The sequence below is a fragment of the Leucoraja erinacea genome, chromosome 21 (assembly GCF_028641065.1).
Source record: "Leucoraja erinacea ecotype New England chromosome 21, Leri_hhj_1, whole genome shotgun sequence".
NCBI lineage: Eukaryota > Metazoa > Chordata > Chondrichthyes > Rajiformes > Rajidae > Leucoraja > Leucoraja erinaceus.
The window spans coordinates 10,872,000-10,923,164 of NC_073397.1; the positions used below are offsets into that span (position 1 = coordinate 10,872,000).

General features: G+C 41.2%; 2 protein-coding genes across 3 annotated transcripts; both read left to right on the forward strand.

The window, feature by feature from the left end:
• Positions 1-304: 304 nt before the first annotated feature.
• LOC129707239 (CDK5 and ABL1 enzyme substrate 2-like) lies at positions 305-31,671 on the forward strand. Its single transcript, XM_055652103.1, has 9 exons — positions 305-872; positions 14,770-14,862; positions 17,435-17,512; positions 19,680-19,788; positions 21,317-21,467; positions 23,585-23,688; positions 26,669-26,772; positions 27,719-27,926; positions 29,350-31,671. Exons 1-9 carry the CDS (start codon positions 364-366, stop codon positions 29,488-29,490), a joined length of 1,497 nt encoding a protein of 498 aa, XP_055508078.1. The 5' UTR covers positions 305-363; the 3' UTR covers positions 29,491-31,671.
• Positions 31,672-38,998: 7,327 nt separating this feature from the next.
• On the forward strand, positions 38,999-47,069 carry rps21 (ribosomal protein S21). Of its 2 annotated transcripts, XM_055652105.1 has the most exons (6): positions 39,001-39,140; positions 42,188-42,283; positions 42,364-42,427; positions 43,469-43,540; positions 45,501-45,556; positions 46,999-47,069. In XM_055652105.1, the coding sequence occupies exons 2-6, from the start codon at positions 42,234-42,236 to the stop codon at positions 47,006-47,008; spliced, it is 252 nt and encodes an 83-aa protein (XP_055508080.1). In that variant the 5' UTR covers positions 39,001-39,140; positions 42,188-42,233; the 3' UTR covers positions 47,009-47,069. The 2 variants fall into 2 exon arrangements, with proteins under 2 accessions (XP_055508081.1, XP_055508080.1); XM_055652106.1 differs by lacking the exon at positions 46,999-47,069 and having other exon boundaries at positions 38,999-39,140; positions 45,501-45,560.
• Positions 47,070-51,165: the final 4,096 nt, after the last annotated feature.

Consider the following 51,165-nt stretch of genomic DNA (forward strand, 5'->3'; position numbering starts at 1 on the left):
GGTTGGTTGTTTGTTTGTTTGTTGTTTGTTTCTGTCTGTCTGTCTGTCCTCCAGCACCTTGTTTTTGACTCAAGATTTCAGCATCTGCGGCCTCTTGTGAGGCCATAATGGCCCGCCTCTTATGTGACGTCAATGGCGTCCCGTTGCCGGTGAAGCCGTTTACGTCACATTGAGTGGGCGGGGCGGGGATGGGAACGCCCGCCGTGACGTCAGCGGCCTCCCATTGTCGGCGAATCTGCATCGGTCATAATCAGTGGGCGGGGCCGGGGATGGGGCCGCCCACCGTGACGGAGGGGGGTGGGGCTTGGTGTCGTCACGCTCCTGCTCGCCGGTCGCCGCTGCTGTCACTGTTTACTTCGGGCAATGGCGGCCGCTACGTGTGGCGGTACGCTTCGCTTCTGTAGCCTCAAGCACGGCGGGACGAAGGAGCATCACCGCTACCATCATCACAACCAGCACCAACATGTCAGGAGACGCACCGACTCCCGGCGGAGACAGGCTGCCCTCAGCTTCCTCAACAACATCTCACTGGACGGCCGCCGGCCCGCCGAGCTCGCCAATGGCTTCGAGCACGACCGGCCGGAGCAACGGCAGCAGCAGCATGAGGCGGCGGTGGCAGTGGCGGCGGCGGCGGCATCGGCCACACCGAGCATCTCGGTGATCGCTCACACCTCCCGGCTGGGGCCTGTAGCAGCGGCGGCGGCGGCGGCAGCATCGGGAGGTGTGGTCGCCTCGCCGGGTGACCCGGGGCTGGGGCCGAGCGCCGGCGAGGCCGTTGCCCAGCAGCTTGCCTCGGGACCGGGGACGCCACTGCCCAGGAGCGGGCTGGGGACAACGCCGGCCGTCGGACCCCTCGGGTTGGAGAGGCAGAGGTGGGTGTCCGGGAGGCTCGGCGGTTGCCAGGGGGGAGTGAGTTGTCTGCTTCTCTCAGCATCCTGTCAGCGGGATAGATGCTCACTCGGTTTGACGGAGCACACATTTGACACCTTCGTAGATGTTTTCAGCCACGCCACATACTCTCACCACACATCATAAACTTTACTCGTGATTTTTTTTTAAAAACATACTAAACAAAAACCGTACAAAGCTCCATACATTCAATATTGACTGTTTTAGACCCAGTGGTGTTCGCGCCTCTCGTTTTCTTTACCTGCCATGAGCCACTCAGGAAGGTTTTAATGTGTACATCCGGGGGTTAAAATTAAGTTTTATATGTCTACTGATAGAACCTTTAACAACACTTTTTAATAAGGACTATAAACCTTTCTTTCAAAATATGCAGTTATGTAGTATGGCCGAGTTTTGTTTTGGAGGCAGTTCAACAGCTGCAAGTGTCAACGATTCAAGTTGATCGATTTTACTCGGTCGCGAAATGTTTTTGTTTATTATTGTCACATGTACCGAGATACAATGAAAACCCTGTTTTGCGTGCTATGCCGACAAATCACAGTACATCAGGCAACACAAAAGGGGAAACAGACTGCAAAATATAGTGTTACAGCAACAGATAGAGTGCAGATGATAATAAATACAAGGGCTGCTGAGAGGTAGATCAGAGAATTCATCCTTTGACAGGTCCATTCAAGCAATTGATAACAGCGTGGAAGATGCTATTGTTAAATGTGGTGGTACATTCTTTCAAGATTTTGTACCTTCTGTCCGATGGTAGTGGAGGAAATAGAGAGAATGACCAGGGCATGAGTGGTCCTTGATTATGTTGACAGAGGCTGCGTGAAATCTAGTTGGAGTTGATGTAGGGGGGAGGGAGGGGGGAGAAGAGGGGGGTGGAAAGAGGAGAGGCTGATTTGCATTATTGACAAGGGCTGCATTCACATGTTTCTCTAAATTATGGCTTTGAGAAGAGCATTTGAAATACTGTGTTGCGTCTGGATAGGATGCTTTCTATGTTCATGGCAGAAATTAGGAAGAATCATTGGAGGTGACATGCCAAATCACCCTCCTGTGGAATTGGAGACAGTGGTGTGCTTTCTTGGCTGTAGCGGTTGTTGAAAAATTGTTGGTAATATTTACACCATAATTAGGAGCTTGAATCTCTCGACTATACCCAGTTTGATATCATTGATACAGGTTGGGGCGTGTACTCCACCCTTCTACTAGCTGAACCGGCTTCTTCATTTTGAGCTATTGTAGTAATAAATGTATCACTTTGCAATAATCATGTTATGATTGTTTCACCCATAAAAAGCACTAAATCATTTTCTCTCTGCTGAAACTAATGTGTTTTTCTCCTATCACTTGCTAGAGTCCCTAGTTTATCTTGTCTTCAATACAGGTACATCTAATAATGCAAATATATTGTTTAAGATTCATAACTGCTAGTTTAGTTTAGAGGTACAGCGCGGAAACTGCCCCACCGACCAGCGTTCCCCTCACATTAACACTATCCTACACACACTAGGGATAATTTACACACTTTACTCAAAGCCAATTAACCTACATCCCTGTACGTCTTTGTAGTGTGGGAGGAAACCGAAAACCTCGGAGAAAACCCACGCAGTCACAAGGAGACAGTCCAAACTCCATACAGACAGCACTCGTAGTCTGGATGGTACCCGGGTCTCCGGCACTGCAAGCGCTGTAATGCAGCAACTCTATCTCTGTGCCACTGTGCTGCCCCTTTATGTTCCAGACAGTTAACATTGAGGGGAGATGGCAATAATGAGAGTTCTAGCTAAAGCTGGTTATGTGCCTGCGGTGTCACTTCTGACAGTTGATGTATAATATTTATAGCATTAATCTTTCAGTGGGTGGGAAAGGGAAAGAGAAGATCTGTGGTGTGTTTATATAATACTGGTTTGAACATACCCAAGAATGGCACATGATTGCAACCACATTGGATTTAGTCATCGGCTGTCAAACACCCTGGAGGGATTTTTGATTTGTTTTGCAGAGTTGGGTGTAGTCCTAATTCTAAATCTATATTGCATATTTAGCCTTTGTCATGCATTTATCATTTTGTATCAGTACAAAACTTGCAGAGAGAATGTACCCTAAGTGGCAAAATCATTTTAGGATGTTTCTGGAAGTAATTTTTAAATAGAATTATGATTTTTTAGTGAGGTTGGGCATTGGTTCTTGGTTTCTTGGTCCTCCAAAATATTCCAAATGGAATTTAAACTGGAGGTGGTGGAGGGAGGACTTAAGCCAGAAAGGGTTATTGGGAAGAAAGAGCTACTTTAAATTTAGTTGCATCTGGTTGGGTAACTATAGTAGGGTGGAGATTATTCCATGCTCTAATTGTGTGGGGGAAAAACGAATTGCTGTACACATCTGTCTTTGTAGCTGGGATCACAAATTGGATCGAATGCCCTCGTCTGCTCCTAATTGGTTTTGGTTTGGTGTAGGTCTTGTAATCTATGTCGAGCTGACCATTTAACATATTGTAACATTCAGCCCATCAATCTGCTCACTCTGCTTGAGCACTTCATCCTCTTTCCAATCTTTAATCTTTAAAATCCACCGTGTTCTTTACTGAAAGTAATGCATTTGCGGCTGGTGCTTTCCAGTTCAATTCCAGCCAGAAAATGATTTAGTTATGCATCTATCTCTGCATGAGCATGTTTGATGACAATCATGCAATATCAAAATGCATGTTGGGAAAGAAACAGATTCGCTATTGCAATTGGATCTTCGACATCCTCATCGGTAGACCTCAATCAGAGCGAATTGCCAAGGACACCTGATTGACCATCAGCACGGCCACATCAAGTCTGTGGGATAAATTCCTTGCTTTATTCTCTATCCTCGTGTCTGTAGCCACACATTGTTCCAGCTCCATCTTCGCCAAGGATACCTTCGCTATTGCTTGAAAAAGTGGTTGTGCTCAGTGCAGGAGCGAGATCATTAATCTGGTTGAATGGTGCTTGGAAAAACAATCTTGCTCTCAACATTAGCCAAGACTGATTAGCTAATTGGTGACTCCAGGAAAGGAAAGCCTAGGATCCATTAATCTGTCTTCAGCAAAGGGATGACCATGAAGAGCATCGGGTTCCTGAGAGTACATATCTCCAATCTGTCTTGGCCCCAACACATTGATACAATTCCAAAGAAAGCTCGCCAACACTCAATTTGAGAAGATTTGGCATGTGGCTGAATACTCTGTTGAACCTCTGCAGGTGTACAGTGAAAATAATTCTGACTGGTTGCATTAAGTAAGTAAGTAAATTTATTGGTCAAGTATTCACATACAAGGAATTTGCCTTGGTGCTCTGCCCACAAGTAACGACATGACATACAATGACAGTTACGAAAGACTCAGAAAACGCTAAACATTAATAATAATAAAACTAATGATAAAACACCATTGATCAAGCATGTGAACTAACAAAATACCAGATCAAAGGGAGGCTACAGATTTTTGGCTGTTGAGCAGAGCAACTACTCGTGGTTAAAACCAGTTTTTATGTCTGACAGTCAGGAGTCGCTTTCCAGAGGGAAGTGATTCAAAGAGTTTGTGGCCAGAGTGAGGGGTCAGAGATGATCTTGCCCTCTCACTTCCTGGCCCTTGCAGTGTACAGTTCATCAGTGGAGGGAAGGTTGCAGCCAATAACCTTCTCAGTTGATCAGAGGATTCGCTGCAGCCTCCAGGTGTCGTGCTTGGTGGCTGAGCCAAACCAGACCATGGTGGAGAAGGTGAGAACAGACTCTGTGATGGCCATATAGAATTGGACCATCATTGCCTGTGGCAGATTGTGCTTCCTCAGCTGTCGTAGGAAGTATATCCTCTGTTGTGCTTTTTTGACTGTGGAGTCGATGATCATTACGGCCTGGTTCTATAATTGAAATGCTCAGGAAGGAATGAGGCAGCAGAAAATGCCTAGTGTTTCACTGGTATCAACCTCAGAAATGATTGTACAGGAAGCAATCCCTCAAGCCAGCGAATATCAAAGCACCACACCACCCTGGGCACGGTTTTATCTCTGCGACCTCCAGCTGCAAGAACAATTTCTTCCCATCAGGTTGTTTAACCGGCCTGCACAACCCTACCTCAATATCGACCTATTATGGGCTTTGCACTAAGGTTGTGCTACATACTTTGGTTTGCACTATCATGGTCTGGCTTACCTAGAATAACTGAATTTATTGTTGTGTTAATGTGCCTGTAAAGCTGCCACTAATAAGAATTTCTTTGTTCAGGTTTTGGCACGTGGTTAGTAAACATGCTTGACATGTAATGTTGGATCTGCAAATGTCTTTGCAATGTACCCTAAATCTCAAATTTTAAACTTATTTTTACCATTTTTGAATAAAGAAAGCTACTGTTTCCCATGGACCAGATTTTGGTAATGAGAGTGAAACGTATAGTTTCTAGCGCACTGAGGGCTCACCAGGCTGACATGGCAATTGTAAATATTGGGGACGATATCGCTTCCTGGTCTGTTTCTTGGGTATCCTTCATAAGCTTGTGACTGGTTCAAGGATATACTCAATAATGTATGTAGCAATGTTTGCAATTTATCCCATAAGATAAAGCACAAAAATAAGTTTAATTTGACACCTAATTCACTTTCATATCTTCAGTATTAAAAAAGTTATGGCCATTTTCATACTCGGAAATTAGCATCTTATTCCCTATTGATTTTCCATTGACTTAACACAAAAGCTGTGATCGAGGACAGTGAAATGGCCATAACTTTCTTAAAAATTAAGAGAACTGAAAGAAATTTTCAGTTATTATAGATTGAAGCATTCTGAAACAAATATGAAACAATCCAGCATCTGCAGTTCCCTCTTAAACACCATGAAACAATCTTACTTGGATGACCTGAAATTAAAGCATATAATTAGTTAGTTACCCAATTGTAGCTAATTCCAAACTTCAATTACTAGATCTAGACATCTATCCATTTCTTAAGAAAAGATTAACATTTTTAAATAGCCTAAGTGTCCAAATAACATTCACGAAGAATTCACAATAAAACATGATTTTTAAATCTCATTGACATTAATTTATAGGCCAAATGGAAGGAATTTAGCGTTCAATTGATGTAAATTAATGGCCATTTAAATCAGCTTTCGAGTGGGATCCTGTGGAACTCTGTGGCATGTGCTGGTTTAGAACGTTGCGGTAGATTTGTACCCCCATATGCCCAGAAAAAAACTGCAGGATTTAATGGGGCCCCAAATTAGCTGCTCGCAACATTAAACTTTGTATAAAGGTATCTTAAGAAGCCATTTTTAATGTAAAAATAAACAACCCACCTTCCGTTGTCCACTGTATGAGATCCGTCCCGTTGTCGGCGGTCGTGGGTTTAGAGGATAATTTTTAACTTACTATAACAACTAAATTAACCAATATAGTTTAAAAATAGCTCCAGCAAACCAACGTCCCAGCGATTTTTCGTCAGCAACTAAGTAGGCTGAACAACCTCGATTTGAATAGCCTAGGGAAAATCGCGTTTTTAAACCCGCCCCTCTCTCAACGGCGCCAAAATCACGCACACGGGCTGGGACAGATCTGCAGCGACGCTGAAGGTAGGTTTTGCAACATACCTAATGTATGATATCCTGTAATCAAATATCAAAGTAATTGCTAATATACTAAAATTTCATGCATATTTTGAAACAAGTAACGAATAACAGCTAATGTTCAATAAATAATAAAATACACTTTTAGAGTACAGCATTGAGATAATTGATTTTGCTCTGCTGTTATTATTGAAAAGTGGTTTCCAAATGTTGTACCATTTAAGTTATGAGATACTCAAGATTTTCTAGTCCTGTAGGTTGCTTGGTTGATCAGTGTCTCTCATGTTAGTTAGATCATAAAATAAATTGCAACCTCTCAAATGATTTTATTCTAAATTATCGTTGGAATATTATCAATCTAACTCGTTACTCCATTATCAAGTGATCCATTATCTTATTTCTGAAGGGCTTTTAAAAGTGAGCTATTTCTTATTTTCAGAGAGTTGAGTGAAATGGGAATTAATTTATAAAGTGAACAATTGTCTGAAGAAGGGTTTCGGCCCGAAACGTTACCTATTTCCATCACTCCATAGATACTGCCGCACCCGCTGAGTTTCTCCAGCACTTTTGTCTACCTTCGATTTTCCAGCATCTGCAGTTCCTTAAACAATTGTCTAAATATTATCTCCTGATTAACTCCTCCTCAAAGCTTCAATGAGAGGATCTGCATCAAGAAAGTATATTGGAATATGGCACACTGATTCTTTAACTAAAAATAGCGAGAACAAATATGTTTAAGTATTGGATAAGGAATAAGTATTGAACCTTGGTATTCAGTAAAGTTGTCAATATTTCAACCATCTAATTTTTAATCAAATTGGGTAACAAAATGCAGGCAGTACCCCAGTCGTTACATCGTGTAGATTATGTACACTTGCATTCGCCACTTTGCTCCTGAACTCTCATCTTCTGTACACTAAAAGCCAATGTGCTATTTCCCTTCTAAATCCTTTTTTTTGTTGTTCCCTACCATAAATGAATAACCCTGCAAATCCTATCTTTACATTTTATTCTTGCTTTTTTGTGTACAATTCATATCCCTTTGTCAATTCCTTGACGTTTGACCTTTGTGTTAGACCCAATGTATTGAACCCAATTAATTGAAGCAATAGACTGAACCGTTGAAGCCCTTGGCATCCAATGGTAACACGTTGCCAACTGAAAATGACCAGTCATCCTGCTCTCTGTTAACTAATTCTCTTTTCATGCAAGCGTTTATCCTCAACCACAGGACCCATTGTAATGACAAAGAGCAACATGAATTGAATAGTTAGAATGAAGAACTTACCAAGTAGAAACAAATGCTAACAGTCACTAGTAATGAGATATTGTGTATTTGCAGATGTAATCATTTACAGTGTGCTCATCCTCTAACTACAATAGAATTATAGTGCTACAGTCACATAATATTCCTGATGGTAACCTTTCAGATGTAGAAAATTGCATTGTGTGAGTCCTCGATAACAATGATCAGAGATATGTGAACTTTGTGTTTTTGGTCATTAAAAAAAAATCTATTTTGCAAAAAGTATAAAAATACAAGTTTTTGGCTAGTTTAAATTATTTAACAATATAGTAAAGACAAGATTAGAATTTTTAAAGTAGCATAAGCTGTTTTGATTGTAGGTTGGCAAAAACTCCGACCCCCGACGCATGTGGCAAGGCATCCAGGCCATCACGGACTATAGACCCACCAACACAAACCCCACATCTAGCGACGCCTCCTTCCTTGAGGAGCTTAACCACTTCTATGGCCGCTTCGACAGGGACAATCTAGAGACGGCCATCAAGGCTGTGCTCCCTGCTGATCACCAACCCCTCACACTCACCCCCTACGACGTGTACGTGGCACTGAGTAGGACTAATGCACGTAAAGCTGCTGGCCCTCATGGCATCCCCGGGCGCGTCCTCAGGGCCTGTGCTGCGCAGTTGACAGACGTCTGGACTGACATCTTCAACCTGTCACTTGCCCAAGCAGTTGGCCCCACGTGCCTTAAAGCCACCTCCATCGTGCCGGTGCCAAAACACTTCACTGCGGTAAGCCTCAATGACTTCCTCCCAGTTGCACTTACCCCCATCATCACCAAGTGCTTCGAGAGGCTGGTCCTGGCACACCTCAAAGGCTGCCTAACCCCCACATTGGATCCCTATCAGTTTGCCTACCGCAAGAATAGGAGTACGGAGGATGCCATCTCAAAGGCACTTCACTCCGCCCTCTCCCACCTCGACAACAGAGACACTTACGTAAGAATGCTGTTCATCGATTACAGCTCAGCATTCAACACCATTATACCCTCTAAACTGATCACCAAACTCGGTAACCTGGGCATCGACCCCTCCCTCTGCAACTGGATACTGGACTTTCTAACCAACAGACTCCAGTCTGTTAGGTTAGACAAGCACACCTCTTCAACCCTCACCCTGAACACCGGCATTCCACAGGGCTGTGTGCTGAGCCCCCTCCTCTACTCCCTCTTCACCTACGACTGCACACTTGTACATGGTACTAACACCATCATCAAGTATGCAGATGATACAACGGTGATTGGCCTCATCAGCACCAACGATGAGTCGGCCTATAGGGAGGAGGTCCAGCTCCTAGCAGCATGGTGCGCTGACAACAACCTGGCCCTTAACTCCAAGAAGACCAAGGAGCTCATTGTAGACTTCAGGAAGTCTAGGGGCGGCACGCACACCCCCATCCACATCAATGGGACGGAGGTGGAACGTGTTTCCAGCTTCAGGTTCCTGGGGGTCAACATCTCCGATGACCTCTCTTGGACCCACAATACCTCAACTCTGGTCAAGAAGGCTCACCAGCATCTCTTCTTCCTGAGGAGACTGAAGAAGGTCCATCTGTCTCCTCAGATCCTGGTGAACTTCTACCGCTGCACCATCGAGAGCATCCTTACCAACTGCATCACAGTATGGTATGGCAACTGCTCTGTCTCCGACCGGAAAGCACTGCAGAGGGTGGTGAAAATTGCCCAACGCATCACCGGTTCCTTGCTCCCCTCCATTGAGTCTGTCCAAAGCAAGCGTTGTCTGCGGAGGGCGCTCAGCATCGCCAAGGACTGCTCTCACCCCAACCATGGACTGTTTACCCTCCTACCATCCGGGAGGCGCTACAGGTCTCTCCATTGCCGGACCAGCAGGTCCAGAAACAGCTTCTTCCCTGCAGCTGTCACACTACTCAGCAATGTACCTCGGTGACTGCCAATCACACCCCCCCCGGACACTCCTTCCACAGGAAAACACTATGTCTGTATACATGTAAATAGATTTATTTATTGAAATCATATTCTATGTCGCTCTTCAAGGGAGATGCTAACTGCATTTCATTGTCTCTGTACTGTACACTGACAATGACAATTAAAGTTGAATCTGAATCTGAAAAAATAGCTTGAGTTCCACTGTGATAAGAGCTTCACAACCTTGTTAAATATTTACCATTATGTTTAAGCTGTCAGATTGTGGGGAAGTGCATCTAGATTATGGAAACATGCGACAGTTATTAGTAATGTTGTTTTGACATTGAAACCTTTTTAACGTCAGTTTGAAAATGGATCATACGCAGTGACACTTCATTTGCAATCAATGGCTCAATCATTTATAAAAGACTAAACCTATTGCTTCATCTAAGAAAACTTTTTCTTGTAAGTTCTAAAATTCTTGTTCCAGTTAAAGTTAGTATTTATTCTCCAGATTTACAATGCTATTACAGCAATAAATTATTCCTCGGCTAAGAAATCAGTTTTAAATTATAATTTATTAGGATCATGTTTCTTCCTTGACACTGACTTTTCATTACTACTCTTCATTCATTATGCCCCTGGACACAGCGAGTTTTAAACATTTTCTTCATCCAGCATGACTGAATATCCTTCCCTGTTCAGCTTTGGCTGTTTCTTAATGCATTAATAAAGATCAAGACATTAACAGATTTTTTTCAACTTATTCTTTGAAAATTGTTTTTGTGAGAAAGAAAATTCTTCCATTGAATCCTGCTGTATGAAATTAATTTTGCACATGCTAGTTAATTCATTAGTCATAGCAGCAGAATTAGACCTTTCAACCCATCGAGTCTACTCCGCCATTTAATCACGGCTGATCTATCTTTCCCTCAACCTCATTATCCTGCCTTTTCCCCATAACCCTTGACACTCTTTCTAATTGCTTTTAAAAACGATTAGTTATTTGACAGCCAACCTATATTTTGTTACAAAGTGCAGAATGTTCTCAGTAATCAGAAAAAAAGATTGACGTGTATTTTATAATTTCCTAAGTAAAACGTGTAGAGACTTCCTAGTGTATTTAATTTTGGCCTTTACTTGTGTTTGACAGTTGGGAATGCATGGAAGCTCCCTCCAAGTTATTACCTATGGAAGCTGTTACCTTAATTATGTGATATAAATGCATTCCTAGCTACTGATTGCAGTCATATTGTAGCTGCTCTGTTCAATACATCAACTGATGGAAGTCTCTTTTCTGCTTCTGTTGCTTTAAAATCAAGTGATTGCTATATTTACTCACCAACTACTTCAATCCCTCACTGCACAGTTCACCCAACACTCCTGTTCTCTGTCTCCCCAATGGTCCCAAGTCCTATATACTCATCATTGTGGCCGATTGTGAATTTAAAAATCTACTTTTGGCAAGGAATTGGATCTGGATTAATCTTTTAGTTTAAGGCTAAGGACGTAGAGATTTGTCTCTATTGTATGTTCTCTGCTTCTGTAATGTGTTCATCCGCATTAAAAATATGACACAAAGTTTAAAGTATTAAGTGAACATGGCAATTGAGAAGAAACAAAAATAAATACATAGTGAATCGCATTAGGTGACATCAATTCCCAATCCTGTTTAGGCAAGCTTTGTAATGTCAAGGCTGATTTTCCAAATTAGTTATGTGATATGATGGGTTTTTTATTGTGTGGAAGATATTTAAGGTTTGTTTTAAACGGAGTAAATATTTTCAAAGAACAAAATACTGGAAATATGATAGACAATGATTGAAATATTCAGTGGGTCAGGCAGCATTCGTAGAAAGCACTAACATTTCAAGTCAAAAGACCTTTCATCATAGTTCCTGTGGGGTTTTTTTCTCACCATAAATGTTGCCTCATCAGACTCTATCTTCTGTTTTATTTCAAATATAATATGCTCCGTGCTAGAAGTTTAAGAATTTAAGTGGAAACTCGCAAAAGAACTGCAATAATATGTCAGGAAGGAACCGCAGATGTTGGGCTACACCGAAGATAGACACAAAATGCTGGAGTAACTCAGAGGGACAGGCAGCATCGCTGGATAGAAGGAATGGGTGTCGTTTTGGGTCGAGACGCTTCTTTAGACAGTCAGGGGAAAGGGAGACACAGATAAGGGAGGATAAGGTATGAAAATGAGACATCAAAAGAAATCTAGACCGAGGAAAATGTAGAATAGATCATTGTTAGCTAGGAGGTGACAACAAAGCAAACAGATAAAATGTAATCGGGACAATCAGACTGACCGGAGTACTGGGAAGGGGGGGGAGGGAAACATAGAAAGAGGGCAGGAATTGGCCAGGGTTACTTGTAGTTACCGAGAATATCAATCATGGCTGATCATCCAACTGGTATCCCGTACCTGTTTTCTCTCCATACCCCCTGCTGCTGTTCCACAAGGGAATCAGGACTCCTGGCAAAGAGAGTGGCCTCAACTAAGCAGAGAGTTCCAGGATGGAGAGAGAGGGAAAGCAAGGGTTACTTGTAGTTGAAGTCAATATTCATACCGCTGCAAAGGATGATTGTAAAAAAGACTGGTTATAAGGAACAGGACTCCTGGCAAAGCAGTGGGTTACATGCAATCATTATGAGATGGTTTAATCTTGCCTGTGTAGACAAACCAAGGATGGTTGAAAAACTCAGTAATTAATTTGAGGACTGTGGTACTTTTGCACTGTGGATGAGATGGCAAAGCAGATTTTTTTTCTATGTAAATTCCTAATGAACGATCATTAATTTGAAATGTTATCTCAAGTTTTATCTTTCTACACATGCTTTCCAGCATTATTTTTTTTTAATTCCAGAATTCTAGCAATCTTTTGTCTCCTTTTTCATGTCTCCTTTGCGAGTGATTTGTAGTGTGAAAGCCTGCTTATGTGGGAGGGAATTTCAATAGGGTAAACACAAAGATTACTTTTGCTATAAGGCCAATGAAATGAGATGTCAACTGAATGAAAATACGATGCTTCATCTAAAATTAATTTCAATGTTGAAGGAATACTTCAAACTTAAGTTTAATTTCATTAATTAATTGCACCATGTAATGTGGAACCTGTATGCTGTGAGACTTGCTCGAATGTCTTTATCCTCTGCAATCTCCATTAAGATGTTTAATTGTTGAATCTTTATAAAATGGATGGTGGGTGTTTAAATAGGGATCAATAATGTTGTAGAAGTTTGGCTAAAAGGTTGGATATGAATGAGATTATACTACTTTCTATCAATGCCAATGAAGAAACATGGGGCCACAGCAGATAGAATCATTAAATCAGTTTAACTTCTAGGATTTCAATAGCCATTGTCGTTTAACCAATCAAATTTAGTTTTGATTTGTGTAACTACAAAGATATAACATGAAACAGTGCAACAGAGGAACAGATCCTTCAGCCTATTAGGTCTGTGCCAAATATAATACCAAGACTTACTTTTGATGAAATTCAGCGAGCAAACGCGACAATTCCCGATATTTTGGACCTTTAAATCTCTACGGCAAATGTCCGCTGTTCACTTCCGCTGGATTGGCACCTTCAGCTCCCTCTTTAATTTACCTTAGTTTCTATCTTTTTTTTTAAATTGTAAATCTAGGTAGCTGTGCCTCACGGTCACCCCGACTGGCACAATAAATTGCAGATCAAAGCCTGGCCGTTTTCTATGTTTTTAACGGGTGGGAAAGTGCGTGTTTTTCCATCCACTAACATGTACCGGATGTCTAGCATGTCCTCCACTTGAGATTTTCAGTCACGTCGGTACGGATCTACGCTACGCTCCTTTCGTGAAATCACCCTATAGGTAAGATTTTAAATGGAATGCAGCTGCTGCGGGCAGTGAACAGATTTAGTATTAACCATTGTCTAGATAAGTTGGTGAAGCCATCAAGAAACATAGCTGAGCTCTAATTTTCCTAACTTTTGTCAAAGGCTAAATGCTCGTTTTATATATCTCAATGCACTATCTTGAGTGGCTTGAATTTTTCAAAGACCAATAAAGATCACAGAAAGGGGGGAATGGATTCAGAAATATGTTTAATGCTGCATGTAAACATCCCTCAGCTGACCAATACTCTGCCATTGGAAAGCAAAGTTCTCTGGTGGTCATCAATAGCAAAATCTTAGTTTTGAAGCACACCAATAAAACTATTGATCAAGGAGCTATCAGCTGGCCTGTCTAATATCTTGCATATTATAATGTATAAATGTTTGCTGGTTAACTAGCATCAACCTCCAGTGTCTTCCCAAAATAATTTATGATTATTCAACCTACCAAAAAACTGGAGAAATTCTGTGTTAACCATATGATCTAAACCTTGCTAATAAATGCCCAAATTGCAAAGCACCATCAAGCTAAGATCCACTGGTATTTACACTATAAGGCAGCAACTCTACTACTGTGCCATTGTGCCTCCCATGTTGTATTATACTGTGTTGGATGTCAAAGCTGCTGCCCAAAGAAGACTAACAAATAGCATTTCATATTTTTCATGACGTTCACAGATAGTGCTATAATTTTCTATGGTGACATTTCATATAGTTCACTGACTTACAGTAATATGTGGGTTATATTGGGAATATTAAATTGGCAAACATTCATCCATTTTCAATTTGATTTACACATGTTGCTCACAGTTGTGTGCTTTGCAATTTATAGTTCTAAATTAATTTATGCATTTCAGATGACCTTGCCATATTGAATTACATTTGCTTCAGGTTGCCATCTGAATTTTTTTTTTCAAAAGCACATCCCTCTTTCTTCGTACATCTGAAGGGGGGGGGGGTACAACATTCTGTCCTCTTTAAACAGTAGGCAGACTCGTTTAAAAGAAAATCTGTTGTAAAGATGTTTGTAATAGACTATTAGAAGGAGACCAAAGCTTTCCCAATTAACCTTTTACGTACATTAATAAAAAGAGAAGAGTTATAGCACTTTTGTTTTTTTTTAAGTGTTTTTCCTCATTTTCAGTGAGATTTGACGATTCTTACAGGGCTGGTATTATTTAATAAACTTTTTTTTTGTTTTTCAGAAGTAGGACTTCTTCAGGATCTCCCCATCAAAAAAACACAAAGAAAATCCATTTTATAAAAAATATGCGTCAGTATGACACAAGAAACAGCAGGTAATTGGTAGTACAGTGCCCTCCATAATGTTTGGGACAAAGACCCATAATTTATTTATTTGTCTCTGTACTCCACAATTTGAGATTTGTAATAGAAAATAAAATCACATGTGGTTAAAGTGCTCATTGTCAGATTTTAATAAAGGCCATTTTTATACCTTTTGGTTTCACCATGTAGAAATCACAACTGTGTTTATACATAGTCCTCCTTTCAGGGCACCATAATGTTTGGGATACATGGCATCACAGGTGTGTGTAATTGCTCAGGTGTGTTTAATTGCCTCCTTAGTGCAGATATAAGAGAGCTCTCAGCACCTAGCCTTTTCTCCAGTCTTTCCATCACCTTTGGAAACTTTAATTGCAGTTTACCAACATGAAGACCAAGGATGTGCCAATGAAAGTCAAAGAAGCCATTATGAGACTGAGAAACAAGTATAAAACTGTTAGAAACATCAGCCAAACCTTAGGCTTACCAAAATCACATGTTTGGAACATCATTAAGAAGAAAGAGAGCACTGGTGAGCTTACTAATCGCAAAAGGACTGGCAGGCCAAGGAAGACCTCCAGAGCTGATGACAGAAAAATTCTCTCTGTAATAAAGAAAAATCCCCAAACACCTGTCCGACAAATCAGAAACACTCTTCAGGAGTCAGGTGTGGATTTGTCAATGACCACTGTCTGTAGAAGACTTCATCAACAGAAATCCAGAGGCGACACTGCAAGATGCAATCCAATGTTTGGCTACAAAAATAGGATGGCCATATTACAGTTTGCCAAGAAGTACTTAGAAGAGCGACCACAGTTCTGGAAAAAGGTTGTGGATAGATGAGACTAAGATGAACTTATATCAGAGTGATGGCAAGAGCAAAGTATGGAGGAGAGAAGGAACTGCCCAAGATCCAAAGCATACCACCTCATCTGTGAAACACGGTGGTGGGGGTGTAATGGCCTGGGCATGTAGGGCTGCTGAAGGTACTGGCTCACTTATCTTCATTGATGATACAGCTGCTGATGTTAGTGGCATAATGAATTCTGAAGTGTATAGACTCATCCTATCTGCTCCAGTTCAAACAAATGCCTCAAAACATTGGCCGGTGGTTCATTCTACAGCAAGACAATGATCCCAAACATACTGCTAAAGCAACAGAGGAGTTTTTCAAAGCTAAAAAATTGACAATTCTTGAGTGGCCAAGACAATCACCCGATCTGAACCCAATTGAGCATGCCTTTTATATGCTGAAGGGGGCTAGCTCCCAAAACAAGCATAAGCTAAAGGTGTCTATGTATAAACATAGCTGTAATTTCTACATGATGAAACTGAGATGTATAAAAATGGCCTTTATTAAAATCTGACAATGTGCATTTAACCACATGTGATTTTTTTTTTTTCCTATTACCAATCACAAATTGTGGAGTACAAAGGCAAATAAATAAATGATGTTTCTTTGTCCCGTGGAGGACACTGTAGGTACAAAAAATGTTGTGCAGAATATCAGTAGGAATTTGCAAATAGGGAGACACAATGACACTGGTCAATTGATCAGGTTGGACACTAGGGGTAATGTGCAGAAGGTTTTAGAAACAATCATGCCGAATGTGTTGAAAATAAATGTAAAGTTTTAGTCTGCAACCCTTCATCTGAATTGGGAAAGTGTTGCTAGTAGGTTTTCAGTCGGGGGGAAGGAGGGGGAAGGATGTGCATGGACTGAGACGGCCTAATGGGGCCAGTTACTCGCACATAAAAAATATTAAGCCTGTGGAATGAGTTGTTTGTATTAAAATGGTTGGATTACCCTATGAATAATGGTGTTCTTTAAAGATCTATACTGGGAGCACAACCTTTCAGTAAACTGTATTTGTAAATGAATGGGTTGAGCAGACAATGCTAACTGTCAATGTGTGCAAATGGCTGCTGGGCACTCATGTTTTTTAATGCCTTTTCAGGTGTCTGTTTTTTAAGAGCTGTGCTTTGAAAATTGGCCCCGAGTCACTTTTTCTTACCCTTCTGTTCTATTTGGTCTGTTGCATCTTTAAAAAGAGTTGGAGAAAATAGATGAGTCAGACAACATTTGTGGAGGGAATGGACAGGCAACGTTTTGGGTCAGACCATTGTTGAGGCTGATCACAGTATGGGGGAACTCGATAAGAGAAGTGGGGGTAGGACAAAACCTGGCATGATAGGTGGATACAGGTGAGGAAGATTTAATTGGCAGATGTGTGGACAAGTGACAGAGGCCATAGATGAAAAGAAGACTATCGGATAAGGAGAGAAGAGGAATGGAATGTAAAGTGGGATGGAGGGATATAGGTGTAAATGTCCAGGGGGTGGACTAGGGAGCAAAGGAAGAGGCAGGATTGTGGGAGAAATGGTGCGCGCTGGATGGGATGGGGACCACAGGAAAGAAAGGGGGGGTATTTCCTAAAATTGTGGAATTCGGTGTTCATACCTTAGGGTTGGAAGCTACAGAATTGGACTATGAGGTGCTGATTCTGATGCAAATATAAAACGTTCTTATACCATAAATCTGTGTGCCTTTATAATCTAATTTTGTTTTAATTCATTTTATTCAAGGATCGTTCTCATCTGTGCTAAAAGATCACTGTGTTCAGCTTTTTCTATACTGCCTTATGGAGAATTTAATACTAATAGGTAAGAATATTTTGCTTTAAACTAAATTCAAAAGTTGAGATTCTCTTTTGAACTGTTTAAAATTGTCATTGCCCTAAAATGTTGATTATGTGCCCAATTCAATATTTCTGCCACACTAGCAATAATATTAACAAACTTTGTCCTATACTGATGCTCTTGTCTACACAACAAAAATGCAACCTAATTCTGACCTGAACTGACACCAGGGTTTCAATTTATTTCAGTCAGTTTATCTCTGTCGTACACTTGTACTGCCAAGCATATGAAAGCAAATCCTCTTTGCACTCATTTTAAACCAATAGCCATAGAATTATACAACACAGCAACAATCCCTTTGGCCCAACGCGTTGTCTACTTGAACTGGTCCCATTAGCCTGCGTTTAATCCACATCCCTCTAAACCTTTTCTATCCACGTACCTGTCAAAATGTCTTTCAAACTTTGTAATTGTACCTGTCTCTGCCATTTCCTCTGGGCGCTTATTCCAGATGTCATCGCTCTCTGTGGAAAAAGTTGCCCCACAGGTGCTTTTTAAATATTTCCCCTCTCATCTTGCATGTGTGCCCTCTAATTTTACATTCCTCTACCATGGAAAAAAATGTCTGTAACCATTCACCTTATCTATGTCCATTCTAATTGATATCCTTTATAAGTTACCCCTCAACCTCTTACATTCCAAGGAATAATAGCCCCAACCTATCCAGTCTCACCTCGTAACTCAAGCCCTCCAATTCATTAACGTTCTTATGAATCTTCTACACACCCTTTCCAGCTTAATGACATTCTTCTTATAGCTGGGTGACCAGAATTGCACACAAGTGAGAAGACACAAATAACTTTTTCAAGTTTCATTTTAAAAAGGCAGATCATGCTTTCCCTCCGACTGGTATTCACTCACAAACACCACCAATAGCTTTTGATACCATGGAAAAATTTGTCACTTGGAATAAAATCCTTCCATATGTCATAAAGCTTGGAATAACAAAGCGCGTCCTATTTAAAACGATTTTGCCATCCTCTGTCAATTCAATGGGAGGGGGGTAGGTTGGAATTATTCTATATCAGTAATCATGGTGGTACAATTTTGGCTCTAATTAGGTGAATTGTTTGCTAATTACGTGGGCTCATTGTAATTTTATCCTCTCCTTTTATTCTGATTTGGTGATGGTCGCTTATGGATTATAAAATGTGATATTCCACTATGATCACCCCCTGTGCTATTGACAGATTGCACAACAGCCATTGCTTAAAATTTAAATTTCCAGTAGCTTGAGGTGGTGATCTGACATTTATAAACTAATTTAATAAATTCCTATGGCTGTCTTGTGCATGCAGATTAGTACCTGTAGTACAATGTATATTTGTTTACATATTGGATATAATATGACAAGTGCAGCTGAATCTGTACCAGAATCTGCCCTAATCAATGTTGTTAATCTGACAGCAACTCTACTGGCATACTATGGCTGAAACTGCAATCTTGCTTTCACTTTTAGATTGTCCGTTATTATATATCGTGTTCAAAATGCAATACAACAGCTAGCATGTATAGCAGATTTTGATTAAATTAATATTTTGCTCCGTTTTGTTCTGCCGAGTAACTATTTTGCAGCAAGTGGGACGGCTTCTTAACTTGTATGCTGTAGTAATTCATTTTGTAATTTATGGAGTCACTGTAATGGGAACGGACGCCTTGAAAGGGAAGCTACAACAGGCATTCCATAAATTCTCCCATGGACAGAATGGAAAATTATAGCTGGCAGACCCATAGGAAAATTGTGTATTGTTTTCCTTGTCATCAGATGAAAGATTAAACTAGTTTCTGCCTGAGCATACTGTCTGTGTCAAGAACCTTATTTTGATAAACTGTCCCAAATTATTTAGGGTTCAAATGAAGAACAGCCAAAGGGTAAATTACATTCAAAATAATTTGTGCTTTGTGATCCTTAATCTAACATGTTTCTGAGACCTTTATAAAAAATCTTTTTGTGTAATCATTTCCTGTTTGTATGCAGCCTTGATTTCTGTATGAACAATAAAGGAAACTAGTTCCTTCCATTGTATGCTCTGCATCTATTGTATGTGCAGGCAAGTTATTTAAATATTTAATTTGTATTTAGACTTTTTTGACTTCTGTAAGAAGACCGTTTTGATATTTCTCTACACAGTGACGGCAAACTGGAAGGACCAAGACAACGTAATCCTTCTGGTGGCATTTCATGCCCAACAGACATGCTGCATGGACTTGACGGAGTTGAACTTGCTGCAGATGGAAAGGTAACAATTAGCTGGTTTGCAAACAGCAGCTTAGTAGTTTTTATTCATGATTTGCTTGTTATTCTTGCAGCTAAACATTGTTCAGGCTGAATAGGTACTTTTTTTCACATCTGAATGAACACATCCTTCTTGATTTTAGAATAATTCCTCCATAAATTGTCTTTTTTTAATGGTTTGTAGATGGTAGTTTTCCTCTAAAAATCCTTTACGAATACATTTGCTTTTGTCTAAATTGAAAATTAAACACACCCAGACATATTAGTTCCGCTGCTTTTGTTGCTGAGTTCCCATTTTATTAGTGATAAAAATGTAGTTCTAATGAAGGAGCTACATATTGTTGGAATTAAATTAAAATTATGTAAGAATTAACTAGTGTATGCCAGGGATCAGTTATGCTGGCTGAAATTTAATATGTATTCTGCTTTGGACTTTACTGATAACTCTCATATTTATCAACAACTTGCATTTTATATGGTGCCATTTATTATATAATAATAATAATTTTACTTATAGAGCACTTTAAAAACAATCATAGTTGCAACAAAGTGCTGTACATCACTAATCATTGACAAAAAAGTTAATACACACCAATAATAACAATTAAAAGAAATAGTAGGAAAAGACATGTAAAATAAAGAAACATTAAAAACAATAAAAACAGAAGCAAAGTCTCAGGCATGGTCAAAAGCCAGGGAGTACAAATGTGTTTTAACACTGGATTTGAAGATGGACAGTGAGGGGGCCTGTCTGATGTGCAACGGCAGGGTGTTCCAGAGCGCTGGAGCAGCAACAGAGAAGGCTCTATCCCCTCTGAGCCTCCGATTAGACCTCGGTACCTCCAGGAGCAGCTGACCAGCTGACCTGAGGGACCGGGCAGGAGCGTATGGGTGGAGCAGCTCAGAGAGGTAAGGCGGGGCGTGCCCATTCAGAGATTTAAAAACAAATAACAGTATCTTAAAATGAACTCGAAAGTGCACTGGGAGCCAGTGGAGGGAGGCCAGAATTGGCGACATGTGCTCCCTCTTTCGAGTCCCAGTTAAAAGGCGAGCAGCAGCATTCCGAACCAACTGGAGACGAGCCAGTGAAGAACGAGCAACCCCAAAATATGAGAAAGAACTTCAAGGCACTTAATAGGAATGTAATCAAACAAAATTTGATGCTGATCCATATATAGATTACAACAGAATAAATCTTGGTTGCAAAATGAGCAGAGGTTCAGGGTCACAATTCCAGAGCTTGATGGCACGCTGCAGGGATGCCATCAATAGCAGAGTGATTAAAATGCAACATAAATAGGCAAAACTGCTCAGATGGCTGGAGATTTGAGGGTTATAGATGGGGAGGGGTAGGTTGTGGCATGATTGAAAAACGAACAGGAAAATATTAAAATAGGGAGCCAATCTAGTTTTGCAAGAATGGTCATCCAGGAGTGTTGGAAGTAGTGAAATGAAGAACAAATCTTAAAACCTGGTAGTTTTTTTCCGTAGTCGTACCTGAAACCAATACTTTGTTTCTTCTCTCTTTACAGTCAGTTTCTTATGCTCAATTTCTTTATCCAACCAATGCCTTTGTTTTGCCAAAAATATTAACTGAGAATTCAACTTCACAAGCGCAAGCTCGAAATAATCGGAGTTTTACACCAGGAAGACATGGGCCCGCTGCAATATCAATGGACTTAGGTACGATAAAAGTGGTTGAAGACTTTAGTCTTGTTTTTGAATACTTTTGAACACACATTTGAAAATGTGCACTGTTTTGAATTAATTTACCATCTTGGCTGTTGTGTATCAATCAATCTATTGTGTAACAAGGTTTTTAAATTAAAAGTTGACACACGATATAACTCGACCAGCCATATAAATACTGTTGCTACAAGAGCTGGTCAGGATTCTGCAGTAACTCTTGACTTCCCAAACTTTTCCACAATCCACAAAACATGTCCCAGTAAGAAAGAATATTCCATAGTTACCTGTACCCTACACAACAGCTCCAATAGCAGTCAAGAAATGTAACATCAAACAGGACAAAGTAGCTTTTTGAATGGCACTTAACTTTCATTTTAAACATTTAGTCCATCCACAATTGCTTTGGTTTGACTGCAGTTACAATATTGAAGATGAAACCGCTCCAAGCTCCAAATACATACAGGTCTGTTCCAGCTGCTACGGTCAGGCAAACACCTCCGTTGCCATGCGGTGAGAACGGAGAGGTTGAGAAGGAGTTTCTTCCCAGAGGCAATTCGGACTGTAAACGCCTATCTCACCAGGGACTAACTCTACTGAACATTTTTCCTTCCATTATTTATTATGTAAAAGAATATGTGTGTTATGATTGTGTTTATAATTTGTTTGGTTGTTTTGTTGTTTGTCTTTTGCACAAAAGTCCGCGAGCATTGCCACTTTCATTTCACTGCACATCTCGTATGTGTATGTGACAAATAAACTTGACTTGACTTGACTTGAGGTATGTAGGTAAATTGGCTTGGTAAATGTAAAAATTGTCCCTAGTGCGTGTAGGATAGTGTTGATATGCGGGGATCGTTGGTCGGCGCGGACCCGGTGGGCCGAAGGGCCTGTTTCCGCGCTGTATCTCCAAACTAAACTAAACTAAATGCATCTCAACTCATGACCTCTCTTACTCAGAAGGATAACATTTACAGGTAATGAAAGTCAAAAAACTGCGAGGCAGTTTGCTGATTCTGGCACCTGTATCAGCTGGTGAAGGAAACCTTCCACTCCTAGAATAATAATATCTTTTATTGTCATTGCACAAGTGCAACGAGATTTGGGTATGCAGCTGCCATCCGACATCATAACTTAAGTAACTACTAAAATTTAGGTTTAGATACCCCGAGAACATGGTTTGTACAAAGAACATTACAACAGTAAAATAGTATAAACCGACTAAAATGCAGATGTGTTTGTGCGACGTGACCATCCGAGGGAGACAGTTCGTGGGGGTGGGGGGCACTCTGCAGGGCTGGTTCAGAGCAGCTATAGCTCTGGGAAGGAAGCTGTTCCTGAGTCTGGAGGTTGAGTCTGAAACTGAAGATCTAAATGGTAAAACTGGAAATGTGATATAAAAACAGAAAAATGCTGGAAATATTCACTTGGTCAGGCAGCATCTGTGAAAACAATTGATAATTCAAGCCTGGAACTCTTCTCAGAACTAGGATAGAGAAAACACATTTTGTTTTAGAAGCTGAGAAGTTGTGGGAAGAATACATAAAATAGAGGGCATATGTTTGCCAGGATAAGACCAGATGGCGATGTAAAAAGTCAAGGCCATTTAGGGATGGACATTAAATGCTGCCCGAACCAGTGACGCCTTAACTTGAAAATGAATAAAAGAAACATGACTTCTTTGTATCAAATGATACACTGCAGCTTGTTTCTAGTCCCATTTTTCCATATGAACATGTGATTTTCCTGATATTAAAGCTAATGGGCAAATCATTTTTTGTTCCTCATGTTGTAACCTAATTTGATATATATCAAAATTGCCTGGCCTGAGGGCACTCAATGAACCCCATGAAGTGTGCTTTTCAGTTTGTGTTTCAGCTCTACTTTAAATATACATCAGTGTCGAAACGGAAAGAAGACACAGTATTGAATGGAATCTGTTGAAAGGTGGTCTGACTTGACTGGTTGAAATTTTCTATTGTCAGAGCATCCAGCTGCCAGTGTACATTGTGCTCCAAGCCAATTATTTGATGTCACAGTTGTATACTGCATATCATGTATCTAAAAATAAAAGTGCGTGGCTTAAACATATGTTGTTTTCTGTCACCCTGTAGGGAGTGAACCTGGAGATTTAATAGAATATGATCCTAATCTGCTTGATGATCCCCACTGGCCATGTGGAAAACACAAACGGGTTCTAATCTTTGCATCTTATATGGTAAGAGCATTTTGAATAATACTTGATAATAAAGGCACAAATTTACTGTGTGCAGTTCTGGATTATTTTTGTGATCCTTTGATCCATAACATGACATTTAAAATCTTTTTAATTCTAATCAACATCAAATGTCTTTATTTCCTTTTTCATTTTCCATCTGAAATTCTAGTTGATCATTGTTATTAAATTTAGTAAGAAAGTTTTGATTTGTGATATTACTTTCAACAGACATACTTTTAGACTTTATAGATATAACTATAGAAACAGGCCCTTCGGCCCACTGAGTCCGTGCCGACCAGCGATCACCCCATGTCCTAGCAGTATCCTACGTGCTAGGATCAATTCACAATTTTACTTAATGCAGTTAGCCTACAAAACTGTACATCTTTGGTATGTGGGAGGAAATCGGAGCACCTGAAGAAAACCCACACAATCATCAGGGAGAACGTACAAACTCCATATAGGCAGCACCCATAATCAGGATCGAACGGGGTTATGGCAGCAACTCAACCGCTGCGTCACTGTGTCGCCCTATTCCTGACCCAAGACTATATTGATAGCAATGTAGAATGGCATAGTTTGTATGAAGAAGAAAATCTGCACTTTGCTCATAACCACTCATTACAGGGTAATTGAGATCCATACAAATCAAATTAAAGAAAGTTATGGGGTAGACTCAGAAATAACAATTTTTTCTTAAATGATGTTCTGCTTTTTGTCGCATGCACTTGCTTATGTTCTGAATACTAGCCCATTTCATAGAAATGCCACGGATGAGAATGGACAGTCCTGCTGTTGAATTCTTGAATAAAATTATGCCTCATCTGTATTGGTGAGATATCATTTTATGTCTGTAATGAGCTTGACATCAACGGCACCAGAAAAAAACTTGCAAATGATGGTTATAACAATGTTTTTATACCTGAAACTCATTTCACCTCTCTCTGATTGCTGCATTCTCTGTTAGCTTGTGCTATAGTTTGGAAACCTAACAGGAAAATGGGAAATTTATCTTTGAATACTGGCACTAATAATCTTCTACACACAATTCTATTGTAGTCATGGCAATTGTCTTTATGCAAAGTATTTTAAGTATAAATAAAAAATACTTGAATCACACTTACTATAAGATGAACTCTCAAAGGTAGGAATAGGAATACTTTATTGTCACATGTGACTAGGCACGGTGCAATTGTTTGCTTGCCACCCACGGCACTGACAAAGTTACAAAGCACGCCGGCTCCCTCTTTGTCCCCCCCGCCCCCCACGCAGGGTCCCGAGTGTCCTTTGTCCCACACCCCTCCATTGTCCATTGTTCTCCCTCTTGGTGGTTGCCCCACGCTGGGTCCTCCATTGTTCTTCCCCCTCACGGTGGTCCTCGACGCTCTCATCGACCGTTGACCACGAGACGACCTACAAGGCGTCGCTACCGCCAAAGCCCCATCATAGCGAGGCGTAGCCGACAAGGTCCCACCGCTATTGTCGCCCCACTTCACGCCTCAGTGGTGCCGCCCTGAGCACCAGCCGCGGGCTTAGTCAGCCGCTCCGCCGACCTGGACTCCGACCCACGAGGCCCTGGCCTGGCTTCTACGCGGCGATCCAGGAGGCTTCAAGTAAACTAAGACTTTAATCTGTGAGCAATCAAACCAAGGCACCACCCTCTGCCACATGAACACTGTCCGCAGAAGACTTAATGAACAGAAATACAGAGGCTACCCTGAAAGATGTAAACCACTGATTAGCTGCAAAAATAGGATGGCCAGGTTACAGTTTGCCAAGGAGTACTTAAAGGAGCAACTACAGTTCTGGAAAAAGGTCTTGTGGACAGATGAGACGAAGATTAACATATATCAGAGTGATGGCAAGAGCAAAGTATGGAGGGGAGAAGGAACTGCCTGCCCAAGATCCAAAGCATACCACCTCATCTGTGAAACAAGGTGATGGGGGTGTTATGACCTGGGCATGTATGGCTGTTGAAGGTACTGGCTCACTTATCTTCATTGATGATACAACTGCTGATGGTGGTAGCATAATGAATTCTGAAATGTATAGACACATCCTATCTGCTCAAGTTCAAACAAATGCCTCAAAACTCATTGGCCGGTGGTTTATTCCACAGCAAGACAATGATCCCAAACATACTGCTAAAACAACATTGGAGTTTTTCAAAGCTAAAACATGGTAAATTTTTGAGTTGCCAAGTCAATCACCCGATCTGAACCCAATTGAGCATGCCTTTTATATGCTGAAGAGAAAACTGAAGGAGCCAAGCCTCCAAAACATGCAGAAGCTAAAGATGGCTGCAATACAGGCCTGGCAGAGCATCACCAGCGAAGACACCCAGCAACTGGTGATGTCCACGAATCGCAGACAGACAAAATCGCAGACAGAAAAGCACGCAAAGGATACGCAACAAAATACTAAACATGACTACCTTCATTTACATTGCATTGCTGTGTCCCAAACATTATGGTGCCCTGAAATAGGGAGACTATGTATAAACATTACTGTAATTTCTACATGGTGAAACCAAAATGTATAAAAAATGGCCTTTATTAAAATCTGACAATGTGCACTTCAACCACATGTTATTTGTTCTATTACAAATCTCAAATTGTGGAGTACAGAGGCAAATAAATAAAAGATGGGTCTTTGTCCCAAACATTATGGAGGGCACTGTATATCTCAAGGACACGGGTCTAAGGTGAGAGGAGAGAAATCCTAAAGGTGCCAGAGGAGGTGGTAGAGGCAGGTACAACTAAAAGGCATTTGGATGGGTATTTGAATAGGACAGACACAGAGGTGTACGGGCCCTAATGCAGGGAAATGGGATTATAGGTGGGCAACATGGCGGGCATGATGAGGTCAGCCGAAAGAGCCTATTTCCGCGCTGAATGTTTCAATGATTCTATGTATTTAATGTTCAACATTATCAAAACACAATCATTTTTCATGAATGAATTTTCTTGCTTTTTGCCAGACAACAGTGATTGAATACGTAAAACCATCTGACCTGAAAAAGGATATGAATGAAACATTCAAGGAAAAATTTCCTCACATTAAGCTGACACTTAGTAAGATAAGAAGGTAACTTAGCTAATGAATGGCATGTTCAGTGTTGAAATGTCATTCTTGAAATAGTGCTGTTTAACAAAAACTAAGCATATAATGAATTTTATCCATAAGTTGCTCTTTTCACCATGTACTTTTACATTGTACTTTTAAGAAAACTTTTCTTCCATAGATGGAATTAGGATTTTGTTTGTGGTTTTTTTTGGCACTATTTTATTGAAGAGCTGAGAAGTTCTTTATGTCTTGGCAAACATTTTTTTTTCCTCAATCAATACTGAACAAATAGATTATCTGGTAGTTTTCATTTTGTTTGTGGGAGCATATTTTGTCCAAAGTGGCTGTCATATTTACCAAGTCACAATATGCAGTGTGAACAATGTATTTCTATATAGTCAATTCCTGGTTGCTTATGTCAATTTAAAATAAGTTAGTACTCTTTATTGCCTTTGACCCAGAATGTGGAATCCTAGATCTTTAGTCCATGCATTGCATTCTGTGGTACCAAGTAGTTTATTGCAATAAAATCCATTTCAGTAGAAGCTTGTGCTAGCATTATGATCTAAAGATAGATTTCCAATAAAGTCAGTAAATACACAGTCTCCAGTGGCATCGTAAATCATCAGTCAAGCTGGAGTGACAATGAACAAATTGTAATATTTACTATTAAAACACCAGATACTTGTGATATAAAACCTGGTACAACCAAGAATACCAAGCGCAGTGCCAAAGTTTGTCATCACGTTCTGTTATTAAGATTGATTATTAACCAAGATAGTTTCTTACTGAATATGAAGTTAGTTATTGTTCTATAATTCTAGGGAAGGCTCAGTACTCAGAAAGAAAAGACATGAAGCGCTTGGAAAGGAACAAAATAAAAGAATTGATGTTGATGTATTAGTTTAAACCATCAGCCAAAATTACCCATGGCTTCATCATGCAATTTTCTGTTTTCTCCGTAGTCTGAAAAACGAGAAATGCGGAACCTGGCAGAAGAATGTAATCTGGAACCTTGTACTGTGGCTTTGTCATTTGTTTATTTTGAGAAGCTTGTACTCCAAGGCAGAATCAATAAGCAGAACAGAAAGCTTTGCTCTGGTGCCTGCTTACTACTAGCAGCCAAAATCAGCAGTGATCTCAAGAAACATGAAGTTAAACATCTGATCGATGTAAGTAAAATTGTTTACATCAAGCTGACCAATTGTCTCGTGTTGCAATGGAATTAATTTAAAAAAACAGATAGGATAGTTGTAGAAGGAAAATAGTTTTGTATCACCAACTAATGAATAACTATGTACATAAGCATACATTATAAGTACACACAAGTTGATCCCTATCAGTATTCACATCAACACATCTTGAGTTTAATCGTAACCATAATTATAAACATCAGTGTAAATCTCAGAACTATAGAGCGCAACTGTGCTGATCCTCTGGTCAGTATCTGGTCGGATATAGAGGAATAGATTGGGTAGACGCACAGAGTCTCTTGCCCACAGTAGTGGAATGGAGAACTAGTGGACATAGGTTTAAGGTGAAGGGGAAAAGATTTAATAGGAATCTGAGGGGTAACTTTTTCACACAAAGGATGGGTGGTGTATGGAACGAGCAGCCAGGAGAGGTTGTTGAGGCAGGGACTCTCACAACTTTTAAGAAACAATTTGACAAATCCATGGATGGGACAGGTTTAGATGGATATGGACCAAATGCAGCAGGTGGGACTAGTGTTGGACGGTGAAGGCAAGGTGGGCCGAAGGGCATGTTTCCATGCAGTATTACGCTGACTCTAGGATCAATTGCCTCAAATTGTTGTGGTACACTACCTATTGTGGTTGATACTTCAAGTAACACATTTTCAACCATTTTAAGTCAGTTTTTAATTCAATTCAATTCAATTCAACTTTAATGTCATCGCACAAATACAAGTATCAGTACAACGAAATGCAGTTTTGCGTCAGTCCGTAGTAGTTGTACATAAAGAGAAAAAAAAAAACAAGAAAAAAATAGAAAGAGAAGATACAGAATGATCAGGAAATACAGAATGATTAAACAAAGGGGGACGGAGGGACCAGAGAAATCTATCGTCAGGGCTCCGAGTTCAGCAGTGTGATTGTGTTGTTATAGAAGCTTTTCCTCATCCTGCTGGTACGTGACCTGAGGCTCCTGTACCGCCTCCCTGATGGGAGGAGGGCAAACAGTCCATGGTTGGGGTGTGAGGGGTCTTGTAAAATAATCCAATTAAATATAGTCCAAATACAAAATGTAAACTTCAATAGACACACAACAAATCCTAATCAGATTGCAATACATCAATTTAAAAAACATCTATTGTCCATGCTGAAAACCTTATAATGATAGAACGGATAGTTCTGTCAATTTACTTTTATCTGCACCGCCCAAATGTTTCTAAACAGAGTAACCTGATGCAATGATGTTTTACGTACATCATTTTTAGTTTATGTAATCCATTGATGCTATGCCTCAGTTCTGCATATACATCAGTCTTTCTTTGTTGAAAACTTGTAGTTGATGGGTGCATTACATATTTTGTATTTGTAACACTGAATTACTTTTATCAATCTTTGTACACAGAAACTGGAAGAGCGATTAAGATTGAACTCAAAGGAGCTGGTTTGTTTTGAGTTCACAACACTTGTGGCTTTAGAGTTTGGCCTTTACCTTCCGGAGAAAAAAGTGTTACCTCACTACAGGCGTCTTGTCCAGCAATCCTAATTACATTCCTTCTGAAGATGACACTGACTTGGAAGGAACAAGAAGTTCTTCCTTAAAATGCTGCACTAGTTGATGTCTTTATTTTACTTTTCTTTATTAACTCAAGAAACACAGTAACAAAGAAACAACTATAATAGTTGGCCACAATTACTGGTGATTCATCCGATTTCTTGAAGTTGATTTGTGCCAGTTTTTCTATTTTTTCATTAAAGCACCTTTATTGATATTTGGGTGAAACTTGTGAAGGTATATGTGTGTAATGACCAGTCATGTGCGACATGGCTAGGGATTGTAATAACTACCAAAAAATTAATAATAGGCAACAGCACTTTTCTATATGGTGACTTGTCTTCACTGTGATAGCCTGTTCCACGCTATTTGTTCTTCCAAGCATTATGCTACTGTAGTGGTAAAAGCGACTCTGCTGTTAGTTGCACAGAAGCCACCACTCTATGTTAGAGATTTTAAATGAAGCACATTTATAGTGCTCTGCAGATAATATTTGAACTATATTTTTTGAATATTTCATTTCAGCTGTCCATTCTGCAGTCTTCAGTAAAATTGGATTATTTTTCATAATCTTGTTTGTGAAATGTAAACTAAAATAACTTGTTCCTGTTTACATCTTCATTCATGTAGTTGAATGTTACCAATAGGTGTAATTAATAGGGTCTTCTAGATTGTAGTAGTTTGGAAAATAATATTGAAGACCAGCTTTCAGTTTTCCACTTTTAAGAATGGTAATATTGGCAAATATTTAATATTTAAATGTTAACCTTGTCCTTAAAGTTTATTTAGCTTCTACATTTTGACATATTGCCTTGTCTGTGAGAGTATAATATTTTTGTAATTAGAAATGGCAAATGCTGAAAAGACTGAGCAGGTCGGGCAGCATTTGTGGAGTCAGGAAAGGAGAGTTAATGTTTTAAATTGATGAATCCTCATCAGAAGTGTAGAATAGAAAGTTAACTCTTCCTTCCTGTCTCTTAGAGTCTGTGTATCTTGATGACTGTTGCAGCACTTTGTTTATTTTTTATTTTAGATTGCTAGCATCTGCAATATTTTGCATTTGGTCTACATTTTGTTTAGTGGCTTCACAGTGCAAAGCCATTTCAGGTATTGATATCAGAACCAAGAGTGAGCAAACTATGATCACATGATCAGACAAAAACTGTGAAAAGAGCACAATACTCTGCTGCTTTTGTATTGTTATCCGTTCTTTTTTTCAACCAGCATGGGAACAGAAGCAAGCCATTTGAACACTTGAGTCTGTCTGTCTGCTCAGTAGGATCAAGGTTGATCTGTTTATTGTATCCATTCATCCTCACAACTTCACAAATATCCAAGTTACATAAAAAAGCTGGAGAAACTCAGCGGGTGCAGCAGCATCTATGGAGCGATGGGCCGAGACCCTTCCATCTACTTCCATGTTTAAAAAACTTCAATAACCCAGCATCCACAACATGTGGGATGTGCTCCAGAATTCTTCTTTCTATGTAACAGTTTACATATAATTGGCCTTGCTCTTAAATTTTGGACTATACCTTCCCACTATGTACTTTCCCCTTCTCTTGCCTGCCTACCAGAAGAAGATTGCACTGCAATTAATCTGAGAATTCTTCATCTTAATCTTGAAGGAACAAAAGCCAAGTATATCCAAATGATTTCAATGAAGCTCCAAACAATATCTAATGACCAAATATAATTTTTCCTACTTTTTATACCCGAAGTACTAATTTTGCCATTTTAAGGTGTTTTTTAGAAAATGCAAAGTGTATGCTTTCAATCTCAATTCAACCCCATCTCAGTTTTAACCCAACTTTTTTAACTATGTTTTGTAACTTTAGATTAAGCCTTCGCATTTTTTTTCTATTCTTTGTTTATCTTGATTTAACTGAAAATACAAATGATTTTGCTACACGGGTGCTGCAGATTGAATTGGTTTATAAAGTAATGTGCTCTTTTATTTATCGACCATGGGAAATTAAATTGGTTATTTCTCTAACGGGTTGTCATTGCTGTAGATAATTAAGAAGCATAAGTGTACTTCTAAATGAAGTATGAACTCTCAGTTGTCTATTTGCACAATATGACCATCTTGGGGCTTATATGCATATTTTTATTCATTTTGTATTAGTGGAACTGCAATATTTGAAGTAAAAAATTCAATTTTGAATATAATCAAGTCTTCGGTCTAGTTATTTTCCCAGATGGATTTTAATTTCAGACTATAACTGATGCAGATGTACAGTTGATTAAGTCGTCAAATATTTAGATGGTAATTCCTTAATATTTAATTTCTTAATATGAGCTCATGAAATGTATTTTTCAGATGCAAATTATAACATATTTCCATTTTTACTGAGACATGTATTTTTCCTTAATCGTGCTGTTCAAGATCACTCGAGGTACCAGTTAACCACTAGTGTCTGGCAAAATAATTAATGGAGGAAGCAATCTTGGGAAGCTAGACACTTAATATGACTGCACAAGTCTTGAAATAAATCCTATGATTGTCAAACTCCTCAAGTCACAATATTCAAATCCTACAAATGACGGAACAGCTGTGATGTCACTGTCCCCAAAAGACTGTATGCTTTCTCTAATTTAGATCTCTTTAATCTGAGATGAACCTGCAAATATAAATGGTTTGATGCCAGGTGCATAGAATTTAATTTCTCAGAATAAACAGTATATTTACCAGATTACAAGTCTCAAATTGCAGAGCATCCTGGACAATACAGCTCTTCCCCTCCATGACACACTGGTCAACATAAGGAGTACCTTCAACAACAGATTGGTTCCACCAAGATGCAGGACAGAACACCACAGGAGATCCTTCTTCCCTGTGGCTATCAAACTGTACAACTCCTCCCCCTTCTGTTGTGGGCTTGACTGAGAGTGACTCTTTGCACATCCCCAATCCTTTTTGTGTATTTTGTGTTTTTATGACTGTTGGTAGATCAATTTCCCTCCTGGAACAATTAAAGTTTTATCGTATCGGATAGGAAAGTTTGGAGGGATATGGTTATACAATACAATACAAATTTATTGTAATTTGAGCCCCAGTGAGACTCAAACGAAATGTTGTTTCCACAGCCATACAAACAAAGACAATGTCCTACAGACATACACACAATTAAATTCACACAAACATCCATCACAGTGAAGCCAGTGTGATGGAAGGCAAAGTCTTTTCTCTCCCCTGTTCTCAATTTCTCTCCCGATGTCCAAGCCCCCAGGCGGGTGATGATAAGTCCCACGGCCATTTTAGGCCGCGCGGGGCGATTTACTGCCCCGCTCCCGGTCTGAAAGTACAAGGTTGGAACCCCCACGGGCGATGGTGAGTCCCACGGCCAGGTGATGTACGGTCCCGGTCCGGGTCGTTACAACCCCGCGACACGGGCTGGAGAAGTCGCGTTGCGGGAGCTCCGGGAAGCGGTCTCTCCCCCCGGACCCGCGAGCTCCCGATGTCCCAGTTCACCGGACCTGCGGCTGCGTTGCTGGAGCCTCCGGGCCCCAGGAATCGAGTCGCAGCAGCGAGTCACCACCGCTCCCCACGCGCAGAGGCCGGCCAGCCCCACGATGGTGAGTAGTCCGCAGCTCCGCAGTCTCCCGAGCCCCCGGGTCGTTCAGGTTGGAGGCTGCTCCACGGTGCTAGGCCCCAACGACAACCGAGACCCGACAGGGAAAAGGTCGGGTCTCCCGAACAGGGAAGAGATTTAAACAGTTTCCCCCTCCCCCCCCGCCCCCCACATGTACACATTTAAAAACACTATTAAAAAACACCAAACACTACATTTAACTAGACAAAAAATAAAAAAAAGACAGACAGGGACGAGTTGGACCAAAAGGCCTGTTTCCGTGTTGTGTCGGTCTAAGACTATAAATAATTAAGGTGTGCAAGCAATGTTTCCAACATAATGTTCCTACTTTTATATTCAATGCCTCAACCTATGTAAGCACACATGCCACATGCCCTCACCACCCTATCTACCATTTTGCCATTTTCAGAGACCTATGGACGTTAGCTCAAAGGTCTCTGTTCAGCAACATTCCTTAGTGCCCTAACATTTACTGGTGAATGACCCACCCTTATGCTAACTATCCCTGATCACCCCAGCCTCTGCAAATGTACATAATTTTTTTAGGATTCTCTCCAACAATCTACCTAACACCAATACGTTTCACCAGCCTTTCTTAACCCCTGATCCCCTTCTCAAATAAACAAAATTGCAAATCTCCCCTTCAGGGTCAGCATGTCCTCCCATGTTTTCCTAACAATCTGGATAGATCTCATCAGGCCTGGGCTTTTATGAACTCTTATGCATCATATGACTTCTAATACCTCTTCCTTAATACTGACCAGCTCCAGATTTTCCACATACTCCCACCCCCGAACTCACTATGTTCCATGCTCTTGTCCTTCGTGACTACAGATGAGAAGTATTAATTTAGAAACTGATCCATATTGCCTGGCACGCACATAGATCATCCCCTTTAGTTACTAATGGAATCCACCCTTCCACAGATACTCCCTTGCTCCAGATACACTTAGAAAAATGTCTTTGAATACGCCCTAATCTTGCCAATGTTTTTGACCTCATCTTGTTTAGTTTAGAGATACTGCATGGAAACGGGCCTCTCAGCCCACCAAGCTCATGCTGACCAGCAGTCAGCCACACACTAATTCTACTCTGCACATGAGGGGCAATTTACAGAAGCCAATTAACCTAGAAACCTGCATGCTATGGAATGCGAGGGGAAACCGGAGCGCCTGTAGAAAACTTACACGGTCACAGGCAGAATGTATAAACTCTGTATAGCCAGCACCCGTAGTCAGGATAGACCCTGGGTATCTAGCGCTGTAAGGCAGCAACTCTACCACTGCACCACTGTGCTGCCTGTACTTTCCTGTACTCTAAATTCTTCAAGAGATTCTCTCAAACTTGTACCTGCCATATATTTTTTTATTTTTCCGTGATCAAAGCTTTAATTGTCTTTGTAACCCAAGGTTACTGAATCTTAACAACTTTACCTTTCACCCCGACTGGAAAGTATTGGACTGAACCTCTACTAACAGTTTGGTATGGAGAGAAATGTTGTGACTGGTAGCTGAGCATTAAACTTTTTGGGATTTTATTTAGTTGTCAATTTTATATTTTTCCTACATCGATTTACTTCACTTTTGCCTTGTGTACTCTTTTAATTTTTTTCAACTTCTTTGTGTTTTTCATTCCTTTCACCCACGCGCACCATGACGGCGGTATGTACTAACTATATATCTTTTCCTCACTATCAACTTTGCATAGTTTCCTGATGGATGTTCTTTCTACTTTTAGAGTAGAGTTTTGAAATATTTTTCTTGCCAATTTATCCTATTATGGTACCAGATATCAAGCTTGTTTACATTCCGAGCTGCTGCAACATTCTTCTCCCAGTGTGTCACTTTAACGCTTGGATGACTTTTCCACACTCTATTTGAGACACAATGCAGTCCATAACCATTGCCCGTGCTCACAGTTGGGTATGGGACACATTGACAATGTCCTTAACCTACCCTCTTACGGTGCAACACAAAATTAGTGAAACAGTGATGACATCATGTTAAATTGTGATTCAACTTTAAACAGCCTATTCGTTAGCTATTGTAGCAATGTTACAAAATTTTGAGATTTTAAAAATCAAGTCTGTCGTTTATCCCATCAGATAAAGCATAAAAAGAAGTTTAATTTGTCACCTAATTCACTTTCATATCTTCAATATTAAAAAGGTTACGGCCATTTTCATACTCGGAAATTAGCATCTTGTTCTCTATTGCTTTTCCATTGACTTAACACAAAAGCCGTGATCGAGGACAGTCAAATGGCCATAACTTTCTTAAAAATTAAGAAAACTAAAAGACATTTTCAGTTATTATAGATTGAAGCATTCTGAAACAAATATGAAACAATCTTACTTGGATGACTTGAAATTAAAGCATATAATTAGTTAGTTACCTAATTGTAGCTAATTACAAAATGTAATTACTAGATCTAAACATCTATCAATTTCTTAAGAATAGATTAACATTTTTAAATAGCCTAAATGTCCAAATAACATTCACACAAGAATTCACAATATAACATAATTTTTAAATCTCATTGTCATGGATTTATAGGCCAAATGGAAGGAATTTAATGTTTAATACCTGTAAATTAATGGCCATTTAAATCATCTTGCGCGTGGGTTTTTCTGGAACGCAACCATTTGGAACGTTGCGGTTTGGAGAGATTTAGACCCCCATATCTGCATGAAAAACACTGTCGGTTGGTATGGGGACTAAATCACCGTTTCGCAACTTAAAATGTGAACTAAGGACCACTTTTATACGTAAAAATAAACAGTTTCTTTTACCTGTCACCTACATGAAATCCGTCGGCGTTGACGGCTTTAGAAGCTGATTTTAAAATGACTCCAGTGCTGAACAAGTCGGGCGATTTAAAAAACAAAACAAAAAACAAATAGACAAAACGCCCGTCTGAACGATTCTTCAGCAAAAGCTTGCACTCCAACCAAATATAATCCAGGACAAGGTAGGAAAGAAAATGCGTTTTAACCCCCCCCCCCCCCCCCCCCCGCAAACTCGCCAAAATCGCGCACACGGCCAGTGGCAGAATTGCAGCGCCGCTGAAGGTAAGTATTGTAACATACCTAGCTATTGGTATGAAGAATAGAACATATCTGTAATGCCCCATATCTTGCACATGTTCATCAGTGGAGCAAGTATTTAACATTTTATTTTATCCGTACAAAAAATATTTGTGTACTTTCAAAGTGATACAACAATAGCATCTTCCACTGGGTCTTTGACAGTGCAGAGGTGCAGCTGGTAGTGGTACAGCTGCAACTTCACAACATTAGAGACCTGGGTTCGATCCATATCTAGCATACTATCCAGTGGTTTATTGTCATATGTCCTGCAATGGAACAATTGAAGTTCTTACTTGCAGCAGCACAACAAATATGTAAAACCCATCATAAACAACAGAAAAAGTGTGTAAAAACAAAAGACAAATTTGCATAGTAGAGCAAAGTAAAAAATAATGCCCCCAATTGTCTAAAGAAGTTCAAGTGAGTTTATTGTCATGTGTCCCTGTATAGGACAATGAAATTCTTGCTTTGCTTAAGCACACAGAAAATAGTAGGCATTTACTACAAAACAGATAAATGTGTCCATATACCATGATATAAATATATACACACATGAATAAATAAACTGATAAAGTGCAAATAGCAGAAAGTGGTTATTAATAATCAGAGTTTTGTCCGAGCCAGGTTTAATAGCCTGATGGCTATGGGGAAGTAGCTATTCCTGAACCTGGTTGTTGCAGTCTTCAGGCTCCTGTACCTTCTACCTGAAGGTAGCAGGGAGATGTGTGTGGCCAGGATGGTGTGGGTCTCTGATGATACTGTCAGCTTTTTTGAGGCAGTGACTGCGATAAATCCCCTCGATGGAAGGAAGGTCAGAGCCGATGATGGACTGGGCAGTGTTTACTACTTTTTGTAGTCTTTTCCTCTCCAGGGCGCTCAAATTGCCGAACCAAGCCACGATGCAACCGGTCAGCATGCTCTCTACTGTGCACCTGTAGAAGTTAGAGAGAGTCTTCCTTGACAAACCGACTCTCCGTAATCTTCTCAGGAAGTAGAGGCGCTGATGAGCTTTTTTTGATAATTGCGTTGGTGTTCTCAGACCATGAAAGATCTTCAGAGATGTGCACGCCCAGGAATTTGAAGTTCTTGACCCTTTTAACCATCGACCCATTGATATAAATGGGGCTGTGGGTCCCCCTCCTACTCCTTCCAAAGTTCACAATCAGTTCCTTGGTTTTGCTGGTGTTGAGGGCCAGGTTATTGCGCTGGCACCATATGGACAGTAGCTCGATCTCCCTTCTATATTCTGACTCATCCCCATCACTGATACGTCCCACAACAGTGGTGTCGTCAGCGAACTTGATGATGGAGTTCGCACTGTGGTTCGCTACGCTGCCATGGGTATAGAGTGAGTACAGCAGGGGGCTGAGCACGCAGTCTTGAGGTGCTCCCGTGCTGATTTTTATCGAGGCTGACACATTTCCACCAATACGAACCGACTGGTCTGTGGTTGTTGAATGCAGAGGGATGAAGCAGAACCCAGTCTGCGAGTTTGGTAACCATTTGAGGGGATTTTTGTTGTGCCGAGCTGTAATCGTCCATAACAGCGACATATGAGTTTTTGTTGTCCAAGTGGTCCAGTGCGGAGTGGAGGGCCAGCGAGATCGCATCCACCGTTGATCTGTTGTGGCAGTAAGCGAACTGCAGTGGGTCCAGGTTTTTGTCGAGGTATTTGCTCCATGATCAGCCTCTCAAAGCACTTCATCACCACTGGCGTTAGTGCCACTGGTCGATAGTCATTGAGGCACGTCACCTTACTCTTCTTGGGCACCGGTAAAATTGATGCCCTTTCAAAGCAGGTGGGGACCTCAGACCTCAGAAGTGAGAGGTTGAAAATGTCCGTAAAAACTCCCGCCAGTTGTTCCGCACAGGTTTTTAGAACACGACCCAAGGGTCTCGACCTGAAATGTCACCCATTCCTTCTCTCCAGAGATGCTGCTGAGTTACTCCAGCTGTTTGTGTCTATCCATATAGTTAGGAGCCTATTTGGAGGTTGTAGAGAAGAAGCTTTCCTGAACCTGGACGCTAGTTTTCAGGCTCCTGTACCTTCTCCTGATGGCAGGAGTGTGAGCGTGGCCGGGGTGGTGTGAGTCTCTGATGATGCTGGCTGCCTTTTTCAGACAGTGACTCTTATTGATCCCTTCGATGGTGGGGTGGTCAGTCTCCAGAGATATGCACACCCATGAATTTGAAGCCTTTGACACTCTGTGGTGTTTGCACGTTCTCCCTGTCACAATGGGTTTCCTACAGATTTTCAGGTTCTCACTCAATCCAAAGGCTTGCGTAATTGGTCTCTATAAATTGTCTCCAGTGTGCAGGGTATGAAAGGACATGTTGCCCTTCTGTATTGTTTGTTTTTTATGTATATAATAATATGTGTGTGTGTGTGTGTATACATATATTATATACATAAAAAACAAACAATACAGAAGGGCAACATGTCCTTTCATACCCTGCACACTAGAGACAATTTACAGACCAATTACGCAAGCCTTTGGAATGTGAGTGAGAACCTGAAAATCTGTAGGAAACCCACATTGTGACAGGGAGAACGTGCAAACATACTACACTGTAAACAATATATTAAACGAGAAAAGTTCAGACTGTGTGTGTGTGTGTGTGTGTATACACACACAGTCTGAACTTTTCTCGTTTAATATATTGTTTACAGTGTAGTATGTTTACAGATTCTGTTGTGCTGCTACAAATAAGAATTTAATTGTTCTATCTGGGACATGACAATAATGGGCCGAAGGGCCTGTTTCCGTGCTGTATCTTTAAACTAAACTAAACTAGCTATTTTGAAGTGGCCAGACCATGGATTGCCCCGCAGAAGGGACGCTGCCCCTCAGTGCGCACGCACCCCGGCAGGAAGTGACGGTGGTGCGCGCGGTCCCTTGGTCGTCACGTCCGCTGCTGAAGCCCCTTTCTTGCCGCTGTCGGCCATTAGCGTGGAGGTGAGAGCGGGATCGGGAGCGGGGAGGAGACGGAGCGGGGCCGCGGGCGTTGGCGGGAGGGAGCCCGCTGGAGGGCGGGAGGCGGCGGTAAAGATGTAGGCCCCGGCCGGGCCGGATAACGATGGGATGTGAGAGGCCTGGGTGTAGGAGCGGGGTGCCGCGTGTCTGCCCGGGCCTGATGCTCTCTCCCCGGGGCCCCGCCACTCCCCCCTCCGAGGCCCCGCCACTTCCCCCTCTGGGGCCCGGCCTGAGGTTCTAGGAGCAGAATTAGGCCATTCAGCCCATCAATTCTACTCCGCCATTCAATCATGGCTGATCTAACCCCCCTTCTCCCCGTAACCCCTGACATCTGTACTAATGGGCACCGGGAAGCCCATCTCTCCGCGTTGTCCCTGCGCTCCCGGAGGATCTGAGGAGTTTAGGATGACCCGCGGGATACATGACAGTGAGGTCCCGGCTATGTGACAGCGACATCATGGTTGGTCACTTACTTCAATCACCTGCATGTGAGGAACATCATTCTCCAACAGTGGACATAAACCCCTCGCTCTTCCAATAATTATCAGATCACACAACACCGAACAAAGTTTGTTCAAACTTTCGGCAGAAAGCCGTCAATACCCGTCTTCGTTAGAGTAACGAATGCAACCAATTGCAAATAGTTTAGACAGACACCTTTGGAGGGGGACAAATGCAGGACACTGTCAATTCAGCCAAGTGCTTCCTGCATTGCTGGTCCTAATGTAGACACGGAATTAGGGTGTAATAAGCATTACACGTGTTTCCCCTATGTTTCTACTGAATTTTCATGAGCAGTGGTGGCAAGTATGGGGTAAATCCCTTACTCTGAGTCTACATCAGGTCTGCAATTCCTGGTTTGTTTCCCATTGGAAAGATGATAAAGGTCATTGGTGAGGACTGGGAGTGACCAGTTTTTGAACGTAGATGTCAAAGGTATTAAAGTCGCACACTGGAAAATTTGCTTTTATGGCAACCACAGCAAAGAACGATACTATTTGAAAGGATTAAGACTCAGTCGAGTCAATAATAAAGAACATTTATTCAGGAAAGGGCCCTGTGTTTTGCAGTGCAAATTTTAACTGCAACGTGCGTGAACAGTGATATATGATCCAAATCAATGATTTGTGTGAGAAGACTAAATGTCAAGTTTCCAACATTGCTTCGGATACAAAAAAGGATACAAAGCACTGGAGTTACTCAGCAGGTCAGGCAGCATCTCTGAAGAACATGGATAGGTGATGTTTCATGTCAAGACCCTTCATTGGTCTGATTTTTTTGGATTACAAGAGGATTTGAGAACATATAAAATAGGTGCAGGGGTAGGCCATTCGGCCCTTCGTGCCAGCATCGCCATTCAATATGATCATGGTTGATCGTCCAAAATCAGTACCCTGTTTGCCTTTTTTCCCCCCATATCCCTTGATTCCCTTAGCACTAAGAGCTAAATCTAACGAGCAGTAATGACTGGTGGGTCTTGGCAAAATCACATTTTGAGTACTGTCTCTTTATCCAACAACAAAAGGATATATTTGTGACAGAAGGGGTGCATTGGAATTCACTGGACTAATTCCAAGCACAGCAAAACTGTCACGAGGAGAGGTTGGGTCACCCAGGCGTGTTCAATATTCAGAAAAGATTTTAATGAAAAATAGAAAATTCTAATGGCGTGGTGAGTGGTATGCTAAGAAGATGGTTCCCCTGGCTGTGGTGTCTGAAACCAAGGGTTTCAAAATATACTGGGTGGCAGGGTGGTGCTGACTTACAGCGACAGTGACCCAGGTTCAATTCCTGATTACGGGTGCTGTCTGACCTGCGTGGGTTTTTTTTCTGAGATCTTCGGTTTCCTCCAATGCTCCAAAGATTAATTGGCTAGGTTAACTATAACTATAAATTGTCCCTCGTAGGATAGTGTTAGTGTGCGGGGATCGCTGATTGGTGTGGACTCGGTGGGCCAAAGGGTCTGTTTTCGCACTATCTCTAAAACAAACATTGGTTAGAAAAGCAGTGAATTCTCTTCACTCATTGAACACATGGAATTCACGACCACAGAATGCTAGGGAGATCAAATCGCTGACACAGCATAAGAAAAAGATAGATTGCTAGGTACAAGGCAGTAAGAGGCACGGTGAGAGAATGGGGGTATGATATTGAGTTAGAAGGCTGGCCGCAAATGGTGGAGCTGGCTCAAAAGATAAAATAGCCGCCTATCTTTCTGGATCCTATCGGCCACCGCCACCTCCTTCCCCAGAATGAACACACTCAACCTTGGAAGATATCGGCGACTGCCGGGAAGGAGGACACGACGAAGGCCGACAGGAAGATGCGACAGCTGATGAGAGGGGCCCCACAATGACCAAGTGTGTCTTGTCCTTGGCAGCAGCCGGAAGAAAGAGCTGATGGCAGAGCCTACAATGTGAGCTGCAATAGCCACGTCAACTGCATCTTGTGATGGATGGTGGAAAATGGCTCACTGGTGCAGACCAGCGGCCTCGCCATCTAGTTTTAAGGTGAAAGTGCTGGAGAAACTCAGCAGACTGAATCGGTCTGAAGAAGGGTTCTGACTCGAAACGTCATCTGTACATTTTCTCCAGAGGTGCCTGACCCGCGTAGTTACTCCTACATTTTGTGTCTAGCTACTTTTCTTGATATCCCCACTCAAGGAAAAATTATTTCAGCAGCAACCGTATCAGTCGCTCTGAGTCTCATATGTTTCAATAAACTCACTTTCCGCTCTTTACAGTGAGTATAGAATAGACTTCTACAAACCCATATTTTCAGCATTGCACCTCTCTGTTGGGAAGTACTTCCTTGCTTTTCTTACCATTCCTATTCTCATGGCAGTCTTTCCAACCAATTAACTATAACTTTCATATAGTTTTGAACAAATGTTCCACAAATACTGAAAATAGAGATAAAATAAAGGAAGTGTTTTACTGTTTCCGTAATTGATAAAAGTAGGGTGGCTTAATCAATTGAAGTGTGACAAAAGAAACAACTAACTAATGTTTTCCTATTGACATTTCTAGATCTCTACAATAACTGAATACAAGGCCACCTACTGAACTGTCCAACATGCAGAACGATGCGGGAGAATTTGTTGATCTTTACGTTCCACGCAAATGGTGGGTATGATATACGCATGTGGTGAACTGCATTACAGGCGCTGACTATGTTCACTGATCTGTCGATTTTTGTCTTTTAGCTCTGCTAGCAACAGAATCATTGGTGCCAAGGACCATGCCTCCATTCAAATGAATCTTGCTGATGTGAGTTAAACCTTCGTAGATTAGAATATTAGAATAGAATGAGTATTTCTACAGCGGGAGGTTGTCTTGGTGGTATTGGAAATACACAATATCTAGAACTAATGGAATCTAATATCTAGAACAATTTTAAATGAAAAAAAATAGTGACAAAGCACAATGGACAGGTTTAAAGAAATCAGCAAAAGCAGCAGATGCAACCAAAATAAATCTTTTTACACGGTTGCTATGATCTGAAGTCCTAATCTTTCTGAAACCTGGGGTGGCAATAGGTAAAGTACAAGCATTTGAGAGTATTGCAGTAACACCCAAAGTGACACTTTTACTGGGCCGCAAAGAATGAGTGGGAGTGGGTCTAATTGTTTGGTTTTGTGGGAACTTGTTCAAAATGAATGATTTTGTTTAAGTACGTAGAAAGTGTTTCCGATGCAAAAGTTAGCAGACACTGATCTAAGGTTAACAGAGAGGGGAAAAAACAGCCCAAACGCTGAGAAAGGAAAACAGAAAATATTAGAAATAATTCAACTGGTTGGACAGCATATGTGGAGAGAGTAACAGAGCTAACGTTTCAAGTTAGTGTCTTATTGTCAAAATAGTGGACGTTTTAAGTTGCTGCGATGAGGAAGGTCACGCAAAAAGAGGGAGAAAAGGGAACCGAGCAAAGGGGAAAGTCTCATAGAGTTGATGGTGGGGAAATGACACGCATGATGGTCGGTGGTGCTGGCCAACAAGATGTTAAAATGTATGCCTGAGAAAGTTTAAATATAAGATTCACTCTGCACCTCCCCATTCTCTGCAACTTAAAACTTGATTAATATAAAGCCTACTCCAATTCCAATGAAAAGTTAGCAAACTAAAGTGCTAACTATTTCTTACCTGCCGAATCTTGAGAATTTTGATTATTCATTTTCACATTATTCCAGACACAGCCTTTATCATCCAGACTACCCCTCTTACATTGGCTTGGTTGTCGACTTATTTTCAGGTTTCCCCCGATATTTTTTTTGTAATTAGATTGTTTTTTGTTGAAATACTTTGTCTTAGGTTGATAAAGTGACTGGGAGATTCAATGGACAGCACAAAACCTATGCCATCTGTGGAGCTATCCGTAGGATGGTATGTATATATTGGCAAAAATAAAAATTTTACTTGCAGAATATTTTTGTCTGTTCATAATTTGTACGCTACTGGATTGCTTACGGATGAAACGACTCTGACTCCCTATTCTCTGTGTTAAGCATATTTCTATTAGTCACATGTTCAGTTACTGACCATAATCATTACAGACAGAAATATACTGATATGCAATTGCTATGGACATATGTGCATCTGCTAATTTAATACTTTTGAATGAGAACCTACTCTACAGGTTCAAAGTTCCATGTTGAACGTTTCATCCTGATAGCTTGCACAAACTAAATGTGGGGGAAAAATACTAAAAATAATAGCTTTTGGTTGAGTGGACCCTTTGATCGTCCATATTAAATACACTGGAGATAGATGCAACGTCCTGGAGTAACTTAGCGGGTAAGGCAGCATCTCTGCAGACAAAAATAATGGGTGACGTGCCCTTCTTCAGACAAATACACTGCACAAAGATTTATTAATTACAAAATGGCTCCAACTTTAGTTGGTTTTCTGTAAAAGTGTATTGGCTTAGCTATTTAGAGTCATGCAGTATGGAAACAGGCTCTTAGGCCCAACTTGCCCATAATGACCAGGCTGCCCTAGTTCCTGTTTGGCACATATCCCTCTAAACCTTTCCTGTCCATGTACCTCTCCAAGTATCTTTTAAATGTTGTTATAGTATCTGCCTCAACTACTTCCTCTGGCAGCTCATTCCATATACCCATCTGTGGAAAAAGATCCCCCTCAGAGTTTAATCAAATCATCATCATCATTGAAAACATTAACGATGCAGTGGTGCTGGTTTCCGACGGGCAAGGTGACGGACGCATCACACATCTCTGTCCTCCATGCAGCTGTCAAGCTCCTCTTTTGTCTCTACACATGCGTCTTCCATAAACGTCTTCAGCATCGTCTTGATTGGCTGTTCCGGGTCATGCCTTCCATAGGCGGGTTCCCACAGCACAACCTTGTTTGCTGGCATTTCTGGGTGGCCGTGGCAGTGACCAGCGAGCCTCATCCTTCGCCTGACCTTGGTCAGAGGTGGAGTCTCCCCATAGAGCTGGGCGTTGGTTGTGTGGTCCCTACAACTGACATTTTAATCTTTCCCCTTAACCCTATGTCCTCTGGTTCTTCATTCCCCTACTTTGGATAAAATACTATGAATCTACTCTATTCCCTCATGATCTTAAAACACTATTGGTAAAACTTGAGGGAGAAGTCATGTGGAGTTTATTATACACAAGTATGGCGAGCTACAGATACAATGAAAATCTTGATTTCAGTAAAAGGAAGTACTTTCTTATTGCCTCTTGCATCTTATTCACCGATTCTCATTTTCAAATCACTTATTACTAAGCGGCGAATCTCCAGATTGTTTAGGGGCAAAGTGATAGTTCTGGGTGTGGGAAGAGGGATCTGCAGACAGGTAGACTTATATGTTTCAGTGCCTCAACTTCCCAACAACATTTTATTTACTCCTAATTGAAGCAGCATTTGATCCACACTGAGAGGGAATAGCCTTTTGTTATTACTGTCTGTAATGATTATGACCAATAACTGCCCTCCCCCACAATCTTTGCACATGCCCAATCCTTTCCACTAGTCACTTAACTTCATGTTTCGTGTATTTTGTGTTTTTATGACTGTTGGCAGATCAATTTCCCTCCTGGGATAAATACATTTCTATCGTATCGAATAGAGATATTCATAACAAGAATAGCTGCTTGAGAGTCAGAAGACTAAAGTTTGACACGGTGCCCTGTTGCATGAAACTTATGTGGCATCTCATGTGTATATGTCTTGAGCTATCTTTATAAAATGCAATTTTATCTGTCTGCGCAGACCACAGCGTTTCTTTACATTTACACATTCATTTTTGGAAACAGCTCAATGCTGTCCTGTGTGCATGTGAGGAATTATTCTACATTTTCACTCTTTTTCTTACCAGGGTGAATCAGATGATTGTATCCTGAGGCTAGCAAAGAATGATGGGATTGTGGCCAAGTAAGTTAAGTTCTGAACCTCTTGTCCGCCGTGATTTTCTTTTGCATGGGCCTAGTTGTATTTTTTATCATTCAAGATATTAAAAATTTTGGGGGGGGGGGGGGGGATCTTACTCACAATTCTGGTTACAAGAAATGTACTGTGAATCCAAGACACGCCACAAAATTAATTAAAAAAAAAGAAAATAGCGCAATTACTCATTGGATCAGCTAGGACATAAGAAAATAAATTAACAAGTTCTATTTGTAACTATCAACATTAATATGCCAAGTATTAATGAAAGTTATTGACATGGAATGTAACTCTGTTTCTCAGTTGCTAGTTCCAGTATTCTGTTTATATTAACGTATGTCTGAACTAATTTTCAGTGGATGATAAAAATCTTGATCCCATTTCCAGTGGATTTGATCTGGAAATTTAAGAAATGTCTTGAATCTGCTACTATTTCTCGTTCTCTTCAAATGTTCCCCTTGTGTTCCTACATCTTGTTAATCTCATTGAAGACTCAAGCATAATCCAGCTGATAAGTTTGTAATTGTTTATTGTGTTTCATGTTTTCTTTTGTATATTATTTAAAATGTGGGATTGTTTCGAGGAGGCAGAGGTACAACTCCGAGATTGCCTTCATCAGTCAGAGTATTTAGTACTGAAGGAATGGGTGACATTTCAGGTCGAGACCCTTCTTTAGTCTAGTCTGAACTGGGGTCTCAACCCAAAACATCACCCATTCTTTCTTTCCAGAGATGCTTCCTGTCCTGCTGAGTTACTCCAAAATGTTGTAGCTATCTTCGGTTTAAACCAGCATCTGCAGTTCCTTCCTATATATTTAGTACAGAAGTTGGGTTATTATGTTACAGTTGTACAAGATGTATGTGAGGCCGCATTTGGAGTATTGTGTCCAGTTTTAGTTATTATACTATAGGAAGGATATCATTAGCTGGAAGGTGTGCTGAAAGGATTTACAAGGATGTTGCCAGGATTCGAGGGCCTGAGCTACAAGGAGAGATTGAGCAACCTAGGACTTCATTCCTTGAAGCACAGGAGGCCAAAGGATGGTCTCACAGAGGTATATAAATATGAATAGAGCAGATAAGGTGAATGCACAATTTCCCAGGGTAGGGGAATTGAGAACTGGACAGAAAGTTTTAATAGGAACCTGGGGGATAACCTTTGCACCTAGGTATATGGAATGAGCTGCCAGAGGAGGTAGTTGAGGCAGATAAAATAATACATTTAAAAGACTTGGGCAGATACATAGATAGAAAAGGTTTAGAGGGATGTAGGCAAATGGGACTAGCGTAGATGGGGCAACTTAGCTGATATCGATGAGTTGGGCTGAAGGGCCAGTTTCTATGCTGTATAACACTGACTAATTAAAACCTACAATTATTTGAATCTTGCTCATTTTCAGAATTTTTAATATGTGTCCCTTTCTTTTGCAGGGCTGTCTAACAAACAGAAGATGTGTTTTGGAAACGCTGATGTTTGTAGAGAAATAAAAATTTGAGCAAAACTCATGGCAATTGTGTTTTATAATGTACGACTGAGAAAGTCAATGGTCAATATTTTACATTGAACAAGTAACATTGTTGCATTATACACAGAACACATCTTTACAATTGAATGGGTCTGCTCTGCTTTTTTAGGTTCAATTGCTTTCATATCGTTATTTAACATGTTGCTGAAATGTTTATTAGAACAACAAATGTCAGTATTCTCTTAGTTTTTTTGCCTTCTGTGACTTGTACATGAGTCCTTGCTGATCTTGCAGCCCTCGATTTTGGATTGCTGTTTCACGAAAAAGATAATTCACTTCTTGAGTGTCTCTAAGGACAATCTTGGATTGTGGTGCTGGCATCTTGAGGGTTCATTTCCTTATTGTAGCCATGGATGACTTATTGTTTTCAATAGACTTTTACCAAAGCCATTTATGTTAACAATCGTAATTTAACAGCCACATTTATTTACAAAGCTTAAAATATAATCTGTTTAATACTGCCATTTTTGATATGACTACCAATATTTTGCTAGGTTCATCCCAATCTAGACATTTCAATTGAATTTAAAAAGATTTAAAACCTGAATAACTAAAGGTTAATTGCTCTCTGTAATTTGTCCCAAATGTGTTGCGAGTGGATGAGAAAAAGGAATAACATAGAACTAGTGCGAATGGGTGGTGTAGGGTTAGGGTCTGCCGAAGGGCCCGTTTCCAGTTCTATGTTTTTACACATTTTCTTTCAGTATTAAGTGGTTTATATACCACTCATTACAACACTGGAAACATGCTTACCGTATAGAGTTATACTGTGTTTTCTGACAGATAAAATCAAATGGGGCATTTTAAAATTGATAACTGGTAACAGAATCCGTCAGTTTCGCCACCTCCAACGTGACCCCACCACTCGCCACATCTTCCCATCTCCCCCCATATCTGCCTTCCGCAAAGACCGCTCCCTTCATAACTCCCTTGTCAATTCTTCCCTTCCCTCTCGGTCCACCCCCTCCCCGGGCACTTTCCCTTGCAACCGCAAGAGATGCAACACTTGTCCCTTTACCTCCCCCCTCGACTCCGTTCAAGGACCTAAGCAATCGTTCCAGGTGCGACAGAGGTTTACCTGCATCTCTTCCAACCTCATCTATTGCGTCCGCTGCTCTAGATGTCAGCAGATCTATATCGGTGAGGCCAAGCGGAGGTTGGGCGATCGTTTCGCCGAACACCTCCGCTCGGTCCGCAATAACCAAGCTGACCTCCCGGTGGCTCAGCACTTCAACTCCCCCTCCCACTCTGTCTCCGACCTCTCTGTCCTGGGTCTCCTCCATGGCCACAGCGAGCAGCACCGGAAATTGGAGGAACAGCACCTCATATTCCGTTTGGGGAGTCTGCATCCCGGGGGCATGAACATCGAATTCTCCCAATTTTGTTAGTCCTTGCTGTCCCCTCCCCTTCCTCAGCCCCCCTGCGGTCTCCTCCCACCCCCCAGCCTTCGGGCTCCTCCTCCTTTTCCCTTTCTTGTCCCCGCCCACCCCCGCCCCCGATCAGTCTGAAGAAGGGTTTCGGCCCGAAACGTTGCCTATTTCCTTCGCTCCATAGATGCTGCTGCACCCGCTGAGTTTCTCCAGCTTTTTTGTGTAACCTTCGATTCTCCAGCATCTGCAGTTCCCTCTTAAACACAGAATACAGTAGGCTGGAGGAAGCAATTTTCATGCAAATTGCAATTTTATCGAGGAAGGTTGTTTGGGGTACAATACTGCCAAATTGGAGAAAATGATTGGACAAGTATTTGTCTCATATTTTCAAAACGTTGGGCCAGGAGAGAATATTGGGCCAGTATGTTACAGGAAGTTAGATACAAAATGCTGGAGTGATTCAGTGGGACAGACAGCATCTCTTCTTGCGTTTGAGGCAGCAGGCGTCTGCAGCAGTGTGATGCCATCCGGTTCGACTTCCGTAGGTGCCCGCCTTAAAAAGGGCGCATGCTCCGGGTTGGCGCCAAGCTGCAGCGCTGCTGCTGTATCTGTTGTCGTTCGCCTGACTGAGATCAGTTGACAGGGCTCACCACGGGGAGGTCGACAACATGAGCCCCACATCATCTCTGGATAGAAGGAATGGGTGACGTTTCGGGTCGAGACCCACAATCTCACCCATTCCTTCTGTCCAGAGATGCTGCCTGTCCTGCTGAGTTACTCCAGCATTTTGTGTCCATCTTCGGTGTAAACCTGCATCTGCAGTTCCTTCCTACATGTTACAGGAAGTGTTCCTGCAAAATTGAGACTGAAGAGGGAAAAGCGGCATAGTAAAGGAAGCGGTGAAGGACAGTATGGAGAAGCCTAATCCAGCGAGGTGAAACAACAGTAATAGAGTGATGAAGTGTGGAAACAGGACGGCCAACATGTCCCAACTACACTAGTCCCACCTGCCTGCACTTGGTCCATATTCCTCCAAACCTGTCCTATCCATGTGCCTGTCCCACTTAGGCGAGTACAGAAGACTGCTCGCCATATGTTCTCTGGTGAATCTCCTTCATAGTCGCGAAGAGTTCCCACATTCTGGGAACTAGTCACAGCCTCAGTATGGTCGGCGCAAATTTTGCAACATGTTGAAATATTTTCTGCGACCAATAATTGGTCGCCATGGAGCTAATCGATAATCCTGTAGTCGTGGGTGCAGTTGTAGTGGAGTCGCCATGTAGTTGTAGGTAGTCGAGATAGTTTTAGTTAATTGCCTTTGCTGATGATTAAATGTCCGCTGAACTTCATAGCTGTGAATCTCTGGCTCATTGGGGGGGAAAAAAGTAAGCCAGAGTTTTCAGAACCAAGCATAACCGACCGGTAAAGTTAAATGTCTGCCGAACTTCACAGCTGTGTATCTCTGGCTTATTAAAAGTTGTCTGGCTTCATAAAGGTCTCTACTCCCTCTCCCCCACTCTTTTAAAGGACTTACCGTACACTGCTAGCCGTGTTAATTACAGCGCCAACCTTCCTGTTCATCGCGGTGTGTGTCTATATCACCTTGGCTTTGCGCCGTGTGAAATTTTTAGACGGGGCAAGCGGGGTGAGCGCTGTCTCAAAAATTCACACCCCCCCCCCACCTTTGCGACGTGTGTGTGTGTGTGTTCCACTCTGACAGTCGCTGTTCCAGTTCCCTGTTTTGACAGTCGCCAGCAGTCCGCTGAAAAATCGCCTAAGTGGGACAGGCCCATAACTTTCTTAAATGTTGGGATAGTCCCAGCCTCAACTAGTTCATCTGGCAGCTTGCTCCATACACCCAACACCCTTTGTGTGAAAAAGTTACCCCTCAAATTCCTATGAAATCTTTTCCCCTTCACCTTGAACCTATTTCCTCTAGTCCTCGATTCCCCTACTCTGGGCGATGGATTAAGTGCAATAGGACTAGACTGTCCCATTAAGGTGGGTTACAATGGCAATTGAAGGCTTTGCCTGTCCTAATGAAGGAGAATATTCACCTGAGGAGATAGTTATATAGCACAGAAATAGGCCCTAGGGCCCAACCCATCCGTGCCAACCAAGGTGCCTCATCTAAGCTAGTCCCATTTGTGTTTGAGCCATATTTATCTAATCCAGGAGTCCCCAGCCTTTTTCATCCCGTTTACCCCAGGCAACTTTTTTAGAACACATCATGAACAACTAATGATGAACAGATACAGGTATACCAGAACCAAACACAGTCAGTCAATGAGAAAAAATATGCACAAATCCAGAATTAACAAATTTACCCCCTGGATAGGCGAAATATACCCCCTGGGGGTAAATTTACCCCAGGTTGGGTACCCGTGCGCTAAACCTTTCCTATTCCTGTACCTGTCAAAATATATTCTGAATGTTGTGATTGTAAATCCTCTGACAGCTTGTTCCATATACCCACCACCTGCAGTGTGAAAAGGATTACCCCTCGGGTTCCTATCAATTCTTGCCCCTCTCACCTCAAAGCTATGCCCTCTAGTTCTTGATTCCTCCACCTGGGAATAAGACTGCATATCCCTCTCATGATTTTATACACCTCCATTAGATCAGCACTCAGCTTCCTGCCATCTAGTCCTAGCTTGCACACCCTCCTCATTTAACTCAGGGCCTTGAGTCCGGGCAACATC

Excerpts from the sequence above, each read along its gene's own strand:
- LOC129707239 (XM_055652103.1), top strand. The coding sequence starts at position 364 with ATGGCGGCCGCTACGTGTGGCGGTACGCTTCGCTTCTGTAGCCTCAAG. Across the intron at positions 873-14,769 it reads CTCGGGTTGGAGAGGCAGAG|AAGTAGGACTTCTTCAGGAT; the intron begins GTGGGTGTCCGG and ends TTTGTTTTTCAG. Across the intron at positions 27,927-29,349 it reads AAGTTAAACATCTGATCGAT|AAACTGGAAGAGCGATTAAG; the intron begins GTAAGTAAAATT and ends CTTTGTACACAG.
- rps21 (XM_055652105.1), top strand. The coding sequence starts at position 42,234 with ATGCAGAACGATGCGGGAGAATTTGTTGATCTTTACGTTCCACGCAAA. Across the intron at positions 42,284-42,363 it reads CTTTACGTTCCACGCAAATG|CTCTGCTAGCAACAGAATCA; the intron begins GTGGGTATGATA and ends TTTGTCTTTTAG. Across the intron at positions 43,541-45,500 it reads GTGGAGCTATCCGTAGGATG|GGTGAATCAGATGATTGTAT; the intron begins GTATGTATATAT and ends TTTTCTTACCAG.